This window comes from Anabrus simplex, chromosome 7 (assembly GCF_040414725.1).
Source record: "Anabrus simplex isolate iqAnaSimp1 chromosome 7, ASM4041472v1, whole genome shotgun sequence".
Classification (NCBI taxonomy): domain Eukaryota; kingdom Metazoa; phylum Arthropoda; class Insecta; order Orthoptera; family Tettigoniidae; genus Anabrus; species Anabrus simplex.
This window is the reverse complement of record NC_090271.1, coordinates 103,462,483-103,534,571: the sequence shown is the minus strand read 5'-3', so window position 1 is coordinate 103,534,571 and position 72,089 is coordinate 103,462,483.

Here is a 72,089-nt window from a genome sequence, read left to right as displayed (position 1 = left end):
CAGAGTCCAATATTCTCCTAGGTAACCTATCCTCCTCCATTCGCCTCACATTACCCCACCACCGAAGCCGGTTTATGCGTACAGCTTCATCCATCGAGTTAATTCCTATCTTAGCCTTTATCTCCTCATTCCGAGTAACCTCCTGACAATGTTCCCACCTGTTTGTGCCAGGAATCATTCTCGCTACTTTCATGTCTGTTACTTCTAACTTATGAATAAGATATCCTAAGTCCATCCATCTTTTGCTCCCGTAAAGCAAAGTTGGTCTGAAAAGAGATCGATGTAAAAATAGTTTCGTCCGGGAGCTGACTTCCTTCTTACAGAATACTGTTGATCGCAACTGCGAGCTCACTGCATTAGTTTTATTGCACCTTGATTCAATCTCACTTACAATATTACCATCCTGGGAGAACACACATTTTTATTACTTGAAATTATCTACATGTACCAGGTTTGTATCACAAATCTGACATTCAACTCTGTTGAATTTCTTATCTACTGACATCAATTTAGTCTTCGAAAGGCTAATTAGCCTACTATACACATTGCACCTAGTTCCTACAGGCTTTCGGCACAATCTGCCATTAAGACCAAGTCATCAGCATACTACATTTCCACCAAACTGAATTCATTGCCACTTTATACCATTCAGCAGCTGATCCATGTAAACCACGAAAAATAAATGTTAAATATTACAGCCTTGTCTAACCCCTGTAAGTTCTCTGAACCAATAGCTCATTCTACTATCAATTCTCACTGCAGCCCAATTGTCAAAGTACATTTCTTTGGTTAATTTTAATAATCTACATTAAATTCTGTAGTCCCCCGGTATGGTGAATATCTTTTCCCTCGGTATACTGTCAGATGATTTCTCTAGATCTACGAAACACAAACACAACTGTCTATTCCTCTTGTAGCATTCTTCATTCACCTGGCACATACTGAAAATCTGACCCTGACATCCCCTCTGTGGTTTGAAACCACACAGGTTTTCATCCACGTTCCACTTAACCACTGATCATACCCTCCCTTCCAAGATGCCAGTGAATACTTGGCCTGCTATACTAATCAATAAGATACCTCGATAGTTGTTGCAATACTTTCTGTTACCATGCCTATAGATAGGTGCAATTACTGCTTTTGTCCAATCTGAAGGTAGCTTACCAGCAATCGATGCTAATATTATTCTATGAAGCCAATTCATCCCTGTCTTTCCACTAGACTTCACAATTCCAGGGCTAATTTCATCTCTTCCTGCTGCTTTATGATAATTGAAGTTATTTACAATCCTTTCCATTTCTTCAAGCGTAAATTCACAAACATCATTTTCCTCCTCCCCATGAGCTTCGTTGTACACGACACCGCCATACAGATTTCCAGTTGCGTTGAGAAGATTTTCAAAATATTCCCTCCACCTGTCCAGTGATTCCCTGGGATCTGTTATGAGTTCACCTGAATGACCCAAAACACTGTTCATATCCTTTCTGCCTCCCTCACTAAGTTTGTTACTGTCCAGAAAGGTTTCCCTGATGTTTGACCCAGCCTTTCCAGGTTATTATCAACATCTTCCCATGACTTCTTTTTGGATTGAACAACTATTTGTTGGTACACCACCTTTTATGCGGAAACTACTTGTTCAAAGTCTTATATTCCCCATAATTGACTACGGATCAGTCGTATACAACGACTTATCTCAAACTTTGAACATACAACTGCAGAGGGTACAAAACACATGTGTTCGTTACGTTACAAATGCCAGGCGTGATGAACACATAACATCCTATTACATACAGCTGCAATGGTTGAAACTCCATGAACGACGGGAAATCTCAGTAGCCGTTGCTACGCACAAAATACTCAAACTGAAGGCCCCACCCTACCTATATAACGCATTTAAATCTATGGAGTCAGTACATAACAGATATAATAGGTTTACAAAAACTACCCTTCAAATTCCCCTTCATCATACCACTAAATTTAACAAATATTTTGTTTGCACTGCATCCCGTATCTTCAATGTCTTTAATCTTCACCGTTTCGCAAATGACAGGAACTGCACCCAACTAAAGCAGTCCTTAACATCTATCTTACTGGAGGAGTACGCAAGGGGCTGAGATCAGGTATTCTTGTGTCTAATAATAAGAAATATGTATATTTCTAAGAAAATTGTTTCTGTTTTTATATTCCTGAGATTCTTGTAGCCTAAAATATTAAAAAATCGAATGATATACTTTATTACTTCTTATATGATTTATGTTTTAATTTTATTGGAATTTGTATCTGTATTTTAATTTTTAATTTTAATGTTTAATTTAATATTTTAATATTATAAAATGTAGTTAGTATATTCATTAACTTTTTTTGTGTTATAAGTAGACGCTACATAAAGGGGCTTTTCAGCCTCAGTGGCATGTATATAATCATTATCAATAAATTCAATTCAATTCAAATTCTCTTTCATATATATAATTCCCTGTCTGCATCAGCACTTGTTTGGAGCCATTTCCGATATGCCTTATTTTTACGTTTGCAAGCTGTTCTCACTTCATCATTCCGCCAAGTTGTTAGCTTTTTTCCATCTTTAGACAGAGTTGTTCCTAGGCACTCCCTTGCTGTTGCTACTACAGCATATCATGAGCCTGCCTACTATCCACTGTTCGGAACTACTCGATAATTATATCCATGTACTCCTGTCTAATTTCCTCGTCCTGGAGATTTTCTACTCTTATTCGTTTGCAGACAGATTTCACTTTCTCTATCCTAGGCCTAGATATACTTAGTTCACTACAGATCAGATAATGGTCTGTATCATCATCGAAAAATCCACGAATAACTCGTACATTCCTAACGGATTTCCTGAATTCGAAGTCGGTTAAGATATAGTATATTACGGATCTGGTACCCCTACCCTCCTATGTGTAGTGGTGAATAGCCTTATGCTTGAAGAATGTATCCGTAACTGCTAAACCCATTCTAGCACAGAAGTCCAGAAGACACTTCCCATTCCTACCAGCTTCCAAACCTTCCCCACATTTACCAATCAACCTTTCGTACCCTTCAGTTGTAATTCCAACTCTAGCATTGAAATCGCCCATTAGCACTATCCTATCCTTGCTTTTGACCCTGAATACGATATCACTCAATGCTTCATAAAACTTGTCAACATCCCCATTTGCACCCTCACATGGTGAATGTATGTATGTTCAGTCCCTCAGCGCCAACGCTAGTGGGATCCTCAACAGCTCTGCCATCAGCTGTTATAGATGTCCTAGGCATCAATGAAGAGGCGTACTAGGGAAATGAGGAGTGAGGTAGTTTATCGTTGCTTTCTTCACACATGGTGAATACACTGACACAAATCTCGTCCTAATTCCTCCAACTGCCAAATCTACTCATATCATTCGCTCATTTACGTGCCTAACAGACACAATGTTGAGTGCAATAGTATTCCTGATGAACAGGCCTGCCCTTCCCTTTTTAACACTTGTCCAGTACACTTTATAATCTCCTATCTCGTCCTCGTTATCTCCCCTTACCCGAAAATCACTTACTCCTAGCACATCCAGATGCATCCTCTTTGCTGACTCAGCCATTTCTACTTCTTCTCTTCCGTATGCCCCACTAATATTGATAGCTGTCCATCGAATTCCATTTCATTCGCCAAGTTGTTTCCAAGGTGTCACTCGCCTGTCAAATGGGAGTGGGACTCCGTTACTACCATAGGAGTAAAATGTTCTGAGCTCGGTAAATTCATAAAGCAAGATGCTGCCCTACTTACACAGAGACCAAGTGAGGAGCTGTCCTCTAACGAGGTAGGGACCACTGGTGGACTGTGTAGCCCTGGCCGCCTGAGTACAAGGAAGGCCATGACTCAGAATATGTCCTAGATGCCCACTCCCATTCCGTAGCAACTGGTATCCCGACTCTTAGGACCACTTACTAGGCCACTCAGCCGTTGCCCATGGTTCACGAACTAGGACATGAGTACCATGAAACATATATATAATTATAATCTTTTCAATAGTCCTGTTTCTTGGCTAAATGTCAGCGTTCTGGCTCTCTGTTCAGAGAGTTCGTATTTCGATTCCCCGGCCAGTCAGGAATTTTAAATGCGTATAGTTAACTCCTCTATCTCGCGGAATGTATGCTTGTGTTCGTCTACAACATAACACACTACACGCATTCTCTTGTTGTCTGGAAGTGCACCCGACCATAAGACTCAGCCAAATCTATATCAGTTGCGGACCCCTAATAAATTCGTCAAAAACAAGGAAGAAGTGTCTACTATATAACACTGAATAGAATTAAGTTGCTCATGACAATTATAAACGTGGCTGTCTACTGTATATTGTACTTGTCTACTCTATTTCGAGTCAAGCTTGCATGATAGATTCTTGGAATGTTATACATTTACTATCAACCAAGTACAAACCGTCAGAATTATGTTACTATAACAAAATTAGAAGTATTGAATTTCTTGGATACTTTCTACAAAATTCCCGAGAATGTAAACTAGGATCAGTGAGCTTGCATCCGGGAGATATTGGATTCGAACCCTACTGTCGGCAGTCTTGAAGATGGTTTTTCGTGGTTTACAATTTTCACATCAAGAAAACGCTGGGGCTGTACATAAATTAAGGCCACAGCCGCTTCCTTCCCATTCCTAGGCTCTTCCTATCCCATAGTCACCATAAGACCTATGTGAATCGGTGCGATGTAAAACAGATTCTAAAAAAATACTACGGTCAAAGTTAAAAAAGTCACTAGCTGTGTACATCGTAATATCCACTTGATTCGAATGAGTTCAGGTACTTTATGTTCATTAACGGTAAATATTCCATCACGTGAGGCGGTCGATAAGAAACGACAGACATATTACTTTGGAACAAAGAATGTGTATCTCGCGCCCCACGGCCAGCCGCCAAATTCATTACGTGCTCCTCGTCAGTCGGTTATCGGTAAATTTGCTGTGAGTTTAAGAGAACTTAAACTCGCGTTTAATCGTGTATTGGTATTCATAGTAGCTCCGGAGTCTCTTGTGAATTTGCGGAATTTCTCCAGACAGCGACCTAAATTCACAAATGATAACTTTCCAAACTTCGCGATATACGACTTGTCTGAAGTGTGTCGCAAGTAAAGTACGCTCTACTGTTTAGCTTACTACGACGATAACTCAATAAAGAATTCCATCCCTGTAGTCGGAAGTCTGCGACTTAGCTTTAGCGCCTCGCAGTCAAAGGCTGAATCGAGGAGTTTTACTCGTAGGCTAACTAGTTTATTTCCTTCATTCGGGGACTGATTATTTGTTATTTCCTCAACACTCCTGCAAATCACACACCATGCACAACACTATGGTCCACTATAACAACACTCAAGCGCACTCGGCAGACACTGCTCATCCTCATCGGATGGTTTGCAATAAAAGTGCTATATCAACTGTACAATCCACACGAAATTCTCATTATACAGGAATAAAGTTGTACGGGTTCCGCTGTCCTTAATTTAGTTTGTTTAGCCAATTTTTCAGATACAGTATTATCCGTTTTAGGTCAACTCAAGACCGTATCAGTAGTTATTAGCTTTCGTGTCTATTTGTCTTGTTTGTTTGTTTGTTTGTTCCACCATCCAGGTGAAACGGTTATATATATCTCGATCAAACTTCATATTTAGTGTGTACTCATCCAGGGGAAGTTTTAGATATGCATATAATTTAAAAATCACTGAACAGACTGGGGGATTCATAGAAAAACCAGAACAGTTTTCTTGAATTTTCTCTTATACTATTGATTTTCTGTAAATCCATGGACTATATGTGAAACACCCTTCATTTTAAACATTTTTCGTTATGTGCATAATTTTGCTTACTCATCAAGTGACGGATAAAATTACTATTTTCCGCGAGTTTTATGCTCTGCAATGAGTGACCGACAGACCGACAACAAAACTGCTTGCCAGTAGGGAAGTAACGTATTGGTAATTTCGTCATAATTTCTATAAACTCCTAGTTGTTACTTAGGGAGAAGGTGAGAGTGTCGTCAATCTGTCATTCTGCAGGATAATTGCGGAATACCGTTGGAGGTTACAATAGCCTTCGAATTGCACTAAGGGGGGCTGTAAATATTTCAATAGTACCGCGGAGTGTACACCATTATTTCACACCGTAATGGGTTTCCTGGCATTTGCTACGACTTTTAATGTATTTCTCTTCTATTTTAGTTTTCTGCTTTAATTTCTTGGCTCTGACTTGCTTCTTTGGGCTTAAGTAATAATACCATAAGTCATCATCGTAACTGTTAACCTAAGAATTCCTGCGCCTAAATTTCTCCTCTGTTAACTCTTTCTTAAATCTGTAACACATATCACAATTTAGTGAGGGATATTTCATTTTCCAATGCTTCCGCTTGCTATTTACATATTTGTTCTAAACGGCTGTCGTCGGTTATTTTCCTATTTTGAATTAATGTAGATTTTCTGAACTGTATTATTTTCTCCCTTAATTTCTTCGTATGTATGCGAGTGCTAATGATGAAACCTGGACACCCTTTCCTTTGAGAAAACAATTATCTATTCAAATGTGCAACTTTTGACCCTGAAAAATATCCAGATATGTTAATGACGGTTCATACCTTCGTTTCGGGGTAATTGGTGGTTAAACGGTAAGTCGTATCACAAGACAGATAGCGCAATCGGTTTTCAGTTTTGAGGGATCTACAACTTTGGTCCTATGACTGTTTATCGTATCTCGATCACTAATACGTTAGATATAGCTGCATTTCTCGATTTGAAGTTAATTTTGTACTTTAATACGTATATGTTACCGTTTATCACACTAATATGAAAGATAGAATAATGAAATTCAACACACACATTTACACTACTAGTGGCCATATGCTATCCAAATTTTATGATTCCAGCTGCCACATAAGTATCCGAAAAGTAAAGTAATGTGTGAAAACTTTACTCAATTTCACCCTATTCAATGTTTCTAACACAATATAATCCATAAATATCGGAGATAATGTCATGGAACCAACCATGTAGAACACTAAACGAGGCGGAATCCGTTTGTCTATATAACATACCGTTCAAAAGCAGTAAATCTGGAAATGAAGTTCTGCACTTAGAAACTGCCCATGCTTATCGTTTTTAATAAAGTTGTAGGAGGTCTGTTGTCGTTAATTTTGTTTGCTTTGCCATTTTTTCAGATATTTATAAGTTTTAGGTGAACTCAAGTCCGTATCAGTGGTTTTTAGCTTTCGTGTCTGTTTGTCTATTCCACCATCACGGCGAAACGGCTGTATAGATCTCGATCAAACTTCATATTTTTAGAATATGGTCATCCAGTGGAAGGTATAGATATGCATATGATTTAAAAATACTGAATAGATTCGGTGTTTATAGGAAAAACAAAACAGTTTTCTTCAATTTTCTCGTATACTATTGATTTTCTGTAAAATCCGTAGATAATACGTGAAACTCTCCTCATTTTAAATAAATTTTGTTGTGAAAAATGTATGGCTTCCGACTGAAACAGCTAAATAAAATTCAGGAAGTTAAATCGTCAGATATTACCAGTGTTTCGCCTTAGTGTGGCATGGGCTCATCAGTTGGATACCGCACCTTCTCAAGACACTGGCCAGCTAGCACCTCGGTAGCGACACGACTGCAATCTACCCTGTGATATGCACAACGCAGTGACAACGTACTAGGGGAGAATTGCATATCCACTTGCTATTTATATGCCCTCCCGGGCTAGAATGACCAAAAATATTGCTTGCGATTGAGATAACTATATAAAAGTCAATAAACTCAATCATCAAAAGTTACGAGTGTTTCCCCGCAGTGCGGCATGGGCTCGTCAGTTGGATATCGCACCTTGTGCTAAGAGACATATAATTTAATATAATCTTACTCAATGCGTGTAAGTATTTTACCAGTATCACCTATCCATTCTTCGTAATTTTCTTGTTTGTTTACAATTTATTTTACGTCGCACCGACACAGATAGGTGTTATTGCGACAATTGGACAGAAAGGGGTTAGGAGTTGGAGGGAAGCGGACGTGACCTTAATTAAGGTACAGCCCCTGCATTTGCCTGGTGTGAAAGTGAGAAACCACAGAAAACCATCTTCAGGGCTGCCGACATTGGGGTTCGAAACCACTATCACCCGAATACTGGATACTGGCCGCACATAAGCGACTTTAGCTACCGAGCTTGGTAGAACAGGTTTTTGTAAAACCTGGAATGATTCTCCACATTTTCTCAAATCAAGGTAAGGTTAGAATAATACAGCAGGGGTGCAAGATTAAAAAATGTTTACAGTTTTCAGAACGAAAGATTAGGAGTTACAATAGGAAGACTGGGCCATTATTGACAACAACCAAAGGAATTCTAACTACACACGGTCTTCAAAGGTGTCTGGAATCAACAATGGAGACTGTCAAATATTATATGCCATCATTTAAAAACATGTCCGACTCGTTGGCTGAATGGTCAGCGTACTGGCCTTCGGTTCAGAGGGCCCCGGGTTCGATTCCCGGCCAGGTCGGGGATTTTAAACTTAATTGGTTAATTCCAATAACCCGGGGGCTGGGTGTTTGTGATGTCCCCAACATCCCTGCAGCTAACACCACACATAACACTATCCTCCACCACAATAACACGCAGTTACCTACACATGGCAGATGCCGCCCACCTCATTGGAGGGTCTGCCTTACAAGGTCTGCACTCTGCTAGAAATAGCCACACGAAATATATATATTTATGAACATGGAAATTATTCTTCATTGCCTTCAAATATTTTGAAAACTTAAGTTAAAATTAGCATTGTCCTTATAAATTTACAAATTATTAGACCAAACTGTCTCCTTTGTTTCATTGCGTGATATAGCATTAACCGTAAGTGTGGTCTTTCTTACGTTCCTTCAGCTTTGAAATTATTATTATTATTATTGCTCCTCAGTTTAATTAAACATATATCAGCTAATTTAGTCTTCTTCCGGGCTGAACCGTGTTGCGGTTTTCTGTACATTTCGTACAGTTTGCAAACGTTTCGAATACATTGCAGTATTCTTTGTCAAGGCAACTGAAATACCTCTACTAGACCCGAGGTCTCCCAGGAAACTCTTCATGTTTAAACATGCATTCACTACATCTATTCTTTTTTTGACAAGTTGCTTTACGTCGCACCGACACAAATGTTTTATGGCGACGGTGGGATAGGAAGCGGCCGTGGCCTTAATTACGGTACAGCCCCACTATCTGCTTGGTGCGAAAATAGGAAACCACAGAAAACCATCTTCAGGGCTGCCGACAGTGGGGTTTGAACCCACTATCTCCTGAATACAAAATCACTGCTGCATGCCTTTAACCATATGACGAACTCGCTTAGGGAATTCAATATTTAAATGTTAAGGATGTGGGTTCGATTCCCTGTCAGGAAGTCGAAAAATTTAAGAAACGAGATTTCCACTTTCGGAGGTTCACATGGTCCTGAGGCTCACTCAGCCTACACCAAAAATGAGCACCAGGTTCATTCCTTATGGCAGAGGCAGCCGGGCATAGAGCTAACCACTCTACTCCATCAAGTGCCGAGGTTACGGATAGTGGAAGCCTTTACCTTCCACGCCTCCAACGGTCTACATGGCCTGTACAGAGATGACATCGCTTTTATTTATCATCGTAGGAAATACAAATAAATAATAACCTGCACACCAGGAAAGTCCGATATGAGGAACTTTGTGGCTACACAGACGTAATATCGGTGTTAAGGAACAAATATAGAGAGATGTTTGAAACGCTATTTCCAGAACTCCTTGTTAATTAAGAGATGTGAGCCTCTCTGCAAAATAAACGACTGTGTATCGACTGAAGATTTCAACGCTACATTTTCAATGTTTTATTTTACATTACATTTTGCAAAATGGAACATTATGAAAGTAAATGACTTGCTAAGAAAGAAACCATTCTTTCCAGTTACGACTCCGTTAAATGTACCTGGAAAGCTTTTCGTTCTGTCAAACACACGAGTTCAATATAGATATTACACTATAACATAACTGTAATGTAAAAGAAAAACACTATTAAACAAGGAGTAACACTAAAGTATAGGGAAGCTCTGTGGCTCAGACGGCAGCGCCTCGGCCTCTCACCGCTAGATACCGTGGTTCAAATCTCGGTCACTCCATGAAAGATTTGTGCTGGACGAAGCGGAGGCGGGAGAGGTTTTTCTCCGGGTTCTGCGGTTGTCACTGTCATCTTTCATCCAGCAACACTCTCCATTATCATTTCATAGCATTTATCAGTTATTAATAAATCACTTTGGGAGTGGCGACCCCATTGTAATAATAGCCTATATATGGTTCATTCATTACATCCCTGACCCGCTCAAAGACTGGAAAATAGGTTGTAGGTTTTCAACACTAAAGTATATGGTGTTTGATAATAATCTGTACGGAAGTTGTGCTTTGTTTTTTAGAAGATTTAGGTAATAGAATTTCATTAAGTGAAGTAAAATTTCTGTTGATTTCCTTTTCAGGAAGAAACAAATAGAAATATTGATTTATTTACCAATAGATGGGCCTATAATATTCACATCTTCTTTAATATGTTCATTAAAATTGCCCCATTCTGTATGTACTGTATATTCATTAGTAAGCGCATATCTTGTTGAAACTCTAATATAAATTTTCTACATCAAAGTTCATTACACACTAATATGATTTGCAAGAAATAAGACGACTTTGGTTAAGGTTATAAAATTAACTTTACTTTCAGAATGTTGAAAATATCCACAATTTTTCATTCGGGCTATTTAGAACATTACATTTGGTTCAAGTCTTAGAGGATCCCTATTTTCTTCGTGGCTCCTCAAGGTTTAGCAACAGGTATTCTTCCAATATAACCTGAAAGAGGGAAACACACACAAGAACCTCTGAGATGTTGCGTGGTTGGGATAGCCCTACACCGCTCCTTCAAAACGCGTGGCGACCAACCAACAAAGAATGTAATATGTCACCTCCGCCTCATCTTCTTTTTCTTCAGCGTTTGTCCCTCCTGCTGGCGTGGTCCGTTACATGGATTCGTTGTCTCAAATTAGCTCTCTCCTGGGCCATGTCAGGGTGGTGATTGACGATCTTCAGATCATTATGAAGGGTATCGGCCCATCGCTGTTTTGGTCGTCCCTTTGGTCTACCACCAGCGACTTCTAACATGAAACCCGTCTTCGCGATAGTGTGGGCACCTGCCCTTAGTACATCCTCAAACCATCGTAGACGACTCTCGCGCATTTTTTCTTCAATCGGTGCAACGTCAAATATCTCCCTGATGAATTCATTGAAGATGCGAACCAGTTTAGTGACGCCAGCTGTCCACCTCAGTAATTTAGTCTCCATGACGTCCAGTCGACTATCCGTCTTTGTTGTAGTCGGCAGTCCAGTGCTCAGTTTCTTCCATTCTCTGCATGCAACCTCGCCCACAAGGCTCTCACGCATTCCTTCTAGTTAATCTCACTCCTGAATTCCGCCACACTGCTGAGCTTCAATATGAAGAAAGAAGAGATAGCAGTTAGTCTACCAACAGTAAATGGCATCATTATCAAAGTGAACGGTGAAGAAGCAGATCATAACTATCAAATACAATTGGCTCAGCGCAGCTAGGTTCTTCTGCAGACTTCTAAGATCTCAGATAATCCACATTCAAGACCCCACCTCCCACAGTCTACTCAGCCTTGTGGTCAGAGGGGATGACCCTGAAAAAATCATTGTACAAAAATTAAATTCAAACGGAATCTCCGTCCGAATGGTATTCCGAATAAAGAACTCCCCCCAACCGAACATTATGATCTGGCTACTACTACGGACCACCGAAGACGTCCATCGCCTACTGTCAGAAGGATCTACATCTATCAGCAGCACAATCGTGTGGAGCCATCACATGCTCCACCACCTCAACCCCTACGATGTGAGCGCTGCTTGTAGTAGAACAGTCATAGCACCAATCACTGCCGCGCAGAACGCCCGAATTGTGGACACTGCAGCCAAGCAAACTCCACATCCAGCTGCCCAAATATTCAGTCACCACCTCTATGCTACACATGCTCACGGTAACTAATCAAGAAATCGCAAAGCTCGCCCTGCACCACCGACGGATCAACTGAGGATAATCGTCACCCACACACCCGCAAAAGACTCGCTTTATCCACCGTCCACCATTTAAGATACAATAAGGTTCATCACCCTTTCGCTCATGTACATTTTTCCCCATCATCGTCTCTTTCATTTAATTCACTTCCAAGCTGCAACCAACCAGGCACAAAATTTACACTTTTATACAATACACTCCGGTCTGCGCAACAACTTTTTCCATCACTTAGAAACCCTGATTTAATCCAGTTTCTATAAGTTATTTTTGAAAATAACGGAAGGATCATCACTATAGTATTACAACACATTACATAGGCTATAGCTGAACAATAAGAATTATCCCTTAACACATTTCCACCTCTGATCCTTTATTCAGTCATGCATACTCCTATCGCCCCTTTCTTGAAGTTATACATTCATTCTCTTAGTTATCTCCATATGAATTCAACCTTTCACTCATGAATTCATTCATACATCCACACCCTAACTCAGCAGACAAATTTAAAAAATGAAGTTTCATGTTGCTGACCCAATTAAGTCTAGCCATGAACCCAACAACTTTCCTACCATCTTTATTATCCACACCGCTCCCAATCACCTTCTTCAACCTTTCACTTTTCCAGATAACAGTCGGAATCTCTTGGCCAGAGAGAGAGAAAGATTTACCCTCTGAGTCGCCCACATCCCAATTCAAGAGAGGAATGAAAAACTATTTATGGTGATAATGATGATTATGATGATAATGATGCAATATAGAGCCTAAAGGGCTCTGGGAAACAAATCCCAGCATAAAATCTATTATGTTATTACGTAGTAGAATTCCACGTGGCCGGGATTAAACCGAGGACAAGGAGTAAAGAACTACGTTTTTGGCATACTTACATCTTGTGTCACCTGTTAAACTTTCTAACGTTAAATCTGCAACCCTCTGTGACAGAAATAACTACCTCCACATCCCTATTTCAACAATCACCGCAGTCTCTTTGCAAACGTTTAGCATGAAATTCCAGAAAATAGGATCCGGCAATCGTCCCTAAGTAGTGCCTCTGCTTCTCTTACCCTCCATTGTTGAATATGTAATTCCCCTACTTTAGACTCACCACACTACCCTCAGCTGAAAGTTGATCATAACTTACAGCTCATCCATCTAATTAATTATTAACTTGTCCCTTATATGTTCTTTACGAATACTCTTTCGACACTGTGTCGAATTTCTTGTCTCGGCTGGCAATCTTCATGTCTATAAATGCATTCAAGGAAGCTTACAGTTTGGCATGAGGAGGGCGACAAGATGCAAGCTGATAAAAAAGACAACAAAACAATTTAAAAAAGGAGCACAAAGGCGGAAAAAGAGGACAATTATCCTCGATTTAGGGTATACAGTAAATTCTCACACAATATAAACAATGACACCAATTTTCACGCTTTGCTGATACTGTTCTGAAGATTCAGTTGCCTTTAGGAGTTCTTCTTCTTCTTGCTAGGGGCTTTACGTCGCACCGACGCAGATAGGTCTTATGGCGACGATGGGATAGGAAAGGCCTAGGAGTTTGAAGGAAGCGGCCGTGGCCTTAATTAAGGTACAGCCCTAGCATTTGCCTGGTGTGAAAATGGGAAACCACGGAAAACCATCTTCAGGGCTGCCGATAGTGGGATTCGAACCTACTACCTCCCGGATGCAAGCTCACAGCCGCGCGCCTCTACGCGCACGGCCAACTCGCCCGGTATTACGAGTTCTGGCGTGTCCAACATATACTTATAAAAAGATACACATGTAAATTTCTTTATATTATACTGAACCATTTTTTTTTTTTTTTTTGCTAGTGGCTTTACGTCGCACTGACACTGATAGGTCTTATGGCAAGGATGGGATAGGAAGGCCTAAGAGTTGGAAGGAAACGGCCGTGTTCTTAATTAAGGTACAGCCCCAGCATTTGCCTGCTGTGAAAATGGGAAACAACGGAAAACCATCTCCAGGGCTGCCGACATTGGGATTCGAACCCACTATCTCCCGGATGCAAGCTCACAGCTGCGTGCCCCTAACCACAAGGCAAAATCGTCTGGTATATTGAACCATTAAGAAACTTTTCACAGAAACGGCTCTTATTACCAGTCCATTGTGCTCAGATCAATGAAAATAGTGTTTAATGAAAATAGTGTTTAACGAACGGACATCACGTCACCTCCGCTGAACCATACTGGGCACTCGATGGGCTACTGTAAGTCAGATCAGCGCCCAGTTGAATGTTGGAGGTCAGGAACCCATTTCTACAAGATCTGTAAGGAGGCATAGGATTCACCAGCTGACGACCAACTCGTGTCCCTTTGCTGACACCTCGACACAGAGCTCAGCGACGTGCATGGACCCGCGAACATCGGCAATGTACCATGGAACAGTGGCGGCTTGTGGTATGGTACGATGAATCCCGGTTCCAGGTGTATCGAGCTGATGGGCGCGTGAGAGTGTGGCGTATGCCCTACGAAGCTATGGATCCTGCATGTCAACGAAGTTGTGTCCAGGCGTGAGGTGACACTATTCTGGTCTGGTCGGCGTTCTCATGATCGCAATTAGGCCCCATTGTCAGGATGCAGGGAACGCTGACAGGTGTGCGTTATGTGGACATTCTTTCAGACCATGTGCATCCCTTTCTGGCCCTAGAGTACCTTGGTGGAGATGCCATGGTTCAACAGGACAATGCGCCCTGTCACCGCTCTGTGGTGGCACACAGGTGGTTGGAGGAACACTCCAGTGAAGTTACAAGAATGGATTGGCCCTCCCGATCCCTCGATCTTAATCCAATCGAACATTTATGGGATGTTGTCAATGCTGGTGTACGCTCCATGAACCCCGCACCATCTACACACGACCAACTGCGGGTATCCGCGCAAGACCTTGTAGAGTCAATGTCTCGCCGTTTTGAGGGCTCGCGGAGGAAACACTCAATATTAACAATGTATTCAGTGTCTTTCCATGACTTTTGGTCGCTCAGTGTACTATCATCCTGGAAGAACACATATTTCTAAATACCTGCAGTTTTTGTACATTCAAAACTCCTACGATTGTCCTTGTCTTACCAGTCACATCACATTAACGGCGCATTTTCATATTATTACTTGTTACATTTTATTTTAAGTACCAACATTTTTTTATTGTAACTCTTCAACTCAGGCTCTCATTAAGAGCAAGTTTCCAGCATAAGCAAAACTGCTTACAACATTTCCATCCTGTTGAATTATATCTTTTATTTTTATATATTTCAGTAAATGATCATTATATACAATGAACGACAAATGATGGGTTATAGTCTATTTTTTTCTATCATAAGCTGAGTGTTTTACTTTAAATGTTTTGGCTAGCTACCTATGGGGATCAGTGGTAGAGTTTCGGCCTCCGGATCCCAAGATAGCGGGTTCAAACCCAGTAGAGGTAGTCGGATTTTTGAACGGCGGAAACAGTCCATTCGACACTCCATGTCGGCATGTAAAAGATCTCTGGTGACACATTTGGTGTTTACCCGACAAAGTTCATTAAAATATCAGCCACAGAAACCCAAGAGAGATCCGTTTTAAACTGTCTGCCATCTAGTAAGCCCAGAGTAAAACGGAACGTCGAAATTGACAAGCAGACAGCCAGATGGCGTCAAATTGAAATGTCTGCATATGGTAGCTGAGGTCATGCGATTATTATTATTATTATAATTTTATTATTATTATTATTATTATTATTATTATTATTATTATTATTATTATTATTGATATATTGGCTTCATTACTTTCACCGACGAAAGTATGTTTGAAGGTTGGTGTGGTTATAACTAACATTTTTGGATAAACGATGTAGGCCCAACCAACCCTTCTTAACCATAATCATAGGTGATAGAAGAAAAGAGGTACACTTTCTTCAAATAATGAAAGCAGCGTCTGAAACTAAACGGGAAAAGAAAGACAAAACAAATTTACGGATATTATAGGAGTCACAAATTTCTAAATATTTCTACTTTCTAACAGTGATAGGCATCCATGTGGTTCCAGGCGAATCGAACACTGCTTTTCAGATGAGAAGTATGTTATAAACATTTTTATTCACAAGACTTAAAGGTCTATCTTCGTTTTTGATGTGTACTGCAGGGTTTACGATTTATAACAAAATTTGCGCGCTGTAAATTTACCTTTTATGCGGTTTGGGTTCAATTTATATAAATAAAATTGTGAGAAGTCCGCTGTCTGTACATTCGTCGATCCTAAATTTATTGTAGAATACTTAACCGTTTCAGGTTAGTTTTACATCTTATTAGTAGATTTTAGTGTCTGTATTTCCGTTTTTTCTTTTCAAACTCGCGGGGAAAGGGATGAACACATCTCCATCAATGTCCATATTTATAGTCTACCCATCCAAAACCTGGTTTGAAGACATTAGATATTCGAAAATCACGCAATGGACTGTTTCTTAACAATACTCAACACTTATTTAATGTTTTCTCACATTTCCTTGATTACGTGTAAAATCTGTAGGCTCATTGCAAACCATTCGCTTAATATAAACATTTTTTGTCAAGTACATTTCTTAGTTATTCTTGTTTAGTTTTGACTACAGCGAGTATTTGGCTCGTTCGGTGAAGTTGGGCGTCCATCCGAGTTATTTCACGTACCGTACTAATTGTCCACAAAGTTCGAACTGACAGTGCTTGTGAATAATAATGACAATAATAATTATAATAATCTATATAAATAAAGATGTAGGGGGTCCGCTGTCTGTAATTTCGCTTCTTTCGACAATTTTTCATATATTTATCCGTTTTAGGTCAACTCAAGACCGAATCGGTAGTTTTTATTTTTCGTGTCTGTTTGTCTGTCTGTTTGTCTGTTTGTTTGTTCCACCATCACGGGGGGTTTATAGGAAAAACAGAACGGCTTTCCTCCATTTTCTCTTATACTATTGATTTTCTGCAAAACTCCGTGGACCGTATGTAAAACGCATTTTCATTATAAAAAAACTTTCGTTATGTTCATAGTTTACCTTACTCAACAAATGACGGAGAAATTTACTATTTTCTGCGGGTATCATGCTCTCCATTGAGTGACCGGCAACGAATCTACAGGTTACCATGACAACGTCTCTGACTGCATACCAGCAGGGAAGTAACGTATTGCCATTTCCCTCACCATGCCTTTAAATTCGTGGTTGTTCCTTGGGCAAAAGGCAAGAAAGGCATCAATCCGCCATTCTGCGGGATATTGGTGGAATATCGTTGGAGGTATGTATAACGTTTGGCTCCGGAAAATATCGAAATATGAATGCAATTTTAAAGACTGTGCAAACGTTCGTTTCGGGATAATTGGTGGCTAATCGGTAAGTCGTATCACAAATCAGAAAGCACAATCGCCCTTCATTTTGGAGAGATCTACAACTTTTGTCCTATGCCTTCTTGTCGTATTTATATCCCTTATACGTTAAATAGAGCTGTATTTCTCGATTTCAAGTAATTTTGTACTTTTACACGTATTTGTTATCATTTGACACACTTATAGGCAAGTAGAATCATGACATTCGGCACACACATTAACATGACCAGTGGCTATGTGATAGCCAAATTTTATGATTCTAGCTGTCACGTGAGTATCAGAAATATAAAGGAGTATGTGAAAACTGTACAAAATTTAACCCCATTCAATGATTCTAACTCAATCAAACCATAAATATAGGAGATACGAGAAGATTTCACGGGACCAGCCATGTAGAACACTGAACGGGGCGTCTGACTGTGAAGTCCGTTTGTAGATATCTCGTACAGTTTCAAAGCAGTAACTCTCGAAATAATGGTCTGTACTTCTAGACGTGTCCATGCTCATCTGTATAAATAAAGTTATAGGGGATCCGCTCTCTATAATTTCGTTTGTTTTACCAATTCTTCAGATATTTACCCCTTTTAGGTCAACTCAAGACGGAATCGGTGGTTTTTATTTTCCGTGTCTGTCCGTTCGTCTGTTTGTCTGTTTGTTCCACCATCACGGCGAAACGCCTGGATTAGATCTCGACCAAACGTCATATTTAGTATATACTCATCCCGGCGACAGTTTTGTTATGCATATCGTTTTAAAATCATTCGTGGTTGTTCCTTGAGTAGAAAGCAAGAGTGGTGTCAATCGGACATTCTGCGGGATATTGGCAGATCATTGTTGGAGGTTATAACCGTCCTCGAATAGCTTATGTAATAACACCTTTAGTCATCTTCTTATCTGTTTATCAAAGAATCCCTGCGCCTAAATTTCTCCTCTGTTACCGCTTTCCATAACTCATACCAACATAATTTATTGAGGGGTATTTGATTTTCCAATATATTCACTTGGAATTTACATATTTGTACTCATCCAGCTGTCCTCAGTTATAATCCTATTTTCTATTAACTTCAACTCTCTCAACTGTATTACTTTCTTCCTTAAATACTCCGTATGTATGTGAATGCTAATCCCGAAACCTGGACAATCTTTTCTTTGAGGAAATATAACTTCCAGGCTATGCAAATGTATACATTTTGGCCCCAGAAAATATCGGAATATGGATGCAATTTTAACGACGGTGCAGACCTTCCTTTCGGAATAATTGGTAGCTAAACCGTAAGTCGTATCACAAAAGATCGCGTTTCAATTTGGACAGATCTACAACTTTGGGCCTATGACATGTTGTCGTATCTCGACCCCTTATTCGTTAAATAGTACTGTATTTCTCGAGTTCAGGTCAATTTTATACTTTTTACACGTGTATGTTATCGTTTGGCACACTTATAGGAAAGATCCATCATGAGTCATGACATTGGGCACGCACTTTGACATGACCAGTGGCCATATGTTCGCTAATGTTTTTGATTCCAGGGTCACATGAGTATCAAAAAAATAAAGTAGTGTTTGAAAACTGTACCAAATTTCACCCCATTCAATGACTAACTGAATCTAACCCATAAATATAGGAGATACGAGAAAAGGTCATAGGACCAACCATATAGAACACTGAACGTGTCGCCTGATGCTGAAGTCCGTTTGTAGGTGCAATTTAATATAGTCTTAGTCACTGTCTTTACAGTGATTTACGGAGAAATCCGCATACAATGTAGAATACCGTAGCGAAGCACGGGTACATTTGCTAATAATAATAATAATAATAATAATAATAATAATAATAATAATAATAATAATAATAATAATAATAATAATAATAATAATAATAATAATAATAATAATTGTTACGAGGTTTCCGTGGCTCACAGAGGATTAGGAAGCGCCTGGTTCGAATGGGTGGACAAGGAATTGACTAGAGCACAACTTAACAAAACAAATTTTGAAATGCTATTTCTTTCCTTTTTCTCTAATTTAAAATTTATAAATGTAAACTCCGAATTAATAACAACAATATTAATGAACTCATCAACCCTAGCAATAACAGAGACTTAACTTCCGAAAATCAGGTACACATTTTACAATAATAATTGTTGATAGCTTGGTTGATTTACATAGGATAGAGCGTCATTGCTCTTGATGGGAACAGTATTTTACAAGGAGCATGTTTTGCTCTAATCATTTATATGCCATAGGAGTCTGAGCTCCAGAAGGTACTATGCAGAGGCATACATTTCTTATTGTGCACTAAGTTACACCTGGCAATCCATCGGTTGTCCCCAATTAAAGTGTTTACACCAAGTAGCCCCGAGAAGTACTTATCTATCGCTCAACAGTTTATAACTTTCTGTTCCTCAAGGGAACTTCACACCAGGAACAATTCTACAAACAATAATACATTTAAAGGGGCATACAGTAATTGCCCATCCTAAGTGGCCTTAGTGTAAAAAGATAAGGATTAATATGACTGGCCATCAACAAAAGGATAGGAGGAGAAACACTTGCCCTCCTTACAGCAATAGTTAAAACCCTAATTGGGATTATGGACAATGATTCAGAGGCTAAGCCTATTCTACAGCGGGGTGACTAAGAAAGAAATATTAATGCCAAATGTGATTAAAGGAATTTAGAACTTTTGAAAATTTTAGTCACTCCTTGCAAGCTGAATGCGAACCAACAGAGGGTAATCACTCTCTGTTCCCTATTATTACAAATTGCCCAGTACGGAATAGAATAGAGGCCTCAGACTTCCCGAAAATTCCAAATTTAAACCACAAAGTCTAGAAATTTACATAAATAAAAGAGGGTGAAACCTTCCCCTAAACCTATCACGTTTTATGAAAATTCTGCCATTACCTTCAGTTGCTAGAACTTCCTAATGCTGCACGCGCCCCTGCCTCCTTATGGACACGCCGCACTCACAATAACTGCAGCAATTCAGACCATACGGCTCTAAAGCGCACAACTTTTATATTAATTTTGAGGGGAAGCTTCCAGAACTCTTTACTGATAGGCTGGATTCCTGTACACACCCCCAAATTTAATTGGCTAGAGAAAATATTTACGAATTTCTGATAGATTGATTACTATGGAAGAAGGAACCAGCTGATGTGTTGACAAACCAGATTAACATACATCAAAAATACAAATGTCTTTATGAAATAATTATAGTATACCTCAATAGATCGAGCAATTAAACCTATGGTAGGGACATCTTACAGTTGAAAACCAAATTACCTTGTAATACAAAAGTTCAAGTTGGTTTACATAGATCGCCTTATAGAAGGGGCACAGTTTAACTGGACGGAAAACGTGTACTCCCGGTACAATAATAATAATAATAATAATAATAATAATAATAATAATAATAATAATAACAATTCGAACCATTCGAACCAAGCGCTTCCTAATCCTCTGTGAGCCACGGAAACCGTGTAACAATTATTATTATTATTATTATTATTATTATTATTATTATTATTATTATTATTATTACGGAGTATGGCCTCCGGAAATTCCTGGTACAGGTCTTTCGAATATACGTCCATCGGCTACCTGTTCGCGTGTGGAGATGGGTCTCTACCTACCTAATATTGAGGATGGCATGAACACCCGGTCCGCGAGCCCGATGAATTAACTAACGAAGTTTAAAATCCCTGACCTTGCATGGATTTGAACCCGGGACTCTCTTTCCAGAAAGACCAGCATGATAACCATTTAGCCACGGAGCTGGGAAGTGCCCTATGAAGACGAAAATCCTTTCGATTCGTCACATTACAATATCCTTACCGTAATTCTATGCTTTGTGTTCAACGTTGACAACTGTCTTCCTACATGTGTCTACCCAGCCGTAATAAAAGTAATATGGAGGATGACATTTTAGAAATTATTGGGAATGACAAGTTTGGCTTTTATGATGATAGTCAAAATGAGTTTGCAGTCAATTAGTCGGCGGAAAGTGATCATACTGTTGTTTATTTCCGGCGAAAGAGGCAAGAGATAAATATTGTTAATGTTTTCTTTTTCTGTTAATATTTATAATACTTTTCACCTACATAACCCATATATGCTAAGCCATAGTTAAAACAACCAGAAAACCTGGGATAAGCATGCATGAGGGTGAATAAAACTTGGTACTAAAAAGGTTAATCCGCCTCTGTGGTGTAGTGGGGTGGCATTAGTCTGGAAGAGAAGTGGGAAACCACTTCGAGGATGGTTGAGGTGGGAATCAAACTGCCCTCTACTCAGTTGACCTCCCGAGACTGAGTGGACCCCGTTCCAGCCCTAGTACCACTTGTCAAATTTCGTGGCAGCTAATCACACTACACCACAGAGGCGGACATTAATACCCTGTGTAAAATAAATATCTACAGTTATATTTAAATCCGTTAAATAGGAAATAATGAAACCCTTTTACCAGTAAATACTGAATTATAGTAGAGAGGCCTTATGTCCAAGAACCTTAATTTAGTAATTTAACGTTGTTTAAGAATTTATATTCTTTAAATTTTACAGACTGTCAGCTAATAACAGTATCTTTAAGACCCCTCACTGAAAGCAAACTGCAAATCATCACGGTAGCCTAATAAACATACTTTTTTGGGGTTTTCTCAAGAATAGGTGAGGTGGATATAGAGCCTCTCTCAAATAAGCGTTTCGCTTAGATCGTTCAACTTGATTTCCTCACCGATCCAGTTTGTGCTATTACAAGCACGTTAGTATGCCAAGCTAATGTAATGTGTACACTAAGCGATCCAGTGAGCGGTATTTTCACATTGTGACAGTACAGGATACGTACGAAATTGTAAATACCTCAGTCACTTTGGTATTTTCAAATCCAAAGACGAAACAGACTCATAGATAAAAGTAACAAATTTGTCGTATCTCCTACAGAGAGACTTAGTGCACTGTAAAAACTATATCACTCTAGAAATGGAAGTATGCTAAAAACATAACAAATCTAATTCCCTGCTGGTATTCTCTCTCACTTCTATCTCACATTCTGATCCCAGCAGCTGTGGACATGAATATTCTCTAGAATGAGAGGGAAGGTCCTGTTCATGCATTTTCAAAACACGTGTCAGGACGTAATGTAAACACGCCCATCATCCACGCCACACACCGGGCCCGACCCTTTCTATCATCAGCTGGGATTAGTATTAGTGGCCTTATTCTGCCAAGAGAGGACATGTAGACTTGTCCGTCATACTGTCATAGCATATTTCAAGCATGTCTAACGATTATGGATTCTGTCGCGCCTTTCGCAAGCCATCAGCGCTAATCCTGCCGTCGGTGATTCATGAGTCCCATGATGGCAAGTACTTGAGATAAGTACACCCATCTCCGCCTGGGAAAGTGAAGCGGAAAAATTCTACCTCCAGCTCCCGGAATGTGGCCGCCATAAGGTGAGACTAAACGTAAATATCTCAGTTTTAACTCTCGAGTTCGTAACATCACTTTCATTATTTGTGGGATTACAGAGCTGGATAGCAATCATCAAACAGGATTTAGGCTACAGAGGAATCTTCTGCTAAATAACATGAACGTCTATGAACTTGTAAAGTCGTCTTTATATTTCCATTAGCTAAATCAGGCTGCCACGTCTCTTTTGGATATAGCATACCATACATCTCCAATATGCTATCTTCAAAGGCAAATCAGGCAATATATTTTACATCATGGACTTCTAGTTGGAAAGGATCTTTTACGCGAGAAATATTTTTTCCGGAAGTTCAAAATCGAATATGTGTAAAGAATTATTGCCGAACTTTGGTTTCACTCAATTATTAATTGTATTGTTTTAAATCTTACTTCGGACGTTTTAAACGTAACATTATAGACAGCTACTTATGCATTTGTGGATCAATTCAGACAGAGTATCTTTTGATATTTGAGTGTCCAGTGTTTGAAATGAGAAGATTTTTTTTACACTGCCACTTGAATGGCTGTAACCTGGAACTTTCTAAACAACTGTATCATGTACTCAAGAGACAATGTTGTTATGTACAGTTTGTCACATTCATTAACAAAATTGTGTAAACTAAATTTATAAGAATTCTCTTCATTATGATTTTAACCTATAACCATAATATACTCGTCCTCTTAGTAAAATAGGCTTCCTGTATTGTTTTTGGATAATAAATAAATAAATAAATAAATAAATAAATAAATAAATTAATTAATTAATTAATAAATAAATAAATTCGTCTTTACATAGGAATATTAACCTGAAACTTAGTTTTTATACCGACCAGGACAAATAATGGCCTATGTTTGACTCAGTTTATTTTCCATTTGTATGTTACAGCATCAAGGAAAAACGAATGAGTTGATTATTAATAAATTCGGTATTTACGTTCAGAATAAGAGAGAATATGATCTTAGCTGCTGTAAATGCTGTTCAAAAACGTTACCAGAATGGAGGCTTCAGAGGGATTCAGAAATTCAAAACTCGATGTATTTCTATAAATGCTACCGCTTGAGTCGGACGTGCGGTTAGGGTCGCGTAGCTGTGAGTTTGCATTCGGGAGATAGTGGGTTCGTACCCTACTGTCGTCAGTCCTAAAGATGAATTTCCGTGGTTTGCCATTTTCACAGCAGGCAAATCCTGTACCTTAAATAAGGCCATAGCCGCTTCCTTCCCATTCCTAGCCCTTTCCTATCAAATCGTCCCCATAAGACCTATCTTTACCTGTCCGACGGTGTAAAGCGAATTCTACAAATGGAGCCCGAAATATACAACTTGATGTGTTTCTCATATGGTTGGTTTTACAGTTAAAATTTTGTGAAACATTTCTTTAAGTTATTACTTACAAACATTTTATTCTCTAACTTTCCCTGACACAGTGAAAAATTGGGAAATATAAGTGGGTGTCATATACAGTAGAAGTCCAAAAGCCGATAACTAACTGTGGAGGGTTGCTATGAAGACCACCGCGTAAAGTTCTAAAAAAGTGTATATTCTACATCTGCCTGCACTTTTGACTATTTACGTAATACTCAACTTTTATAACTGGAATTTTACGATCCGTATGGAGGCCGAGAGGAAGGCTCGATGAAGAATAGAACCATGGAAGTTCCTTCAGTTACTGATCAAACAAAAGGGTGAAATTTCGTAATTGTCGACTAGACTTACTCTCTGAGCTTCGAATAATTACAGAAACGAGGCTTGAAATAATAGGACTGTAACTTCATGTTGGCAAAAAGGAAGTCAAGTATCATATGATTTCAATATTTGGGTTTTCATATTATCAAAATATATTATCTATCGTCCGTATCTATATTCTGATTTCGGGTTTGGAGATAAGTACTCTATCCAACAACTCGAAACATGAAGAAATTAAAGCAATATATGGATATTTTTAATTCACAGTTTTGCGTAGAAAGCTTATAAATTTTCAACTAATAAGTAATTATGTACATGTTACGACCACGTAGTTCGAATTCCACGTAAGATATCCGGTCCAGCGACAATCATGAGATCATCATTCACGTGAAACTAAATGATTTCTTCCGTTACAAGTAACTTGACGAGGTCCATATCAGAAGCATTTGATAACTGCATCGCCAGCGTATGATTACTATCGAAGTTATGTTTACATTTTTCACCAGATTTTCCCACACACTGGTGGAGTGGTGAGTGTAAATAGTGTTGCACAAGTTGGTTTGGCGCTGTTTAATGTCCGGATGCTCTTCCTGACCCCAATCCTGTATGGAAAGGTGTATTCATTATTGCGTATTACTTTAGTGATTGGTACGAGAAAAAATACCGCCGGACTGAGCCGAATCGAACCCACCAAAATAGGCTCAGGAGGCCATCGCTTCTACCGTCTGATCTCTTCAGCCCGGATCTGTGTACTGTACAATAATTAATCTTTCAAAATATATATTGAGTCCTGGGATTGCATCCCCATCACCTCCACAACCAGCTGTCATAGGTAGGCATAAGCTAAATGTAGGTGATACCGCGCACTTATTTTGGACATTATATGATTTTTTAAAAATTATTGTAACTGTTTAAAATTATGCGTATTGGGACTAACACAGACAGGGAAATTAAGCAGACGTACTGATAATCGCCGACCTACCTGGGAATCAAACCAGAAAACCTCTCAACCGAAAGCCTCGACGCTCACCATTTATCCAAGGAACTAGATTGTACATACTTCAATATTTAATTTTCTAATTTATTTAATGTCACTTTAATACGCATGCATATTTTCCACGGAACTCGGTTTAAACTACAAGAGAGGATTTAGAATATGTGGTGTTGGTAATTTTATATTCCCACTATTTACCTAGTGTCAACATGCGAAACAGCAGATAATAGTATTCAGTGATGCCTATGATGTAATTGGAAGCGACTGTGTTTTCTGAATGTAGTTACGCTTACTGCTACAAAACATATCCAACTCCTCGGTAACGGGTGAGTTGGCCATGCGGTTAGGAGCGCGCAGCTGTGAGCTCGCATCCGGGAGATAGCGGTTTCGAAGGTCAATGTCGGCAGCCATGAGGATGGTTTTCCGTGGTTTCCCATTTTCACACCAGGCAAATACTGGGGCTGTACCTTAATTATGGCCCCGGCCGCTTCCTTCCAATAGCTAGGTCTTTCCTGTCCCATCGTCGCCATAAGACCTATGTGCGTCGGTGCGACGTAAAGCAACTAGCAACTCCTCGGTATAAAAAATAGCTTTGATGTTTTAATGCAATTGTCAGAACAATTCGTCGCTGTTCGGGCAAAACGTCATGTCTAAGTATGCACTTCCTATCGATTATTTTCGTTAAGACTGGTCACGCCTCCCATCCACATATGGATGTGCAGTCCATCAGAACAATTTTCGTTGAGTTCATGTTTGTATGCTAACGTGTAGAGAAAAAGAACCTTAAGTACTTTATATTGTATGAGTGCGTAAATAAGTCGTGCAAACAAAGATTCCTAGAGTGCGGTAAGGTAAGGTTAATTTTTCTTTACAAGGAAACATATCAAAATGAACACAACGAATATTGTTCTGATGAATTAAATATCCATATTTGGCTGGGAGTCGTGACAAGTCTTAAGGAAAAAAATGGATAGTAAGAAAATTGGGAGAAACGACCTTTCTCCCGAACAGCAACGAATTACTCTCAGCTTATTTCCTGACAGCATACTTTCTCAACGTTCTTGTTATAAACATGCAGAAATTGTCACTTGGACAATAAACTGTGTCATTCATGGTGTGAGCAATATACGCCTATGTACTAGATATATTCGCAAAAGGCAGATAAAACTCGGTCCACGAAGTGTTCTGCATTGAGTAAAAGCTTTAAAAGTCTGTAGCGAGTACGAATACAAAGGACTTTGTACATGGAATCAAAGCCAGCGAAAGCAGTGTTTGAAGAAGAGCAGATTTTTCTCCCGGGTGTAGCGTACCTGCTGCGGTCTAATGAACGCTTTACTTTACAGGTAACTCAAAAGAACTTATCGAGATGGTTCAGCAAGATGTCCCGTATTACTTCCTGACTGAGTGTGTTACCTAGGTATATACTAATTAAATAAATAGATACACCGTGATAAGGCAGTTTACATACGACATTCCGCACACTGGATATTTCCTATAAACCATGTTCCCTGAAGGAGCGGAGTGGCCTCGCGTGTGAACGCGCTATAGCGCCTAGCTCTGCGTTCGGGAGACGAGTGGGCTCAAAGTACCCCGGACACTAGGTTGCCTTCTTTGTACTCTTGGTAGGCCCCACATCCTCTCTCTATTCTGTATCTTCCAGTAATGGCTGTTCGTCTGCTGTTCGTTATTTCTTAGCAAAAATAGTCCTTTTAGTTCTAACATAGTCTTGGATGGCTCCATGGCTGTGCTCCGTTGCTTTTGTTACTCTCGGTGTATCATGTGACGGCTCGAACTCTGCACCTTTCCTTTTACACACATATCCAGTATGACTTTTCAGTAGCAGTATCATGTCTCTGTTTATGGTACATGTATCCTCAGTATACAAGGCGCTTTCTTCCGCCTGAAGTATCAGTGAATTCTCCTTCCAACTTATAAATCAGTTAGAATCAATTTAGTTAACAGAAAATCTTCAATTAAACCTACAATTTCGGCGTCAAAATACACAGAGCCTCATAAACGTGGAAACGGGAAATATGTATACGCAGTATCCAGTGATCAATGAAAGTTCCCAAGATAATTAACATATGAACCACTACGGTGAAAATAATTTATTGGGTGTTACTTTTTCTTTTACGACGAAGTCAGAATATATCTGTTAATAAATGCAACTACAACACTAAGGAGATCGCAACATTTTACTAGAACCAAAAGCCAAACGCAACCAGTTGTCATAGTTGTCAAAACATATTACAACATATCATTTATATTATAACTTGCTTTACGTCGTACCGATGCAGATAGGTCTTATGACGACGATCAAAAATTAAAAGTTCAAACATGAATAACATTCTGTTATGTTATGTTTTATGTTTTATTTATTTTTAACGAGATTTATGTTGGGGTATAACTTTTTTCAAAAGGTATATCACATGCCTGCCTGCTGTCATTTCATGATGGATGCAGTACTTTTGCATCCATCTCTTGGCACTGGCCAGAGTAAAGTGTAGCTTCCACCGAAGTCCCAGTCAACATAAATGGCTGTGACAATATGGAAGTTGCTGGGGTATGGGTAGTGCTGAGTAATGACATTCGGAGCACGACTAGTGCATCTGAGTGTTATGAAAGGTGCTGCGCAAAGGGTCAGTCGTGCTGCAATAGTACTTTCTGACCCAGTGAGGAAAGCAATGGCAAACTACCTCACTCCTCATCTTGCCTAGTACGCCTCATTTTGTTGCCGCCATTGGTTTTTGGGGTTTTCTTATAACCGCATAACCTTTGGTGGTGCTATTTGAGGATCCAACCAGCCTCTGGGCTGATGACCTAACAGACAGATATCACATGCATGTGATTTTAATCTGTAAGTTGAAGAAGAGAATATTAATGAATTCTCTAAACATGTAGCCTAATTATATAAGTTTATGTATTTGGTGTATTAGTAAATATACTATATTTTGAATTCATTGACAAGACGGACCTTTAAATAATTAATAACAGTGATTAAAGCCGTATTCAAAATACTTCTTATATTTAAAAACAATGTTATGCACTGTAAATTGCGGAGAATATTGCACACTTTAGTGTTGGAGTTCATTACTTGTTGCCGTTATGCCATGAAAAAGTTAATATAGAATCTGTCTTTGGTGGGTTAGAATCCCACCTTCGACATCCTGAAGATGTTTTTCCGTGGTTTACCATTTTCACACGAAGTACAGTAAATTCTGGGGCTGTACCTCAATTAAATCCAAGGCCGGAACCTTCTCAACCCTAAACCTTTCCCAAACTTGCATCGCCAAAACCTTCGATGCGTTAGCGCGCCGTTAAACCACTAGGAAAAAGAAAGAAAAACGAAAAAGAATGATCTTTATTTAAACCCTCTATTAAGAAAGACATTTAATACGGTTAACATTTTTTTATCGTGATGCGCAGTGTGTCATCAAGTACTAGCGTCCCAAGGAGTCTGTCCTTTCATCTAATGCGATCTAGATATAGGAGTTACGAATATATCCTGGAATAGATGTTAATATATCCTGCTAACACTAGTCCAGATAACTCTTACGAAACGTAGACTCATCTGGAATTGCCCTATTTGCAACACTTTCGAACACATGAACGATATTCCTGCACCTGATTTGCACGGAATGTTATCAGCTATCAATTCCTGGGACATAGCTTTAGAAAGAACTGTCCCGTTTGTGTTAAGAGCACAATGTTTATTGTTTTTGTGCAATGAATTACGTAAATGTTGATCATGGAGCATCCTATAGTTTTGTGTCACAATTGATACATTACCATTTTCCTGTCCATTGTAAGAAATTCCTGAGTATATGACTACGATCGTAGTTTTGATGCAAGAAATGGAGCCATTTATAACAAGTATATTTCACATAAGTTAACTGACTAAACAAAACACCACTAATCTACACACGTCAGCCGCCACAACTTAACTGGTCAGTTGAAGCACGTGTGTGCAGTCTGGAAAGTTATTGTGCAATTTTCACCCAATTATCTTCTCTATGCCAAATTCTTTGCTTTCTTTTGTGTCTTAAGATTTCCTAGGAAACAACTTCTATATCACACATAATGGTATTTACACATTCGTGAAACCCGACTCGTACACCTCACTATTAGTCTTCTTTCAGTTGGGACAGATTGTGAGCATTTATTTACAGACTAATCTACAGACTAATTATTATTACAGACGAACTATTTAACAGACTAAATATTTAATTTTTGACAAGGTTAAATTATTACCAATGCAATGCACCTGGCCATTCCATATTGAAAATATTAGTACTATCATATGAGTTGAAGCACTCCCATATACTTTATTTCAAAGTAAAAGGGTTGAAAATCCCTATTTTAAAGGAACTACCTCTTAAGCCAACTTAAGCAATTCAAATATTTTTATATGAAAGGAAATTCGCTACGTATTTTACTAGAGCATGAAAAATAAAACGAAGTGGAACAAATTTTTATTTTTCAATTTGTTCGTTTTATTTATTTATTTATTTATTTATTTATTTATTTATTTATTTATTTATTTATTTATTTATTTATTTATTTATTTATTTATTTCATACCACCAACATAAATGTTTCTGAAATTCAAAGTGGCTTAGTCACTATACATTAATTATTAAAAAAAACACAAAGTGATTAAGAAGAAAGGAGCAATTGGAATTTACAGTACACTAATACTTTGTCAGCCGGCCGCGTGGTGTAGGGGTAGCGTGTCTGCCTCTCGTCCGGAGGCCCCGGGTTCGACTCCCGGCCAAGTCAGGGATTTTTCTCTCGATGTGAGGGCTGGTTCTATTTCCGCTCAGCCTACGTGATTAGAATTGAGAAGCTAACTGAAAATGACATGGCGGCCCCGGTCTCTAAAGCCCAGAATAATGACCGAGAGGATGCGTCGTGCAGACCACACGGCCCCTCGTAATCTGCAGCCCTTCGGACTGAACAACGGTCGCTGGGCAGGATGTTAAGGATGTTAAGTGCCGTGGCGTTTGGGGTAACACTTTTTCAAATTTGAAGTAGACATATCACCTACAATAGAATGTTGAATGTGAGAACGGTAGATTGAATCACAACAGAAAGACAGAAATTGAAAAAAGGGGGAAAAGTAATGCGGGACTTACATGTGTCTGATAAGAGACAAATTATTTAATTTACATGGAGATGGTGAATAGTTGTAGAAATATGTCTATAGGTACAGAGAAATAATTAATCCTCTGAGCTGCACTGTTGTAGACATTACGTAGACTGTAGAGTGGGAAATTATTGTGAGCGGTTGTTCTGACTTTTTAATTCTGAAACGTTACATTTGTCCTTGCATTAAAGTTGGGCATGCGAGAGCTCAAGAGGCCTAAAAAGGGAGGGTTGTCAATTACGGAATTTACAGTTTAGTACAGAAACTTTATGCCATCCTTTTCTTCTCAGTTCCAAACTATCTATTTCAATATTTCGGAGGTTCCATATGTGGATAATTACCAGCTTTTTTATTGTAAATATTTTAAATATCACTTTTTGACTTTAACAGTCTGTGCAATAATTACCTAGATCTTCACTGAAATGTAAAATGTAATATAACTAAGAATATGGAGAAATATGTAAAATGAGACCCAAGTATAACCTTATCAGAATCACAATTCACCAATATTTTTAATTTTCACTTTTCTGCTATTAAATTAATTGAATATGCAATTACATAAGAATCCCCGCCCTGATTATAAGCACAACTCATATCATTTCTACATTTGTTTTCTCTTCCTAACTTGTTCGTTTGCTTGCGTGCATTTTTGCTCTCTAAAGAATATTCTTCTGCTTCCTGTGCTGCGTTGTAAACTGCAATGAATGCCATATGATACTAGCATAAGCTTGTACCTTTTGTTGCCTGATAACAATGTTTAGTTAAATAGCTGTGTTCAGTACTCAACACTAGACACATTTTATGTTTCTTACCCAGCTCTCCAAGACAGAAGCAGAGAGAAAATATGGAGGAATGTTTTTGACAGTAGAGATGATCGGGACAAAGGAGAAGAAAACATTGGAGATATCTTTTGTTTATCTGTACAAAGAGCTCAGTCCCTGTGTGGGAAGAGTGTCAGGCTCTTCGCTCTGACATCGAAATAAACATGAATACGACAGTGAACAATAGATCTTCAGGATGACCAGACTTCTTTTCCTTTTTCTAATGGCATACTCTTCACAGTTTTCAACATGTTATAATGAAGCACAGGGTGCGATGAATGACGTGAGAATATTAGAAATTGAAATGCTCCATACTGGAGACCTATTACAGCCCGTACCATTCATCAGATATCTAGACCTTTTAACTCAGAGCGAAAAGGAAGGGAGAGTAGGACAGAATATTTTCATTACTAGGGGTTACGAATCAGATAAATGGAGAAATAAATTTAATAATTAATTGATGATGATGATGATGATGCTTGTAGTTCAAAGGGACCAAACATCTAGGTCATCGACCCCTAATGGTACGAAATGAGACGTAATGTAATGACAATTTAAAAGTCCACAACTCATCCACTGACCAGAATTCACAACGTGAAGATGAAAAATGAAAGGATGAACATGAATTTAAAATAATTAGCGGATCCAACTCCCAATATTGAAAGTTAAAAATAATTCCAAAATTAATCCACTGACTAGAATTCAAAAAAGAGAACAATGATTATGAACTTAAGACAATCAGGGGTTCGACCCTCAAATTCCCACCCTCACAACAACTATCTTAAAGCATAAATATATACTGACCATGGGGCTGCTTCCAAAGCACAATCCTGAATCAATGATGCTTGTTGTCTAAAGGGATAACGGCCCCTCATAATAGTTCTTATCGCTAGGAAATTAAGAACCATGATGTTTCTCATGTAGCGGTACTAATCATGGGTAAAGTAGACTTACGGTGTTCCACTCATTGTGGTACTACTCACAGGTAATGTAGTACGCACAAGTAACGCAGACCTATGGTGTTTCTCACATAATGGCGTCACTAATAGGCAACGTAAACCCATGGTGTTCCTTACATAGGTGCACAAGTCATGGGCGCCGGTATTCCCGTGGTGTTCCTCACATAGTGGGTATTAATCACAGGAAACGCAGACCCACGGTTTTGCTCATAAAGTGGTACTAATCACAGGCAACGCCCAGACCCGTGGTGTTTCTCACAGTGGAACTAATCACAGGCAACGTAATCCCGCTCCGCATAATAGTGGTACTAATCATGGGTTCTGCAAAACCCATACTGGTTAACCCTCTATTGCTGTTAATCACAAACCGATTGTGTACCTAACCTTGTGGTACTACTCGCAAGTAAAGGCGACCCATGGTGTTCCTCACGTGATTGTACTAATTGCAGGCAGTCTCATGGTTCTAATTCTATAATCCCTTGGTCGCCCCTCTTAGACGCCTCTAACGACAGGCAGGGGATACCGTAGGTGTATTCTTCGTATGCGACCCATATCCACAGGGTGTAATTAATTAATTAACATATCACTTATTTAATTTCGGAATATTTTGATGAATCCATGACAATACTGAAGAAAGTAACCCTCATTAGACCGATAGTTGAACAACTCGCAACCCTTTTTTCTCATACTTTCCATGACCAAGTCAATTATTCTCCTACATAACCTAGTCTTCTCTATTCACATCACATGACTCTACCTTTATGCCGGTTCACACACGCATAGAGTTTATTAGACAGTCTTTATCTCCACATTTGGAGCACCCTCTAGCCATTGTTCCCACCAGTTTGTTACTAGCAATAATTGTCGCTAGTTTAAAATCTATTATTTCCGGTTTATGAATAAGATGTTCTGAGTCCAACCATCTTCCATTGCCAAGCAGCAGATTCAATATGAAAATAGAGTGGACTGAAGATACGTTCTTGATAACATCTTAAGCAAAATTGTTCGTCGTATGGTGTAATGTCACGTTCTGCTCCCACTACAAACGTATGAGTATAATGGCTTACTCAACACCCAAAATATCCATATTCTTTATTATAAACTGTCCTAGCAAAGTTAAAACGTCATTATCCTCATTTATAAGGGGCAGTCACATGGATACCAGACACCTGCTACAACGTGACAATGGAATGGTTTTATTCAAAATTAATTCCCTAAAGCGTTAATACATTTATTCCATTGGGGGAAGAGACGACCAATTCCAGATTTTTTGAAAGAGGTAGGTCACTGACGGATCCACAACCGCTCGCATTGTTGCAATTCCTCGTCCGAATTAAACCGACGTCCACGAATGTCTTCCTCCAGATCGCCAAAAGTCTGCAAAATCACAAGGTGAATCGTTGAAGCGTACGTAGCCACTGCCAGATTGGACATATGGATGTGTACATTATCATGCAACAGGATGACTCCGTCCGACAGCATTCCAGAAAGTTTATACTTCAGTGCGTGTCGCAGTTTCTGTACACAGAGTGTTCATAGGGCTTCGTCACCAGAGAAAACGTCCGACTCGTTGTCTGAATGGTCAGCGTACTGGCCTTCGGTTCAGACGGTCCCGGATTCGATTTCCGGCCGGGTCGGGGATTTTAACCTCCATTGGTTAATTCCAATGGCCCGGGGGCTGGGTGTTTATGCTGTCCCCAACATCCCTGCAACTCACACACCACACATAACACTATCCTCCACCACAATAACACGCTGTTACCTACACATGGCAGATGCCGCCCACCCTCATCGGAGGGTCTGCCTTACAAGGGCTGCTCTCGGCTAGAAATAGCCACACGAAATTATAAATTATACCAGAGAAAACAACACTTCTGTGCTCTTCTTTGCTTGCCTCCATTTCTACAACTGGACGAACGCACTAGACCAGTCCACGCACCAACAAAGACATAATCACACAACTGCGCGCACATGTAAGTTATCACTATGCAGTTCTTCTACCACAGCGATGGCAGTATCTTTACGAAACAACAATGTTGCCACCTTTCGCCCTGACTGTGTGTTATGGCAGGTGTCCGGTTTTAAATTGACTGTCACTTATAATACAATAGCCACGGGACTCGCCTTGATAGGGAAATGTCATTATAAGACCACTCTAGTCAGCATAAAATCCGAATGAATGGCTTGACCTGTTTAAAAGTCAGGCAACTTGCCGTGTAATGGGGATATTAATATCAAGCCCCGGCAATAAGAAGTGTTCTGTTAATATCTCAAATATGCATGAGCTAAGCCTTCAGTTGAAGGTATATTTTGTATTGTAATATCATTGGCAGTCAGTGTGCCACGAAAGACTCTGTCGCTTGTAGTTGGCACATTGGAGGATTGCTTCACTTTTCAACACCTTTCTTCTGCCTCAGTAGAGTGACGGTTAGCACTATAAGCTGACGTCCTCGTAGGTCGGGTTCGATTCCCGGTACTGCCAAAGGTATAAAATGGCAGGAGGGCTGGTATGTGGTTTAAACGGTACATGCAGCTCACCTACATTGGAGGTGTGCCTGAAAAGAGCTGCATCACCTCGGGACAAGGACACGAGTTTACTTCACTTGGATTTCTCATTAGGTATTTCAACGTTATTGGAGAACCATGCAGCTGCAACTATGTTATCATAGCAAGTATTTAGAATGATAATTAATATCTATATTCTTTCGACCGCTTAGATGGACATGTTCTTTGACTAGAGCAAGGTTTTAGTTTGATCGCAAGATACGTTTTCGGAACATTCAAAATTTAATGTGTCAAGCGTCAATTGTAACGTCGAGCTCACAGCATTACGTTTTCGTAAGAGTTAAAAGTCGCCCTCAAAATTTTCTTAGGTGTATCATTTCTCTGTTGTACAAAACATTGAAGGTAAACCGGTCTTAAATGTAATGTACATTGATATAGAGCATGGAACTGCACCCGAATTGGCTTAGGTAATATAGTGGAATGATTAATTCATCTAATTTTATATTACGTAGAATGGAAGCAGCATTCCACAATTCTAGTAAAGACTGCAGAACCTGTCACAGCCCATCGGAGTAGAAAATAAATCCACCATAGGTGAGTTAGACCACGCTCGGTTGGGGGTTGTTAACCAATTATATCCTAAATGCGCTTAGCGGGAGATCACAACCCTGACATTAGAAACTGTGAACTCACTACCGCATCCTGGGAACCGAAACTTTCTAAATTTTCCACGTGACCTTTTTAGACAGAGAAACCTGAGATGTGTTAATATAAAATGAGATATCCGAATGTTTTTTATTTGGATGGGTAAACCCATTAGAAAAATTTTACAGCCGATCCATTTCCTCCATTCTTAAACGCCGAAATTTCCCGCTGTGAATATTTACTCTCTCTCTCTAGTTTGTGTAATGTTGCATGTCATTAGAGCTGCTAATGATCGTATCCGAGTGTATATAATTTTTAGTGGACTAAATTAAATTAATTACAAATTAATTGAAATACAGTCATCGTGTGTGACTGATCACTTGTTGATGGCGTGAATAGAAACGGAAGTGCGGAAGTGCGGAAGTGCCGCCATCAAACAAATGGTCGATGCTTTGTTTAATGTTACCCACGCTAAGTGAATTACACTAAATTTTACGATCGTATACCTACTTTCAGCTCCATAAAGTGATACCAGAAAAGTTAGGAACAACGGACACCGGATTACTTGTTGAAGCCCGTGGAAAATTAATGACGCTCCGTAATACACCGGAAATCACGTAGTCGAACGAAGGTTTATAACGGAGAGGTGAATCGAACCGTCAAGTCAGTCTACCTCAGTCTAACACAGTTTCAGTAAGCCTACAGTGTGTTGACAACTTCATAATAATAATAATAATAATAATAATAATAATAATAATAATAATAATAATAATAATAATAATAATAATAATAAAATGTTATTTGTTTTACGTCCAACTAACTACTATTTTTTGGTTTTCGGAAACGCCGAGGTGCCAGAATTTTGTCCCGCAGGAGTTCTTTTACGTGCCAGTAAATCTACCGACACGAGGCTGACGTATTTGAGCACCTTCAAATACCACCGGACTGAGCCGGGATCGAACCTGCCAAGTTGGGGTCAGAAGGCCAGCGCCTAACCGTCTGAGCCACTTGACAACTTCAGACCGGACGCGTGGAGTATTGCGTCATATCCGTAGGAATGGGTGCAAGTAGTGCAGCCAGCCATTACAGGCTAACATCAAATCAATCAGAATATGTAAATGGACATTCTATAAACTACTACATTAATTCACCTTCGAGAAATATGACTAGAGTTAAATAACTTAATGAGTTTACAATTGTACGCTTAGAATGAACAATGTACAATTTTATAACACGTTGTGCTAATGAGGCCGAAATTATTTGCAGCTTACTTGGCACGGCTAGAGAGAGAAAATAAAAAAGAAATAAGATTCAACCGTGGAATAGTCTTAGCAGGTAGCAGAAGGAATAGATTGGTGAATAACGATCTCTCTATGTAGAAATCTGTCACCAAGTTCACTAGTTAGTCCTTGAACTCGTTATTATTATAAATAATGACTGAACTTATAATAATGAGTTCAAGGACTGACTAGTGAACTTGGTGTAATACATTCCTTAACCCTGCAGGTAGAGGACAATGAACGGCAGCAAGTTTGTAAACAATTACTAGCCGGTCTCCCAGGACAAGTACCCAGATGACCGAAATAATGTCAGGGGCCACTTCTTATCCCGCAGAGCTCACCAGCTGGTAGTATAACATAACAATAGGAAAAATTTCACATCACTTTAAACAGAATGTGACTATCATCTGGGGTGTATCAGTTTAATACATAGTATTAGAGTGTAGAGTGAAGTAAATTAAGATTGATACGTCTACTGTGATATAAGTGTGATCGTGTGATGAGTGTATCAGTAATATGTAAAAATCTGGATATATACCAATCTTCACCATAACAGCGATCAGATTTAACATGGCTTAAAAAGCGTTAGAGGTTTCGACCGGACACGCCGGGATATCCTGCAACGCAACTGCGATAATGTGAGTACTTGATGATTGTAATGTTGTTTTAATTAATTTGTAAATATTTAACGGCATGCGTGACCACACTGTCGTCCGATAGATATAATTATGCCAATCTTCAATATTACGTTTTAGGAAGGACAGCTAAGTCACTTGAAATAAAAATGTTATGACACGTAGGCCTACCATAAATTACGAGCAAGACGCGAGCAAGGCGTGAGCCCGTCATAAGTAATTATCTGATAAACGTGTATGATTTTATTATAATCAGGTTGTGGGATATCTACTATGTCTCTTAATAATATGAATGATATTTGCCGTGTCCATAATTTATAAACCATATAATAATAATAATAATAATAATAATAATAATAATAATAATAATAATAATAATAATAATAATAATATATGTAGCGAATGAAAATTTTGTAGTGATGGGTCACGACGATAATAATAATTGTCATGATATTTTGATGTCGTGATTAATCATAACTATTTATGACATTTTGTGAAGTCAGATAAAAATAATAATAATAATAATAATCTAATAATAATAATAATAATAATATAATAATAATAATAATAATAATATAATAATAATAATAATAATGTTGCTATTTGACTTATGGGATTTACGAAGTTTTCAACATAACGTCAGGATATGAGGTTATTGATATCTATAGGAGGATCTGTAATTGACAGCCATAAGTAATAACATAACTGGGAACTTCTAAGATATAAAATGATAATTGTTTTGTGTTGTTTGCGTAAAAAGCGAATTAATTGATGCAGTGCCGACAGGATGGGTAGAAGAGAGTTGAGGTCTGAAATAAATGAAAAATATGCAGCAAGAAGCATATTTTATCCCACAGTGATATAGTAATAAAACATTGCAAAAGGAGGAAAATATTACGTTGATGAACCTGTGAAAAACCCAGGATTAATAAGTGACGTATTATGCTCGTTACGAGAACAAATATCTACGAATAGTGATGGAAAGGATATAAATTTTACTCCGAGGAAGTAATACGTTAGAAATAGAAATTAGGATCTACGTTAATAATAAGAGATGAAATAAATACGAATTAGACGCTTTGTGATATACAAAGACAAATGCCTGCTTATAAATGCTCGGACACATGAAGACCGTCATAATTACAACACCCAGACGTACTGAGAATATGGGTCGCTAGATAGAGTGATATTTAGTTGATTCCAAATTGTGTCCTCTGATATGAAACAGAGTTGAATTTCACCTGCAGATAATAATAATAATAATAATAATAATAATAATAATAATAATAATAATAATAATAATAATAATAAAATGTTAAATACTTATTTCTATGATTTTGCTTGACCTTTCATATGTAGTTTTTCTAAGAGGAATAATTATGATATTTTACGCGGATCTTACATCTGATGTATTTTCGTGAAGCATGTTACATACCTGTTTATTTCGATCTGACTCTTTTGATGATAAAATTTTAGTGACATTTCAAACTAGTTAAAATTGTTATGGTGACCATGATGTGAGATAATTGAACTTGGCTGCACACCGTCAACGGTGAGACATTACCATAGCCACTGGGACGAGAGAAATCATCACATAATTTAGTAATATACAGTCATTTGTATGAAAGGTGCGGCCAGCATCTTAAAAATAAAATAACAGTCAGTTTGGTACGTGATTGTATTGTTTTGTGTAAATAGTATAGATTAAATATGACACGGTGTCTTCTCTTTCAGGAGTGTATTTAGATGTTAGAATTAGGGTAACAAGTGGACAGTGATTCTTTCTCTGGTCATTTAATTTGTTTTATGATCAACGTGGGAGGATACAATCGCACTGTAATGCAAATATGAGGAGAGGAACTTTAGAGAAGGAAGGAAACTTGGTTACTTCTTTTAAAACATTTCGCTTGCAATATGCAAGAAAACTGCAACTGAATAATTAAATCACTGAAAAGACCTCTATAAAGTGTAAATAGAAAAGATAAGACTAAAAATGTATAACCTTGGACTCTAATAATGCATTTTCATAGTAACCTGCGAGTCATGCAGACCCGATCAGGTTAAAGTTGAGTGTTAAAATGTTAATATGTAAAGGTTAGGCAGGTCTGTTCAGCTGATCTAAAGGAATAATTAAAAGTAATTGACCCACAGAATACACGTGTACAAACAGTGATCATAAGTGCTTACAACTTCCTCATATACAAATCATACAAGCTATAGCTATCTCGTGTTCAGTTCATATCCAACTCAGGTCCATTATGTAACGTAATAATCTGATGTAATTTTGTTTCAGTATCCATCCGATACCATGTCATTAAAGGCCGGTTGAGGCCATATGTATTTTTATGTTAATTTAGATAACGACAATATAAAAGGAAGCAGTAAACTCCCAAATTGAGGTGTGTTCTCATGAAACTCCTGTTATTAATTGGAACAGATTTAATACGTAAATGTCAATGTAATATTTCATTTTAATTTTGTTAACTTGAAATTAATTTGAAGATAACTGACACTGTTCAGTGTTACCTTATGTAACGATTACTTTATTCGACATTTTAAAATGAAATATAAGTAAGGTTACATCAGTCGTTTAATTAGTATTGCACACCTCTGGTGTCATCAATCAATTTTAAATTAGTTAGCCGTTTTAACTGATGTTGATCTTGTAAGAGTATTTAGTTGTGAGATTTAGGGAGAAACGTTGCTTATGGCGTAACGTATTTATTGGTTTTTATTCTACAATTTTAATAACCTTAATGATTTTTGTTGTCCACTTAACCGTTAGGGAATTTAATTAATTTCACGTTTATGACTAATTAATTACTTAAAATTTGGTCTGGCCTACTCTCATTTATCAGCAATAGTACCCGCAGTTTTTAATATCCTTGTGTACGAGAAAAGAGAAGAAGGATCCAGAATGGATCGCGTTCCAAGTAAATACGAGTCTCCGAACGGTAAGTATATTTTATTACAGAGCGCCGAGGCAGAACCATGAAACAGATTACCGCCGCTTCAACGCCTCCAAGGGTACAGTACAAAGAATATTAGGCCTACGCCAAATTAATGATGAAGATCCAGGGGCATGTTTCAAGAGTCTCCTGAAGGCTATATGTTACGTGTATGTCTGATAATCCCTCCGGAAAGCTAGAGTGGACATTTTCTCCAGGCGAAACCTGCCATCATCAGTATATTGTATTTTAACACTTGGTGTTCACATTGTCCACGTTTCCCCGTGATGAACGCCAGATCCGCTGCCATGTGTACAGCCTCTGTTGTTGTAGCCTAGCCAGAAGGCTGAAATTTATGAGCCTCTACTCGGCTATAATTTGTGTGTGCTGACCTCCAGATGGCGGAAGAGGATCGGACTCAATTGCACACTTGAGTTTAACGGGGTGGTAACAGGGTGTTCATTAAAATAAAGCATTACGCCACTATTCAGTTTTTTAGAAAAATCGTATGTTATAATACTCAGACGAACGAAGGAGGAAATATGTGGTAGGTGATATAAGGGACGCAACGCTTAATCCGCACTACGACTGATTCCACAATAAAAGAAATATAATTGTACCTTTGGCTTTGCCCCCCCCCCCCCCCCCAGCGTGGCGTGAAGGTTGGGTGGGCTTATTGCGGCCTCTATACAATTTGTACTCTGATAAGAAACGTTAAATATTGTGTAGTGGATTCTATTGGTGGTAACATGAAGAAACTTATGCTGATCGCTATGTTTGGAAGACAGGTTCCTTGAATTAAAGCGAATACTTCTACATATTATTATTATTATTATTATTATTATTATTATTATTATTATTATTATTATTATTATTAATAATAATAATCATCATCATCATCTGTTACCCTCCAGGTTCGGTTTTTCCCTCGGACTTAGCGAGGGATCCCACCTCTACCGCCTCAAGGGCAGTGTCCTGGAGCTTCAGACTCTTGGTCGGGAGATACAACAGGGGAGTATGACCAGTACCTCGCCCAGGCGGCCTCACCTGCTATGCTGAACAGGGGCCTTGTGGAGGAATGGGAAGATTGGAAGGGATAGCCAAGGAAGAGGGAAGGAAGCGGCCGTGGCCTTAAGTTAGGTACCATCCCGGCATTCGCCTGGAGGAGAAGTGGGAAACCACGGAAAACCACTTCCAGGATGGCTGAGGTGGGAATCGAACCCACCTCTACTCAGTTGACCTCCCGAGGCTGAGTGGACCCCGTTCCAGCCCTCGTACCACTTTTCAAAAAAAAAATCGTGGCAGAGCCGGGAATCGAACCCGGGCCTCCAGGGGTGGCAGCTAATCACGCTAACCACTACACCACAGAGGCGAACATTATTATTAATAATAATAATAGTTTTTGCTGGTGGCTTAACGTCGCACTAACACGATGAAGGTTTTCCGCTGACGCAAGGATGGAAATGGGCTGGGATTGGGGAGGAAGCGCCTTTGGCATTAATTAAGATACCGCCTCAACGTTTGCCTGGTGTGAAAATGTGAAACCACGCAAAACCCTTTTCAGGGTTGCCGACGTTTCGCATTCGAACACTAACCGCCCGGCCGTGTCGCCTGGTTATACAATATTTAATACTACATTCAATCAGTATTATTTGCAATTTTACTGACAATGAATTCACACATTTACTACTGAATTAATTAAGTATATAATGCTGAGGACTTACTCGGAACCGAAGTATTACTATTAATGTGAAATTAATTAAATGAAAAAGTAACTTATAATATTTTTGAACAACTAAATAAATATTTCATAAATAGATATAGTGCAAGCCATTTCCTTTCACTGTCTACTTAGTTAATCTATAACTGTAATATATTATAATATATATATATTATAATATATTATAATTCCTTTTTTAGAAAATACCTTAAGAAGAAGAAAAATCATTTAACAAGAGATTGCTTGTTTTTCGACAGACTGAGGAACGTAACATTTACAGATATACCATAAGTGGCAGCTGTTCCAGTGTATAGTATTTTACAATTGGCATTACGTCGCACAAACGCAGTTCTCATGGCGACGATAGGATAGGAAAGAGCTAGGAGCGCGAAGGAAGCGGCTTTGGCCTTAATTAAGGTGCAGCCCCAGTATTTGCCTGGTGTGAAAATGGGAAACCACGGAAAACCATCCTCAGGGCTTCCGACAGTGGGGTTAGAATCCACTATCTCCAGAATTCAAGCCAGGGTATAAATATTATTTTTATAATAATTTTCAAATGCGTCATACCTCAATTTTACCCTCACTGCAAGAGAACAGCATTCCACTGCTAGTAATACACACAGTGCAAAGCCACTGCTTCAGACCACTACTTCCCGGCTCCTTGGATGAATGGCTAGCGTTTTGGCCTTCGGTTCGGAGGTCCCAGTGTTCGATTCCCGGCCGGGTTGTGGATTTTTAATATTAAATAGTTAATTCCCTTGGTATGGAGACTAGGTGTTTGTGCTAGCCGTAACATTCCTGAAACGCAGTTACGTCTCGAAATGCAGTATAAATGTCGGGGCTGTACCTTAATTAAGGCCACGGCCTATTCATACAACTTCCGAGGCCTTTCCTATCCTATCGTCGCCATAAGACATATCTGTGTCTGTGCGACGTAAAGCAAATAGCAAAAAAAAATATGCGGTATAATTACGTTTTCTTAAAATAAAGACAGACAATTTGCATTGTAAAGGTGGCGTGTTTGTTAAAGGATTTCACAAGTATATACTTACGGCAATATGGGCTTTATGATGAATTTTTTGAAGATACTGTACCTTAATTGAAGTAATTCCGCCACTGTAACACGCAGCTTCCAATACACGACATTACAGATGCCATCTACCCTTATACTTGCGAAATCTTTTATCAAACACTCAAGCTTCACGATACAAATTGTCTGTCTTTATTTTAACATATTATATTTCGAGACATGTTTCCTCCTCCTTGAGGACATCTTCAGTCGATGATATACAAGACACCTTAAAATGTAGCAATGACATTAAAATCATCGAATGTTACACCACTCATGAGGCCGCTAAGATTTGCATCAAGCCTGTGCATTTTACGAAAAGTTATACAACAGTTAAATAACATTTACATAACTTTTTCACACCATGGACAGTGTCTTTAAAATAGAACAAATTGTATTCTATTTTAAAGACACTCACAATTTTAATGGTTTTCATAACATGACGTCAAATAGGTCACATTTTAATTGGTCGAATTCGACTTTGAATTTCAGTTTACATTCAATGATTCTAATGTCTTTGATATATTTTAAGTTGTCTTGTATGTCATCGACTGAACATGTCCTAAAGAAGGATGAAACTTGTCTCGAAATATAATAACGTTTCCTTAAAGTAAATACAGACAATTGTATTGTAAAGGTGGAGTGTTTGGTGAAATATTTCACAAGTACATACTTACGACAATACGGGCTTTATGATGAAATTTATTTTATGTAACAGCCCACCCTTGTCGGAGGGTCTGCCGTACAAATTAGATATAGCCATACGAAATTTTTAGTTTACTACTGACCTTCAGAGGAGAGAGCGTACCATCTGAAAATTCCGGGGGGTTATTTCCGGTGACATGTAAGGAGGCACAAATCCAATTCGACCACGACGTAGAATATAAAACTAGATAATATTTCTTCTACATCCATCAAGACGCCATCCATGCAAGCCAAACCTGTTACGTTATTCATACGAAGTTACCTAGTTATGAACATAATTTCTACAATGTCTTTTATGATTAACCAACTTGGAACAAATGCAAAACGATTATTTTGACAATAACTTAATTTAAAGAGAACGTTCAGAAAATGTGACCCATACCCTAATCTTCCATTCTACCGATGAGAGAATCTAACTATTTCGCTTTAATACAACCTTCATTTATAGACACTTCTAGTTATTCAAATTCTGCCATGTTTTGCATAGCGCCCTGGAGTAGAGTCAACTCGATTCGAATTAATTATCTTCTTGACCTTTGAATGTCTCTTCAGCTATTCCAGTGTCAACGAGCTCATTAAGATTCTGTCGTGGGAACTGTCATGGTGTTACTGTTAATGCATCCATGTGATTCTACAGTGGGAACTGTCCGGACGGTTGACACACAATTTAGGGACGGATGACTGCTATGGAATATCCAGAACTCTCTCGTGTTTGATAACTCTCGCCTTAAGACAAGCTATGCTGTGAAGTTTATAAAAAAACATCAAAGAAAGTCCTGCGGTTCTAATTCTTCGTACATGATTTAACACTTCATTTCATATATTTTTCACCCAAAGAGCTAAGAGTGAGTTTCTTGAGAATTACTTTCCAGCTTGAAAAAGGAGACTGTTGTCCCTCTCGCGATTATTTCTCGATAAAGAATTTTTGAAACTACCAATCTCTCTTCTGCAATATCCATACTTCAGTATCAATTCGTATTGTTACCTTATAACTTCATGAATTTGCGACAGCCAAACAATGGTCTTTCTTCTGTTTATTTCGACGACTAGTGTTACGGTTCTCCTGTCAATAGTGAGAATAAAAAATAATTACCAAACCTGTATGTTCATCAATTTACATCGCAACTATATAATTGTTATTTAATAACCCTATAAAGGGATATGACTAGCTCGTTGGCTTAACCGTAGGTTTTTTACCTGGTCGCCATAGATGGATATCTTCGAACACTGGTAGATTTTCGGTTGAAATTTTCACCTTAAAAGTTATATGGTTCAGCCATTTAGCGTCAATCTTATACATACGGTAATTCAAAATGCACGGTTTGGGCCATGTACCAGTGAGCTTAAATTCGGAAGATGGTGGGTTCTAATCCCACCAGTCAAATGTCGTTGTAACTTAATTAAGGCCACAGTCGCTACCTTTCCAATTCTAGTACGTCACCGGGAACTGACGGCATGTTAGTGCGACATTTAACAAGTTGCCAAAAATAAAAATTCAACACCTCAAAATGAATCAATTTGGTTTCAGAGATCCCATAAATAAGCAGTATAATCGAATAAATCAATTCCCATTTCTTAAAATATTCACTTTTTCCCTTATGGTGTATGGTTGTGAGTTCAGAAAATAGCAGAGGAATTGGGATCATTTACTAATTGCATTTTTCACAGTTTACCAATTATGTATGAGCCTATTTTCTCCTAACATTTAAAAATATTGCCTGAACTGGCACTGTTCATAGATACATAACTTCACTCATTACTTTGAATATCGGAATTAGGCTTGATTACACGTCGAATAAGTTGAGACACTTTTCGTGTTCAGCAAATGCTAAGATTTTTCCTGATGTCATAAATAGATCAGCCTTTATACTGAATGAAATTTGGTTCTACCCTTAGCTTCACTACTTCTGTCTTCCAATAGATTCCATCCATTCTCGATAGGGTTTGCTCGGGAAACCACACTTTTAGTTGGAGAATTAGACATGTATCCAGTACATGAATTACTCCTTTAACTAAAAAAAAATGAAATGAGTCTATTACTTTTCCTGAAATCATAACAAATAGCATTATTTTCGTAGAAACATTGGCAGTTTCCTTTCAATATTTTTGTAGGAGCTGTTTCCCGACCTATGTGAAACCAAATTGATTTTTTCATTCCTCTCATACTTTTTCTTGGGCTAATATTGCCATTAGATACGAATCGAATCTTCCTTTACTATGAAAGCAAGATTTAATCAAATGCCTAATTCGGTGGCCACTTGATAGCTTTACTTCCTGTACGCCTTAGGAGTACCGATAACATCGAAGGAAGGCACGCAGGTGCACAAGTCGATAAGCGAGACTTGGCATGGCGACAATTGTAAAATGATAAAGTGACGGAGTGAGCACGTACAGGGTGGTGTTCGGATAGCCATTCTTCTTCTTCTAGCAAAAGTACAGAACTGTCAACATTCACAGGAAGTCTGTGTCTCTACATTGAGAGAAAGTTACGTCCCTTCAACAGGTGAGGATTTGGACCTGCGAATTTGCAGACGCCCAAACGACTCTGAATGAGGAAGTGTGGAGTAAACGTCGATTGGCGAAATGATACGGGAGGACAGATGTGTATTGTTGAATCAGTTGGGCATATTGAACGGTTGTATACGAGACATACGTGCACTGCCGGGATGTTGAGCACAAAAACAGCATGGAAGAGCGGGTTCACGTGATAACAAAGCTGGTGGGAAAGTGTAGACAGGTATTTTTTCTGGAATCATTGTCGTTGCATTAACGAGTAAAGCTGTGGTAAACTGTAAAGAATATTAGTTACAAGGATAATATCCAGGTAGAGAAGGTGACTAATACTATCGAAGTATTGGAATTTATCTACGATGACAAACAATTACAACAAGACACAAAATTTGAAAATTACAAAATCAGCTGAAGTGATAACATTTCTCGGGATACATTAAAGACAATGGTTTTGGATATAGGACCACATATGAAGAACTTATTTGATTACTGTTTGTATAAACGAGCTGTACCAAATGAATGGAGAGTTGCTCTAGTAGTAAGGGTGCAAAACATAAAGCCGATAATTACAGACCAGTCAGTTTGACATGTGTTGCATGTAAGCATTAGACATATTTGCGAAATTACTAAGAGGTTTGATATAAGGCAGTTAGGGTTTAGGAAAAGTTATTCCACTGAAGCTCAACTTGCAGGATTTCAGCAAGATATAGCAGATATTTTAGATTAAGGAGGACAAATGGTCTCTATCATGATTTACCTATCTAAAGCGTTTGATAAGCTAGCTCATGGGAGAATACTGACAAGAATGAGTGCAACTTGACTAGACAAAAGAGTGAATGAATGAGTGACTATATTCCTGAAAAAATAGAACTCGGAAAATTAGAGAAGTTGAATCTTCATTAAGAGGGGAATTCCTCAAGCCAGTATTATTGCACATTTATACTTATACATGCAAATTATATGAATAAAGAACTAGAATCAGAGATAAAGTTCCGTATGGCCATAGCCTACGGAAAGAGTAAGTGAGTGCTCACTCGTACTTAATATGTGGTGGCGGCAGATTGCGCTAGTGTAGCTATGGCTGCACCGCGCTGCTCGCGTAAATACAATAAGCGGGCGCGGCAGTACACAGAGCGTACACGTAGGAAAATCTGTAAAACTCCCATTTGACAGAATTACGTTTGAAATATTTCCTTTCATGTTGCATGTGTGTACATTTCAAGAATATTTGAACAGAGGAAGCCGATTAACGCACTAATTTAGTGGATTAATGTAATTCCTCTGAAAAATATGAACATCAATAATTCTGAAAAGAATTACAAAGTAAGTATTAAGATCTAGTTGAATTGTACATTATTTAAGACGTATATACAAATTTTAACTCATCCATAAAGGCGTTAGTTGTCTGAAACTTTGGAGAACTTGCAGGACGATTTAGGTGATTTGGACGATAGCATCTCTTTCTACATTTCCTTCATAATGGAGTAAGAAGCGGCACTTAATTTTCCCCACAAAGTCATATCTGTGATCATTGCTGCATCCAAAGCTTTGTCCAAAAACAAAGTCTATGGTATCCAAATATGCGAAAAATAAATCCCCCTATAAATCTTCTTCTCATCGCAATGTTTTCGATACCACCCCTTTTAATAGCAATAGCAATCTAAAAAAACATGTTGGAGAATATGACAAGTATCAGATGTCTTTATTCGTTCCATCATCCTTAATGAGGTTATCTGTTACCAGTGGAAACTCAGGTGAGAGCTACGAATGGTGCCAACACACTCTGAGCATCGAGATATTTCTCACTTTTCCCTGCTATGTAGCCTGCTAAGTGAAACACTAAATTCTATTTTGTGAAGTTATCCTCGTAATGAAGAATTATTTCATTTCCCCAGTCCATGAGTATTATATTTTCTTTAGTTTCGGTCCGAGTGGAATCTTTATACAATAGCGCATACCTTTGGGGCTGGTGTTAAATTCCTTGGGCATTTTGTCCGCAATTAAATTTTGTTTCTTGCTAAGGATCTAAAGACTATCTTCAGCTTCACTTGACACTTGATTTGCAATTTGCTTCTGTTTAGTTCGGCATGCAGCTAATTTCATTTTATTTACAAATAAATTCCTACCACGGTTTTTAAGCTGTTTTCTGAAATTTAGGATAATTCTAGAAACATAAACGTCACTAGCAATTATTTAAGATGTACAGGGCAAACTGAATTCAGGTTCTTTTGTTTATATATTTTGTCACTATGAAGTTCTTTAGATGTAGAGGACAAATTGAGTTCATTATATTCTAAGATATTGCTGTTAATATTGTCACTGCTGACTTGCTATTCGAATAAACCTCGTTCCAATGAGGGTTTCCCAATTTTCAAGGACTTGCTTAAATAGGACGGTAAGTTGGGAAAAATGTGTCGGTCAGATCCTGGCTTTAAACTTTACAATAAACGAGTCTATATTTACAATGAGATATTTCGGAAAGTGACGCTCGTGAATTCTAGACAGGCGTAGGCAACATGTCTTTTCTTGGGATTGCTTTAGTCTACTTAGAGAAATGTTCCTGATTTTCAGGTGGTGAGAAGAAATGCTTACTTTAATCTGATCTGTAAGCAGAACGACATTCTGGCACAAAGCACGACGGCATTTCCAGACTCACTGTCCCCAAATATAGTTAGTGGTACTCAAAAAGCACGTCCGTGACAATAAGTAAAGCGCATGCACTTGGTATAAACAACGCAACTTATGTATCTAAAGCGATCGTTGCGCTGCAGCGGCAACTCCCCGTATCGTGCTGATGATTATGATGATGCTTGTTGTTTTAAGGGACCTAACATCGCAGATCATCGGCCCTCCCCGTATCGCAGCCACTAGTTCTTCCATTGCTGTAACGAGAAATATGTCAAAGTGCTCTCACTTGCTATTTCTATTCTATACGGAAAAAAAAGCAATGGACAGTCATTGGATACTCTAAACGGAGGATATGATAACCATTCCAAGAGGCTTGACTCATTGATTTACACTTGACCTTGCTATTAGAAATGAAGATTTTGAAACACAACTAGCGGATGGTCATAAAGAAACGTGCTACACCTATGAACTCAAAATTCCGTTCAAAGAGAGTGTTGTATTTATAAAAGCCCAGAATGGCATGTTTGGAACTTGAGGCTCAAGAATGGTCAGATTTTCAGAGTTCTACAAACTGTTCGGAATGGATAAGAAATGTATGAGCATGGTGGCTTTGGTAGGTGCAAAGAGTTCAATTGATAGCTTGAGGAACGTTTTGTATCACAGCTACGAGTGACATGCGGAACAACTCACCATTCTCTTGTAAAACACATCTACATCTCATAATATCGCTTAAAATACATTTAGGTTAGGAATACCTTGTCTGCTGGGTAGCGTCTGGTTAAAGGATGCTTAATGGCATACGATATTAATTTCATCTGTTCATCTACCGTACAAGTTATTAAGGACTCACAATCGTAGTATTCGTGGTGATGGATCTAGGACGTATCTCTCAGAGGATCAGCGGTGAGGGAATCTGTTAAATTACTTGCAAGCATTTCATAGAGCAAAGTAGTGTGTACCGTAACAGAGCAGATTCATTGTTTGTTCTACAACCTGCACCATCTACATTATGCAGTGACTGACAAACACTTTGAGGGTGTAACACGATATACGATAGTGTAAGCACACTCAATAATCTAGACTGTGTGCTCGCAGCGACTCCAGCTCTGCACATCATACATTTACAAGCAGGTTAAAGTTAGCATGATCCTTTGAGTACCATCGACGATATCGACAGCAATTCCTAACGAAAATCAAACAATAAAATTACCTCTAATAGAGATACGATTTTTAAACTTTAAATTAGCTATTGTAGCATAAAACAGGGCAAAAACGATACTACTGCTAATAATAATATAACGAAAATGATAATACAAGCGTCAAATTTCGTAGTCGAGTTCAAGAAGAAACACATTTCATCAGTGATTGTAATCCATCCCAATGGCAGGAATTGAAAGACGTAAACCAACTGCACAATTTAACAAATATTTATTTATTTATTTATTTATTTATTTATTTATTTATTTATTTATTTATTTATTTATTTATTTATTTATTTATTTATTTATTCGCGGAACTTTGCTTTCTTTTCAGCCCAGAATTCCCTCCTGATCTGTGAGTGGGCCTGCTTGCGTTTCTCTGTAAAAGGGACACCGTGTCCTTTTCTTTCGTTGTTCGTCTCAGTTTAGACCCTTCGTCATTATTAGACCCCGGATGTTTAGGCAGAAAGAGGTTAGAATGAAAACTAAATTGGTTATTAGGAAGTGTCGACTATCCGCTCCTCTGCAATATAGTGAGAGTAACATAAATTCTAGGGGTTCTGATGGGCGGAACCCCTAATGTTTATGTAAAGCTCATAGCCTAACTGTTCTACAGGTAGTGTATACTTGTTACACGCTTTAGTAGGTTTTCGTTCTGACCTATTACTGAATAAAAATCCGGGCTCTACTCATTTTCTTTTTTTCCGCAATAGATCTCGGTCACTCTGTCTCAGTGACTATACCCCGCTGGCGCTACTGGACCTGAAGGGCCTTCCACCTACCAAGCGACCACTGCTCAGCCCGGAGGCCTGAAGGTTATGGGGTGACGCGTGGTAAGGGCGAAGAATCCTCTCGGCCGTTATTTTTGGCTTTCTAGACCGGGACCGCCATCTCACCGTCAGATAGCTCCTCAATATTGTATTTATGTGGGCTGAGTGGACCTCGAACCAGTCCTCGGGTCGAAGTAAAAATCCCTGACCTGGCCGGTAATAGAACACGGTGCCTCCGTGTAAGGGAAGCATGCTATTCACACACCATGAGGCTGGCATTAATAATAATAATAATAATAATAATAATAATAATAATAATAATAATAATAATAATAGATAAGAAGAGAGGTAGACAGATGTCTGCCTCCACTGTGTTCGGGTTAGTGTGATAAGCTGCCATCCCCGCAGGATCGAGTTCGACTCCCGGCTCTGCCACGAAATTTGAAATTGTGGTACGGTAGCTGGAACGGGGTCCACTAAGCTCGGGATGTCAGCTGAGTAGAGGGGGGTTCGATTCCCACCTCAGCCAACCTCGAAGCGGTTTTCCGTGGTTTCCCATTTCTTTTCCAGGCAAATGGCGGGATGGTACATAACTTATTGGCCACGGCCGCTTCCTTCCCTCTTTCTCGTCCATCTCTACCGATTTTCCTATCCCCCCACACGGTCCCTGTTCAGCTTAGCAGGTGAGGCCGCCTTGGCGAGGTACTGGTCTTCAACCTCAGCTGAATCGCATGACTCAAAGTCTAACGCTCCAGGACACTGCCCTTGAGGCGGAAGGGGTGGGATCCCTCACTGAGTCCGCGGAATAAAGCAACCCCGGAGGTTAAACTGATTAAGAAAGAAGAAAGAAAAAAGAAGGTAGATTGATTTATTGACTGATTCATTCATTCATTAATTCATTCATCCATTCATTCATTCTAACGTGTGGTGTAGTGTGAGTCTCTCTTTCTTACAATTTGTTTTACGTAGCACCGACACATATAGGTCTTATATTGACAATGGTGTAGGAAAGGCCTAGGAGTGGGAAGGAAGCAGCTGTGGCCTAATTAAGGTACAGCTCCAGCATTCGCCTTATGTGAAAATGAGAAGGTACGTAAAACCGTCTTCGGGCTGCCGACAGTGGAGTCCGAACCTACTATCTCACGGATGCAAGCTCACAGCTGCCCGCGCGTAACCGCGCGGCCAACTCTCCCGGTTGTGAGCCTTTCTGTTTGACGTCCATGTGCTAACTGCGCTGTGGGTGTGTCACAGTGATATTAATGAGGTAGCGAGTAGCTGAAATTCAGTGTCGGGATATAGCCTACTAGTGTTGATTAACTCCAAAAGATTCCTAAAAGCCGTCTTCATACGACGGACGAATCACCATCAACAGCGTCATACGCCTTCACTGCATACGAATACTGCTGAAAGGTTTGGGATATAGCCCAGGCTTTCGACACGAAATCTGGTGATAAGAAATTGTACAGCACCACCTCTCCCACCTCCTAGCCAACATTATGATGATGATCATGATGATACCTTCGATCTTGAGAGAAAACTACTGTAATTGCTGGAATGTTGCTCTAATGAGGTTTCCTGCATCGTCCAGTTCCTTGGATGAATGATCAGGATAGTGGACATCGGTTCATGGGGCCCGAGTTCGAATCCTGGCCGGTCTGTAGATATTAACTTCCTCTGATTAATTATTGCCTGGCTGTGTGGCTCAGACGATTGAGGTGCTGGCCTTTTGACACCAACTTGGCACGTTCGATCCTGACTCAGTCTGATGGCATTTGAAGGTGCTCAAATACGCCATCCTCGTGTCGATTGATTTAGTGGGAAGTTAAAGAACTCCTACTGGACTAAATTTCGGTATCTCTGCGTTTCCTTAAGCCGTATAGTTAATTAGAGGAAAGTAAAGCCAATAAGATATGATATAGGCCCATATATCCTATATCATGTCTATAAGTACGGGCCGTGAAAGCATCAATGGCAACATTAAAGCCAATATTCTTGTTATTATTATTATTATTATTATTATTATTATTATTATTATTATTATTATTATTATAGTGGATTTACGTCGCACCGACACAATTATTTCTTATGGCGACGATGGGATAGGAAAGGTCTAGGAGTTGGAAGGAAGCGGCCATGGCCTTAATTAAGGTACAGACCCAGCATTTGCCTGGTGTGAAAAGGGGAAACCACGGAAAATCATCTTCAGGGCTGCCGACAGTGGGATTCGAACCCACTGTCTCCCGGATGCAAGCTCAAAGCTGCGCGCTCCTAAACGCACGGCCAACTCGCCCGGTTTATTATTATTATATTATTATTATTATTATTATTATTATTATTATTATTATTATTATTATTATTATTATTATAGATTATTAGGATTCGCGGATTTTGCCGACGCCATCTTGAATAGTAGGGCAATGAGGATACGCATAAGAGAGTATGCCTAACCCCATGGTGGGGCCTAACTACACAGAGACTAATTTTACGATCAGATGCCCTTCCCGGCGCCATTTTGGAGGGGCGTAAGTACACCGTCGCCACCTTAGGCCCAGTTTTACGGTCAGATGCCATTCCCGTCGCAAGTTTGTTTCTCCCACCTAGTTTTATGACAAGATGCTCTTCCCGACGCCATCCTAGAGGAGCCTAACTACACAGGTCCTACTTTTACGGTCATATGCCTTTCCCGTCGCCTTTTTCGAGGGGGCCTAACTACACAGGGCCCAGTTTTACAGTCATATGCCCTTCCCCTCACCAGTTTGGAGGGGCCTAACGGCACAGAATTTCTCTATCGCGAGGAATGTTTTTTTTTTTGCTTTACGTCGCACCGATACAGATATGTCTTATGGCGACGATGGGATAGGAAAGGCCTAGGAATTGGATGGAAGCGGACGTGGCCTTAATTAAAGTCAGCCCCGGCATTTGCCTGGTGTGAAAATGGGAAACCACGGAAAACCATCTTCAGGGCTGCCGACAGTGGGGCTCGAACCCACTATCTCCCGATTTGATTTTTTAAAATCATTTTAATACACATCTTAATTTCCATATAACTCATCACACTGCCAAACCTCACAGAAAGAGACAATAATGAATAAATTCCTTTTCCTAGATTTCGCGTTAGGAAAATTACCAGGACGTAAAAATGGGCTTAATCAAAATCAGTCCCGTATCCAGATAATTTGGAAAAGTACATGAAGAATTAGAATAAGAACAAGGTTTTTGTATCATGCCTAGTAAATCCATTGGCACTGCACTTCTATTTGTACATTTGATCCCGTAATCGTTTGTTCTAATAACGAGTGGCCTTCCATATAAGTTCCTCAGTCTTTGCTCAACAGTGACTGACGTATAAATTCGAACCTATGTGTATCTCCCTGTTCTGAAATACATTGAACTAACTTCATTAATGTAATGAATGGATTGGAAGTAAATAAACGAGAAACAACGTCTAAGTCTCTTTAGAGAACAGAATTGTGCGACGGGATTTTGTTACTCAATGCGGGCCAGCCAATGAACAATGTTGGTTACAGTCGTTCATGGAGTTCCGAACTTGTAGTTTATTTTGTTTGCCGGGATATTTCGCCATGTATTTGTTCCTTGTTTTCATTTACTCTGTACTTGTTTTTACATTTTCAGAAATACCAACAAGCAGTTCAATATGTACCTGCATATTCGAGATACAGGCTATGGCGGGTAGGTGTGTATCTCATGTAGACAGAGCAACATAGAAAAGGCTGTTTTATAAAATAAAATTGAATAAAAAGAGTCGTCGAACGCCAGTACGCTAATAACATCAGAACTGGAATAAATTCCCAGTGGTGTGCTATCTGATGGATTTATTATAAATAAAATTGTTGCAACCGCCACTAGAAACTGTTGTTATTGTTGTTTCATTATAGTGAGAATGAGTATACAAGGCACGACCACATCCGCATCCGGAACGACATTGGTTCCATTCTCTACCAGGAAATGTTCAGCTTATCACAGCGACTGCTGGGTTCGCTGGAGCAATCTCTCTCATGTTTTGGTTTCAGTCGGAGATTTTTCGTGGGATGCCCTTTGTAATGCCACGTGATTTTCAGGTGAAAGTTCCTATTTGCAATTCGACTGTGATTTGAACTTCAGCCATTCATATGGAAAGCCAGCATTTAACCCACTATTATAAACACGCCGCCAGAAATAACAATAACATGTCCTCATCTATAGTATATAAGTCCACCTGATAGCCAAGATTGCTAAGTTGTCAGGTCGTTATTATCAGACTCCGTGGTTAGCTGATGTGAGTTCGTTTGGTGGAAGGAAATGTTAATGGTATTTGCTTTACGTCCAACTAAGTACTTTTTTTCTGTTTTCGGAGACGCCGATGTATCGGAATGTAGTCCCGCAGGAGTTCTTTTACGTGCCAGAGGCTTTTACGAGGCTGACGTAAATGAGCACCTTCAAATACCAGAGGACTGAGTCAGGATCGAACCTGCCAAGTTGGCGTCAGAAAGCCAGGGCTCCGATGAAATCTATAGGGTTTGAATTCGTAATCTTGGGATCCAGAGGCCGACGTTCAACCACTGATCTACAGAAGGAGCTTTAGAAATGATTTGAGAGCTGATTAGTCCATTCAACTATTTTCGAGGTTGTGAATAAAGTAACCCTCTACCTTCTACTCCACTAAACCTCAATTGCCTGTACGGAATCTGGAACATGAAATCGAACCTACCACTCCCAACTGCAAAGGTGAACATCTTCCTGATTCAGACTGTATGGTGGTGCCACGACTAAAATCAAAGGGAAGTTTCCTCACGACAAAGGAAGCTCTAACAGGGAGACCCCAGCAAACTCGGCGTGCAAGATAAAGGAATGTTATGGATACTTTTCCTATTAGTTGTGCAGAGAAATGGTCAAGAGGGAAGTCACTGCGTGTTACGATATGCAAAAGTAACCTTCACATATGAGGTTCCCATTTTCGTGATGTGTGGATGTAGAGCCAAGCAGGCAACAGTTTACTTGGTTCAGTGCAGGCTGTATCCTTCCATATGTTCAATTAAAGACCAGCCATGTGCAACACCAGACACACTGAATGTTGTGCTATTCTGAGAATCGATAGTTTGATATGTACTTCCAAAATGTATATTTTATATTATAAATGTTTATACGTTGTAAAAATACGTACTAAAGAAATGTATAATAGCCAGTAAGCTTGTGCTTCTGACATTATTGCATGTGTATCTATACCATTAACGCGCAGTCAGTTCGTTGGGTGGAACTATAATCTATGCTGGTTTATGCTTTTGAAGACAACATGGAAAATGAACTGTTCATTCCTATAATACTAACATTTTTTATTTCATTGACCTCTGCTATATTGTTATTATTCCCTGCTGTCACAACATACATATAAGTTCTATTTAATAAAAAATGTCCAACTTGGCAGGTTCGATCCTGACTGAGTTCGGTGGTATTTGAAGATTCTCAAATACGGCAGCCTCACCCCGGTAGATTTACCAGCATGTAAAAGAACTTCTGCGGGACAGAGACCTTGCAAATCGGCGACTCCGAAAGCCATAAAATGTACTTAGTGGGATGTACAAACATTATTATTGTTATTATTATTATTATTATTATTATTATTTATGCCTTAACTGGCGAGTTTTAGTGTTTACAGTGCACTGTGACTTCTGGTATGGGCTAGAATAAATCTGTTATTTTCATTGATCTGCCACAGTCTCATCCGTGGCTTTGACAATATGAAAGTAACTGAGGTATGAGCGATGCTAGTAATATAATTTGTTATTCAGCTAGTCCCTGTTAAGAATGGTGTGAAATATCACCCGTAGGGTCGGTTGTTGCAAGCATTTCAGTGGGCTTGGTAGACTGAATGTAATAGCAACTTGTAGCTCGGTGAGGGAAGCAACGGGAAACTACAGCACTCCTCATTTTCCGAGTATGCCTCTTCAGTGACGTCTGGGCTTTCTATGACAGCTGTTGGTGGAACTGTGGAGATTCAAACCAGCCTCCGGGCTGTATATCCAACGTACACATATTATGGTTATTATTATTGAATACGCAAATATCATCACACACATCTAACACTGGATGCCTATAATAATAATAATAATAATAATAATAATAATAATAATAATAATAATAATAATAATAATAATAATAATTGTACCGGGTGGTACACCTCTACGCCGCACATTCAAATTTTCCGCCTTAAAGTACTCCTCTACAGGAGAAACAGTGAACTTAAAACTGGACCTACTTAAAGTTTTCCTCTGAAGATGTCACTGTGTGAATTTCGACTTGTTTTTGTTTACTATTTATCAAGAAGTGTGGACATTCTCTCATAGATGTCTCTATTAAAAAACTATGATCATGCGCCCTGGTGCGAAGTGAAGGAACTTTATTTGAAGAAATTTTGTACTCATAAGTTTTTGTCCTTATTAAATTTCGTTCTTTCATTTGTGGGTTGGCAATATTAATCTTTCCTTCCGCCAGTTTTGAACTTAGCCAATCCAGAATTTCTGTAATTAATTTTTGACCAATCGTGTCTTTCTTCTTCGATTTTGATGTGTAACTGTAAGCTACTCAATAAACGCCTGTGGGTGTGTCTTAATTATTCATGAAAGGTCTCGAACCTTCCCCGAGGGTATAAGAACTGCTGATTTTCTTGACTCTTAGCCACTTCATCAATATCTAACTTAGTGTATGGACGTGTAGCAGGAGGCGGGAAGCGCCTCTTTCTTCCGGCAGCAGTTCTTCAGTAAAGTAATGGCCGCTTAATATCTTTATTTCTGGCTAGCTCAGCAGTTTAACCCGCGGGAAAGGTCCGAAACTTTTACAATGTAACCTACCTTTCTAAAAATGTAAATTTGTGCCGGCTTATGTAAAAACTTCATATATCTTTAACTGTAAATCGGGGATAGAAAGTGCTTTACCCTCTCAGTTCCCCTTTACTTTTATTTGAGGTGACTACGTTTTGGTAACTGATTTTCTACTCTTCCTTAATGTGTTAAATTTATTCATTATACGAGTCACCTCCATGGTTTGGGAATAGCCCCTGTTTCATCGGCCTAGTGCCTTTTAGGTTTTAAAATGTGTATTTAGGAGTGCAAGTACTCGCCTCCATTCCTCTGGTATTGCGGGCCATTCACTTAACCTGTTCGTTTTCTGCTAAGGCCCAGTAGATTGGGTACAAGATTCCCCCGTTTCAGTGGTGTAATTTGTGCCTTGATGGCAAGTGATTGTAAAGTATGGTATGGCCTTGAAGAGGCTTGAAAAACTGAGAGCGTGTCAGCTCTTTTCTGATGTTGGAAAAGTGCCTCTAGGAGGCTTGATGTTGTAATTAGGAGCAAGTGCTCCTTGAATGAAGGGGTTTTCTGCCCTTGAAGGTCTTGTGCTTGGTATATTTGAGGAATGAGCTGAAGGGAATTGTAAAGCGAGGGGCGTAAGGCCCAGAATTGTTCTGTATCTTGGCCTTTCCTGCTGATTGTCGGTTATTTGTTGACTTGTTGTTATTTGTTAAATTTTGAAATTCTATGTGAAAATTGTTAAGTTTTGCTATATTTGAAAATATAACCTTTAATGACATTTTAATTCATATCTCGGCTTTGTAGTTAGACCCATTTACCCCGGCACCTTCTTTCACCTCTGCTGATCCACCAAACCACAGTAATAATAATAATAATAATAATAATAATAATAATAATAATAATAATAATAATAATAATAATAATAATAATAATAATATGATTTCAGCTACCGGGTGAGGAATTTTAATTTGACACTATTTAGGCTACCTGAGTTTCCATTTCGACGTTCCATTTTACTCTTTTAGGTTCTGTAATACGTTCTCCGTCGCGGTTTAAACGTGTCGTAGTTCTATGTATACTATATACGGTCTACCAATGATCGGAATAGTGGATCTTGGCTTCCTGGTGAGATACTTTCATGTTCATATTTATTTAGCGGCTCTTTAATTTAGTTACTTTTTAATGTTTAAGTCCTAAAGTGAAGAAAGTAGGTTTGCTTGCAGGATGTGAAGTGGTGTCCGACGTCTTAATGTAATATAATGCACAGTTATCGCTAAAGAATCGAAAACAAAATGTGTAGAACTAACGATAGTATTTTTTATAGTGTACCCTAACTGCGGAAAATAGTAGAGTAGGAATAGAATAGGAATCCACCTTACTTTACAACTGTTCTCATAAAGCTTAATAAGTCTAGTTTTTAAACTTAATATTGGAATTTATTTTATCATGGCATGATCTGTAATCATACGTGCCGCTTACGGGTGGGAAACTAATTTGTTAACCCCTAGACCATGACTGAAGGAACTTAGATTTCATACATTTACTTATTTACGAGATTCAGGGGGGTCTTGTTGAGGAGGTAGAGGCGTGCTTTGTTCATCCGGAAGGACATAGACTCCCTGTCTGGAAGTCGAAACATTTAGGAACGAAACTACAGCTTTTAGCGTCGTACATGGCCACAAGATTCACTCAGCCTAATGAGTATCAAGTTAATTCGTGAGGACAAAGGCGGTCGGGCATAGAGCTGACTACCCTACCCCTATTAGTGCCGAGATTACGGATAGTGAAAGCATTTACCTTCCACTGCTCTAGGAGCTACCTGTTCGGAGATTGAGTTACGACACAGTTTTTGTTCTTTCCTTTCTTTCCTTAACGAATTTGACGAGATCACCGTGTTCGGGAGAAAAGTCAAAGCGAACAAGAACGTACTTCCGTCCACTTCATACAAATCTAATATTTGTGGTGGGTGGATAGGTTGGGTGCACTGGAGTTGTGGTCTGGCCACTGGGTCCGAACCTCATGTCCGGTGTTCGAATCTCATTGACTTCGAGTAAAATATTCTGAAAGACTAGTGCAAGATGACAAAAGGGGCATCCGTCCTTAAAACCCCTGTTCAGTCTGACACTGACAGATGTGACTCCACCAAATCCTTTTATTCATGTGAAAATGACCTTTTATCATGTATTTTATTGCAACTACATTTAATTAACAATGAGTGCTACTGAATAAAACAACCCATGGCACTACAGCCCTTGAAGGGCCTTGGCCTACCAAGCCACCGCTGCTCAGCCCGAAGGCCTGCAGATTACGAGGTGTAGTGTGGTCAGCACGACGAATCCTCTCGGCCGTTATTCTTGGCTTTCGAGACCGGGGCCGCTATCCCACCGTCAGATAGCTCCTATATTCTAATCACGTAGTCTGAGTGGACCTCGAACCAGCTCTCAGGTCCAGGTAAAAATCCCTGACCTGGCCGGGAATCGAACCCGGGGCCTCCGGGTAAGAGGCAGGCACGCTACCCCTACACCACGGGGCCGGCTGCGCTACTAAATATTAATCCCATTTAAAGTTCATGAAGGTGCACTTTCTCATAAGCTGCTTATTCCAATAAATTGTATTATGATGGTTAGTAAATAGTTTTCCATTGTTTTGAACTGCACTCATTAAAATTACCTCTTTCCTTCTGAACAGAAAAATTAACTTACCTTCAGTCAAGGAAAGAACTAGTAACAGCAACAAATTTATGAAGTTTATGACGACGTACGCTCATATTTCCGAAACTTCGTAAAATATTTCAAGGCAACTTCGTATCTCCGAAATTCGTAAAAAGTAGTTGTTCGGACGTAAATCCAGGTAACATTACTGAGATGATGATAATAATAATAATAATAATAATAATAATAATAATAATAATAATAATAATAATAATAATAATAAGGTCCAACGAGAGAAAATAGAACGCGGATTAAGAGGAGAACAGCGGCCATATACTCATTAACTGACAGGTTCAGTGATGCCGTATGCAAGAGACGCCTGATATTCTATGGCCATATCTATATAATTGAAAGCAACAGACTGACCAAAAGATTATTTAAAGCAATCAACAAAGCAAGGAATATCAAAATAAAGTGATTAGAAGAAACTAAGAATATCACAGACATCATACAAGATCGCAGAGCCATTAGTACAATAGCAGCCAAGTACAAATTCGTGGAGAATCCTAAGCGGAAAGCTGGTAGGAAGTGGTGCACGGACGCAAGATGCGACACAGTGCATTAATCAAAAGATTTTAGGAGAATAAGAAGGTAAAAACCAATAGGCCAACGAACAATTTCAAACGCGCTTTTTGAATGAGCATAACGAAGAAATAATAATAATAATAATAATAATAATAATAATAATAATAATAATAATAATAATAATAATAATAGTTGCCGAGCTTTGGAAGTGTGCAGGTGACAAAGCAATTGACAAGTTTACGGATATCATCCGGGAGATTTGGGAAACAGAGAAACTGCAAAATGACTGGACATCGGCCCTGATTCATGCCCTACAAAAGAAAGGTGACAAAGCGGACGTAAACAACTATCGTGGCATATCACTCCTCTCGATAACAAACGAGATTCTCGCGAAAGCACTTCAAACGAGAGCTGAAGCAAAGTTAGATCACCAAATGGGTGATTACCAAGGAGGGTTTAGAAAAGGGCGTTCTTTTGTTGAGCAAATCATGAATCTAAAATCAATTCTATCGTACATGAAACTGAGAAGTAAGAAATTCGTAGTAACCTTCGTTGACTTTAAGAAGGCTTACGACTCTCTCGATCGAAGTACCCTGATCCAGGTTCTAAAACGATTGAGTTTAGATAAGAAGACAAAAGAAATAATTCAGAAAACCCTATTGAGCACGACCTCCGAAGTGAAATTCATGGGAGAGCTTTCTGAGTCCTTCGAAATACGGACAGGGGTAAGGCAGGGAGATCGACTCTCACCTCTGCTATTCAACTGTGTTCTTGAGAAAATTATTCGCGAGTGGTGTAAAGAATTGTGTAAGGAAGGTGTAGAGAATACGGTCAGACTAGATTGTAAGAACAAGGACCTGACAATCGACTGTTTAGCCTTCGCAGATGACCTTGCAATTCTCTCTCATTCTCTTGAAACGGCCACACAACATATCAGTTAACTACAGATGCAAGCAGCAAAGGCAGGGCTTTGGATTTCTTTTGTGAAAACACATTTCATAACGAACATCGAGTCAGCGCCCAGAGAATTTACAGTGAACCAAGGAAGAATAAAGAAGGCAGGGAAATACAAATACTTGTGTGAGTGGATAGAGAACAACATTCATGAAAAGAAATCTTTCCTGTCAAGGACCAACAAAATGGAAATGGCTTACCATCTAACCAAAGACACCTAAAATAAGCAATCAGTGCCCTTGAAGGCCAAACTCAGGCATTACTGTACAGTTATTCGACCGGAGGCGCTATATACATCAGAATGCCTTGCGATGAATAGGAAAGGTCTAGCAGATCAACTCGAAGCCAAAGAGAGGTAGATTTTAAGAAATATATTGGGTCTGGTCTAAGAACAAGGAGAGTACATAAGACGACACAACGGCGAACTGTATCTACACGCGGAGAAGATAACAGACACCATACGCAACACGAACGAGCTCCGTAAGTTTGTCCAGTCGAATCTGTGCCTACTTTGCGGAAAGAAAACCAAAGGGATCTGGTTCATAGAGGTGGAAAAAGACCTACAAGAACTGGAGTTCTCGCATTAGGACATCTTAGAACGTGACTCGTTGAAAAATAAACTTGGAGAAATACAGAGTTTTCAGCCAAAACCCAAAATGAAAACTGGCAAGAAGTGGACCGAAGAACGTGGGGAATGCTCACCGAAGAAGATTGCCGGAACCCTGGACAAATGTGAAAGAGAGTAGGAGAAAGCAGTTTAAATAGATTGGTCCATAGAAGACCGAAATGATGATGATGATAATAATAGCTCTCTGATTGTGCTATGAAAAGTTTAGTAGCTCTCTATGCCCATGTAGTAAGACTGCCTTCCAAAAGACTGACCAATCGCCTGTCCATCTTCTGACAGAACAAAACGTTTCGTACCACACGGCTGACAGAAACTGGGAAGGTTATTGAAGAAATGAGAATAACAAATGTTTAAGATAGACGGTCTGTACGACGTACCCTGAAAGAAGTCCAGGAAAAATCGCGGAAGAAAGGTACCTCCTGGACAGATGAAAGAATGGAGTTACACCGAAAGAAAATGCGCCAATACTGGAGAAAGATCAAAGTCCAATCTTTGAACAAGCGTGGTCCAAAGTAGGCCTATTCGAACCAATAATAATAATAATAATCATCATCATCATCATCATCATCAAAAACCACTGCCTTAGAAACAAAGTCTGGTATTAATATCCGTAGACTTCAGAAAGTACATGACTCTGTTGGCAAAGGTCCTCTCTTCTATGTGCTGCGAGAATGTAGTACAGATACAGTAGAGAGAGAGATAGACAGACAAGTTTATCATCGGCAGGGTATTTTCTCTATTATAGATGACTCATTAAAACATTATATCCAGAAAATAAATAGAAAAAATATACAAAATAATCTCCTAGAATAATTACTCTGTGTAAACTAAGTCTAGAGACATTTATATACACAGATTTATATTTTTATACAGAAAGGACCTAACGTTCATTAGGGTACATTTAATTTTAGAGGATGGTGAGTGAAAAATATCTATTGATTCACCAACCTCATTTAGTGATATTAAAGCCCTCATCAGCCACGAGACTGGCCGAACTATTGTTCTCGTTTTAGAAAAATAGGAAGTATCCCTTTGCCTGGCATTGCGGCGAGTAACATCTAATGGAATCGACTCAAACAGTGTTGATCAACCCACTCTATTCGCCAGACACTTATAAAGAAAGAGAGCATTGGCACATCTACGGTGTAAGTGCAATGTCCTTAAGTTCATAGCCTCGCAAAAAGGCTCGAATAATGGGACAAAGAGAGAAAAACACCTAAACCTTTGTATCTGATACATTTCATGAATCGTATTTGGACTCCTTCCAGGTTCCGTATTAAATACTCTTAAGAATGTAGCCACACCTCGAAAATTATTCTAACGAGGGGCTGGTTAGGGTGCAAAACAAAGTTTTAAAAATCCTAGGAGAAACAAATACCGCACTGTTTCTTTTCAGAAAGCCAAGTAATTTAAAATCTTTCCAAGAAATCTTGTCTAAATATTTCTCGAAGAAAATACCGTAACAGTTTGAAAGTAACACTGTAACGTAGATTGTGCAATATAGTTAAGATATCTTGAGAACTTTCTCCACAACAAATTTTTCCATCACGGTTGTAATAAAAAAAAAGAAAAATGCCAAAACGATATCTATGCATAGGCAACAGTGCGAAGTCTGTCACGCCAAAACAAGAAAAAGCAGAGTGGCTGGAAGCAGTACTGGGGCGAGGGGGGTATACTAGGAGAGGTTTACCGTGGTAGGTACCAACATAAAAAAACCACACTTTTCAAAGAAATTCTTAGAGTGACCAAGTGTATTGGAACAGCAACTATTACGAGAATACAGTACGCACTGACATACTTGGAGAATACAGATCCTCAAAAAAGTACAAGAGAGATAATTAAGCTAACCCTTTTTTTTAGAACTGAATTGACCAATATACAAAGAGATAAATTAGGAACTGCCATGCAGGACCTATCTTTTTTGTTTTCCAATAGTTATACAGATAAATATATCAGATAATACATTTCTTGACTAGAATTTTCTAAACTTTTTAAAAGAAAGACTCCCTTTTTTGTGTGAATAGAATTCGGGTAAAAGTTTTATCACAGTACACACCTTGTTAAACAAGGAGAATAAGCCCGAGCAAACCTCGGACATTGATCACAAAGGCAAGTAGCTCGGATCGCCGTTAGGAGGAAAAGTATTGGAAAAAGGAGTAACCCAATAAAAGTTTGACAAAATATTTACAAAATCGTTACTTTGAGCACTATCTCAGATAACTCCACTTAGCGTGAGTGTTAACCATATAAGGGGACTAGATCACAAAACAAGTTGTTTCAATTTTTTTGAAAAACGGAGGTGTCACACACACAATCACCTCAAATAATTATAATTATTATTATTATCCGATCAACTTTGGAAGGAACAAGTATACTTTTACTATGAAGATCAAAAAATTATTTGGCCACATTAAAAAAACAAACGAAGACGCCTCCAGGACGCTCTAATATAAAAACCATATACACCGAATAAAGGAAGAAAGGGTAGGGTCAAAAGAAGGATCAGCACAATAAGGATAAGTGAGGATGAAAAGAATGGAAACTCCGAGTGCGTAATTGTTGAGAAAGTTCAGTCTGCCAATTTATGTTATCATCTAAGCTTGAGAAAGTTCTGTTTGACGATGTTCAGGCTCAGTCTACATCACCAATATTACAGCACTTAAAAATCAAATAATCTCAATAAGTATGAAGGTGGCAAGGAGCCAGGCTCGAAACAAGGGCTTGAAAATTTTCATAGCTTGCCATCACGGGAATGCCAAAACAGGCCAAGTTAGAATTTTTAAACAAGTTTACTTAAAGAAATGTTTAGCTCACCAAAGCCCTCTTCAAGTCAACTCCATCAGCTGGTAGGGAAGAAAATGGCAGCACACGGCAAGCCGTGCGAAGTCCGTAGCCCCCTCCACACACATATACACACTATATACAGAAGATGATGATGCCAGTCTGCCCAAGACGGGCCAAGCAGTCCAATATATACACGCCCGGAAGCGAAGACCAGTTCATTCGAGAAAGATCATGTGACGTGGCAGATGACGTAGTAGGTGCGAGGCAGACAGAAAGACAGCAGTCAGTGTGTCGAGAAATGTCGGAGGGTAACGACAGGTGAGCAAAAAGTAAGGTAATTCCGATGATAGGAAGAAATATTGATAACCAGAGCAGATATTAATAGCGTATATTCCTGTAGAAACATAAAATTGTAGAGTATGTGGAGATGTACATGCGACGAAGTTTGCAGAAACTCGTAGAACGTCGATCGAGAAGTTATAGCAGTAGCACGTTACAACACCAAGATTATATATTACATTCACACGGCCATTTTAAAATTGCATACATGGTTAGCGTAATTTGCTGGTTTCAACTTACTTGAAAAAAGGAAATTGCATTGAATTTCGAACTATCCATATCAGTCAGCCACTTCTGACACCTAATAATCCAACTCACTATTTAACCTCTTAAAGATCTTCAGATAGAGAATGCAGATACCATGTTGTATAAATGTTAGCATTTATGAATATCACAAAGAAGATGGGATCCAATAAAGGATCTTGAGGCACACGAGAAACAGTGTGTTACGGCTTTGACATACAGTATTACTGTAAGATTTTATGACACAAACCCTATTAGAGGGATAGCTTCTATCTGCTCCAAAGCGCATTCTCCTATCCCATAAGCTGACGAGTTGATAAGCAGAGCGTAATGTTGAACTGATTGACAGGCTTTGGAGAAGTTCGCAGTCTCTTAGTTCAATTCCCGCCCGGGTCAGGGATTTAAATATTAAACGGTTAATTTCTTTGGTGTCAGCGCTGTCCACAACATTTCTGCGACACATACACCACATACAACACTATTTTCCACTGCAATAGCACCCATGTTCCCATATACGTCAGATGCCAGCCAACTTCGTTGGAGGGTCTGACTTAAAAGGGCACTGCCAGGCCATGAAGAGCCAAACAAACTTATTATTGTCTTCCAGAGAATCTCAAACTGGACGCGTGAGGCGGTGACTATGAGGCGCCTGGCAGGGCTGACATTAGTACCCAATTACTTGTTCCGATCTATTCACTTACATCCTTTACATCTGATCTCAGTTTTAGTAAGTATTTAGTCTTTAAAAAAATTAAAACCGGGCGAGTTGGCCGTGCGGTTAGGGGCGCATGGCTGTGAGCTTCCATCCGGGAGACAATGGGTTCGAATCGCACTATCGACAGCCTTGAAAATGGTTTTCCGTCGTTTCCAATTTTCACACCAGGCAAATGCTGGGGCTGTACCTTAATTAAGGCCACGACCGTTTCCTTCCAACTGCTAGGCCTTCCCTGTCCCATCGTCGCCATAAGACCTATCTGTGTCGGTGCGATGTAAATCCACTAGCAAAAAAAATTAAATATGTTTGTAAATAGTGAATTGTTTATAAAGAAATTTTAGTCGTAGAATTCTCAGAAACCGCCGAAGTGACCATTTCTTAGTCTAATGTAAATAAGGGAACATGGAATCGAGTGAGCAAATTCATCATCACACAACAGTTTGGAGAAACGTAATTAGTTGTAGAAACATGGAATTGATGGCTGTCATAATATTGGTTATCATCACACACAAGGCAATGAAAACGTTCAGATATCAGTTTCCTTTCGAGACTGTTATACCTTCATTATTATTATTAAAGTCAGCCTCCCCGTGGTGTAATGGTAGTGTGCTTCCTTCTTATCAGGAAGCATTGAAATTAATTCCCGGCCGATACAAGAATTTAAATTCTTACCTGAGTACTAGACCGATTTTCGGTTCAGCACAGGAGTTACCTCATTCGAGAAGAATGGGACCCAGTTATGAAAGTATAGCAATGTGATTCAAGCAGTATTACTGAACCCATAAAATTTCTTACATACTGTATATACATGATATGAGTAAAGAATTGGAATCCGAGATGAGGAGCGGGAAATGTTATACTGGATAGAGTAAGAAACAGGTTAGAGGATTTTGAGTGGCTCCAAAAAGACCTAGGCAACGTTGTGAGATGGACAGCAGACAATGGTATGGTGGTAAACGGGATGAAATAAATAAATAAATAAATAAATAAATAAATAAATAAATAAATAAATAAATAAATAAATAAATAAATAAATAAATAAATAAATAAATAAATATTTAAAATACTAAGGTGATTTTTATTACATCGATATTGAGAGAACTGATGAACCGATTGTACCCATACTGGGTAATTTAGGGCAACTATTACATAATTTGGTTTCACAAACTTTTCTATGAATAGTCATCATTTCTAACTCAATGCGTCATGTCTCCAGGGTGTGCGGCATATCACCGTCCTTGCAGCAACACTCCCGTTATGCACCCTTCTATTGTTTGGTTCTTAATGGACCTACATGAGTTTTATATAGCAAACTAAGTGTTAAATAATCAAGCGCACATGTTATTCTTCCATTTCTTCAAAATAGAAATACCGACTCGCCGGTCATTACCCAATTTATCCGGCAGTTTATATTCATTGTCGTCATATAGTTATTAAACAGATTAGTAGTCTAGGAGCCAAGAACGTCTTGAATCTACGACAACAAACTATACCTTGTTAAGTGTGAGGGGGAGAGATTCACGTTAAAGATGTTCTCCTTCCGTCTGTGTGAGTCTACAAGGAATAACAGAATTTACAGCTTGTATTTCATATTACTCCTCTTGTTGTGGTAAGGCAGTACGGTTCTTTTCATTTCCCCTCTAGCGCTATTTCTGTGCATGGTCCCCGCTGAAATTGCACGGTGTGTTGGCAGGCCTGGCGTGTCTCCGCATCCTGCGCCGTGATGATGACTGATGGGCCAGGAAGCGGGGAACCCCCGCGGGTTAATGCCAGCAACGTGCGTATAAATCTCTGGCATCACGGGAGGGTGGGCAGCAGTGATATCCATCACGATGAGACTAGAATGTGCTTGTTTCTTCGCCATTAATTGTAAGGAAGTACGTGTCGTTTCACTCGGTTTTGTTCAACTCTTGAACTACTTCCAAGTACAAAACAAAATGAAAGTGAACACAGTAATTCACTTTACTTCATTTTTTTAAAAATCGAAAGGTACAGTCTAATTGATCACTTTCAAATACTTGCTGTAGGTGGAAAGGAATTAGGCATACATTGACTATTTATTTACAATTTGTTTTACAGCAACGCAACAAAGATAAGTCTTTTGGCGACGACAGAAATGGAAAGGGTTTCCAGGGGGAAGGAAGCGACCGTGGCTTTACTTAAGGTACAGCCCCAGTATTTACCTGGTGTCAAAATTGATTGATATTATGATTAGACATGGGATTAAACCTCAAATGAGGCATCCATTAATCCCCGCTTAGGATTTTGCTACTCATATCGCGCTTCATATATTTTACAATTATTTGATCCTATTAACACTCCATATATTTATCCGACTCATTAACCGAATGGTCAGCGTTGAATCCATCAGTCCAGAGAGTCCTGGGTTCGATTCCCGGCTGGGTAGAGAATTAATTTTGATAGCGTATGATTAATTCCTCTGGGTCTAGGACTGGATGTTTGTGTTTGTCCTAACACTTTCCTCTTCATATTCAGACAACACACGATACTAACAACCACCACACAAACACGCAATAGGATTGGCTTCAGGAAGGGCATCCGGCAGTAAAACAGGGCCAAATCCATATGTACGACACAGTTCACATTCGCAACCCTACAGGTGTGGTATCTGCAGCAGATTAACACTTCATCTAGTTCAAACATCAAACTGACGATTATTTTTTATTTGCGGTGGTAAATAAAATTTTAAATTGTCCCACTCTTTATACCTACCATGTCTATATCAAGCCATCTCACTTTGTAGTTGTTGAATAATAAGAATACTAATAATGATAATAAACAAGCAATAATAATAATGTTAAACCTGTAGGTACCAACTATGCGGGCCCCGCGGTGGGCGGGTAGCGTGCCTACCTCTTACCCGAGGACCCAGGATCGAACCCCGGCCTGGTCAGGGACTTTTACCTGGACCTGACGGCTGTTTAGAGGTTTACTCATCCTACGCGATTACAATTGAGGAGTTATTGACGGTGACATGGCGGCCCCGGTCTAGAAAGCCAAGAATTGCGGGCGAGAGGATTCGTCGTGCTGACTACACGACACCTCGTAATCTACAGGCCTCCGGGCTGAGCAGCAGTCATTTGATAGTCCCCTTCGTGGCTCTTGGACAACTAGCATATGGTTTACGTTCGTAGCTACTAACTCTATAGTGGTTTTAATCCGACCGTTTAGTGGGTTCTAACACCACTGTCAGCAGCCCTGAAGATAGTTTTCCGTGGTTTTCCATGTTCACACCAGGCAAATGCTGGGGCTGTACCTTAATTAAGACCCACGCCTTCCCCATCCCATCGTCACCATAAGACCTATCTGTGTCGGTGTGACGTAAACAAATTGTATATATAATCCAACTGTTTCTTGGCAGTGACGTTTCATTGCAACAGGTCGATGCAAAAACAGCTGCACAGATCGGACAAATTGAGGTGTATATAGGTATAGCTGAGATTTTGGATTTATTTATAGGGTTATTTTGATCTTTTAATGGCTTTCCACGAAGCTCCACTAAGCGAGACAAGAACTTAATAAATTTGCATGGGCTTTCCAGACCGAACGCTAAAATGCATAACAGTCTATAACAGAGGTGCTCTTCTGGACGCCCGTTGAGGCTAGCCCAGTGCGACCGGACTGGCCTGATATAAATGCGGGCAGCTTACGTAGCAAGCATACGTCACATTGGAGGGAGAGAGCGAACAACTTGGCAGGGAAGTGAAGCAGTGTCGTTCGATTTTGACGACAAATGTCTCCTCCACTACTGAGCGAAATGTTGATTCCGGTACATTATTACAAAGAAAACACGCTCTAATCGCAAGGAACCAGAACTTTTCAACATATTCCGGTTTGATTTATACTGCGCTTGATATAAACGGTAAAATTTATTTTCGTATATTTATACATTCAAGGAAAACTGACACGTTATCATTTTTGTGTTACAGTTTAGAAAGAAACAGGGTTTTAGCGTACAAGCTACGCTTTACTATATTCCTTGGATGGGAATGACAGTATTTCGATTAAAAAACAACTAAAATTCCTGTATTTAATCAGCAATACGTAATATATTTACGTAATTTAACAAGTTTAATGCTTGATATTTCACAGTGTTGTAGGGTTATGTAACTTTCTCTCTTCACTGAATTCCTGAAAATAGTATTTAAAATTTATCAGATGCCGATGAGAGTAGCTAGCCTCCAAAATACCTGGTGTATGCTTAAGTCCTTTTCGGTTTCACTAAGAGATAGCCCTAGCGAACAGTATGCAGCGTATGAATTTGAAACGTACGTCAGTTTGTTCGTCTGACATTAACCTACTAATACACATAAGTTGAGTCCGCCAAACACTAGCGTCTGTGTTGTATCGTTCAGTGATCATGTCGACGTTTGTGCCTAAAAAAGATCATTTACAGCACGCATTAATTTTATTTAATCAAAAGAGAAAGCTCTGGAAAGTCATCGTTTGATGGTAGAAAAATACGGTTAAAACGCTCCATCGATTAGAACATGTGAAATATGATTTCGGCAACTTAAACGTGGTGATTTAAATGTGAAAGGTAGTGCGCTCTATTAGACCACAAAAGTGCGAAGACGAGCAATTGCCGGCGTTATTGGATGATGACCAAACTGAAACTCAACAGCAATTTGCATAAATGATTAATTTAAATCACGCATTGATCGAAAGACGACCGGCCAGCAGATATAGGAAAGTGATTTTGTTACATGTCAATGCGCCGTCTTACACAGCAAAACCAATTAAGGACACCCTGAAATCGCTTGAATGGGACATCTTTCCGCACCCACCGTACTTCCAGATCTGGCGCAATATGACTATCACCTCTTCGCATCAATGGGACACGCGCCCGCAGAGCAGCCCTTCAACAATTGCAAGGAAGTTCAAAAATGGCTCGACGAACGGTATGCCGCAAAAGACAAGCAGTTTTTCTGGCATGGTATTCATAATTTACCTGAAAGATGGAAGTGTGTAGAATCTGTGCCTACTTTGCGGGAAAGAAAACCAAAGGGATCTGGTTTATAGAGGTGGTAAAAGACCTACAAGAACAGGGGATCTCACACTAGGATACCTTGGAACGTGATTGTTTGAAGAAGAAACTTGGGGAAGTAACTTACAGAGTTTTCAGCCAAAACCCAAAATGAAAAAGGGCAAAAGGTGAGCCGAAGAAGAATGCTGGAACACTGGGAGAACGT